Genomic DNA, 68,370 nt, shown 5'->3' with positions numbered 1-68,370 from the left:
ACCATATCTCCCACATTATTCTTTTACTACCTAAACTACTTATCTGCAGCAAATGTATTTCTGATGAGATTATTACCATTTGATAGAAGACATAATTGGAAATACATTGAAATCTAATCATAATTTGATTCTGTTACTCTCAGGTGTTACTTTTACAAATGAAATTGATTGCTATCTTGATTGGTTCGTCTGTAATTTTAAATCTTGTTTTTCAATTCCTTTCAATAGGAACTAACTAAATGACAGCTGTTGTCTGCAGATTTTTTAAATTAACTGATAAAGTTTCTTGAACTTTTTTAAGAGACAATATTTTTCTGAATTCAGCTATGTTAATAAAGCCTGAAACTCCTTTTGAAAAGATAAGCCAAATACAAATACCTCATTATCCAGACAAGAGTACCTAAAAATAATCTGGGATCACCTTATAAAATACTAAGTAGATTACAGTAAAATTAATTGCTTTGTGTTATAGAAACCTTAAAGTCTTCTGAAGTTTAATTCTGCTTTAGTCAGCCATGAGTGTCCTTTTGATTCTTTAGTGTATAAAGTCTTTTAAGTTTTCTTAACATGTTCAATCACAGGGTTATTGTTAAGATGTTTAAAAAGTGTTTTTTGTTTGTTTATTTTTTGTCCATAGGAAGTTTAAATTTCATTTTAGTTTGTGTCTTAATTCTCCAATATTTGAACTTGACCATCTTTGGGTGTTTTTAGATTAAAGGATACCTACTGAATGGGAACAAATACAACTAGTTTCGCCCCCCCAAAAAAAAAAATCCTTTTTTCCTTTTTCTTTCCACCCATGAAATTGTAAAGCAGAAATTTCACATTTGTTTGTTCTACTCCAACATGTGCACCACACTCTTGGCACAAATCCCAGTAGATCTCTTCTTTTTTAACTGTTCATAATTTAAAGTAGTCCAACCTTTTATAGATTTGGGGATAGTCTCAACTGTGAATCTGTAGTTCTAGGACTTCTTTTTATAAGATCAAGATACTGTGTGTGTTTTCAAAATAGAAGTATTTCTCTCTCTTCCTCTCTCCGTCTCTCCTCCTTTCACAAGCCACATTACTAAATTTGAACTGGTGTAAAAGCTGGGGATATTTCATGGACTTGGTATCCACGTCCCCTTAGCTGTACCACAGAACATCCTGACATTAAAGTAGTGAATAATACCCAGTCACAATAGGAATTTATAACTTCTGTGTTATTTTTTAAAAATGTGATTTCTAAAATAAACTTTTTATATATAATGATAATATAAAGCTAATTCTCTTTCCTTGAGCTTGCTTTGAGTGTTTTCATAGTTGAATATTAGTTTGCAAACAACAGTTATGGTACTTTTCACGCTCTTCAGTGCTCTGTTCCTGAAGTCGTATTTTTTTTGTTACCTTATAGCCATGTATCTGTTAGTTTAAATTTTTAATATAATTTCATTTCCTTGGGTTATGGAGAGAAGCCTACCTTTTGCCTTGAACTTTGGTTTCTTTTGGGGAGCACAGTTTTGGGGGACATCTAGTCTCAGTTCCATCATTGAGTGAGCTCTTCTGAGTATATAAGTCATTTCTAGACTACTGCTTTTCTGTAATTAAAGAGCTTAATCATAATTATTTCAACATGTATGTTTCTGTTTTTGTCTTAATACTTAGATTTAGGAGAAAAAGAGGCATTTACTTAATTTCAGAAGGGAGATTTATTTCTAAAATATGGCAGATATTCTGAGAACTCTTAAAGCAAACATGGATGAAATTTATTTTTAATCTCTGAGCCAACCCTGTCATAGAGAAACAGAGGGAGACACCAGTACTCTCATGTCATAGACCTACCTGGGTCATATTGTGCCAAAGCAGGTACTCCCCCCACCCCCCGCCCAGTGAGCTAATAAGAAACACCAAAAATTAGTAATCACAGAACCAATGCAACTTTCATATGACTTTCATACTTGATGGTGTGAGCCATTTTCTGAAACTTCTGTCCCTTGCCTTTCTACCCTAGAAGCTCATCAATGAATGTCTTCCTCACTCACCTGACCATTTCTTTTCATTTTGACTCTTAGCCCACTGTGACCACTTACTTGAGGTATCATATTCAGCCCTAGTGTTTCTTTGTTACTCTTCAGCCTTTTCCACCAGCTTTACTCATCTTCATACCTACAATTTATTATAACAGTTGTAAAATCCCAGTCTCCTTCATGATTATCCCTACATGAAAATACTTAGATGAATGTGCTAGCACTTTCTAAAATCATACTTTGAGACCAGGAGAAAAAGAGCACACATCTCTGCCAGCAGGAGACCCTGGATTTAATCCCTAGTACTACATGGGAGCACCGTGGATGCATAAATGGTGGGTGGGTGAATTGGTGTCTCCAGACTGACTTTGATGTAAAGACAGGCAAAGAGAAGGAAATCATCACAACAAAGCTTCCTCCAATGCCAGGGAATCCAGGTTTGGACTTGGGTCACATGGATAGCAAAGCAGTGAACTATCCAAATAGTGTATCTTGAAATCCCTTGATCTAGCTTTTTAAAAGAAACTGGGCTAGAGAGTCATTCCACAGTGTTGCACATTTGCAAGGTTCTTGGTTCATCCCCTGATGCCCCATGGAAAATACAGTAAAACTATGATCTCACTAAAAGATTTGTTTTTATAAAGCTATCTTCATAAAGTTGAAATCTCTGGGTAATCTTTAAATGGTACATTTTTTGATTTCCTGTGAAGCTGTTAGTGTTTCAGGAAGTCTAAAGTTGTTCATACTCAACTGTACTGTGATGCCAGATCTTGAGTGCTCAAATACTGCTCCAGGAAAGTGAGAACCAAGATTACTATGAAAGCATACTAAAAGCCTGTTCAATACACAAAAGCAGTCTGACTTCTGCACATTTGTTAGAAGGTAATAGTAACTGGACTTGTTAAATCCAAAAAATAAATAATTTAATCCAAAATTCTGTTCTCAGTAGCATACTTGTCAAATAATGGGGGAAAATTACCTCATTAGTTTCCCTTACGTGATTCTCTTGAACTCTAGCTGTTTTCAGCTTTCAGGATGTTACGAAAGCCACCCAATTTCCTCGAAAAATCAAGATCTTAGAATATTTGTGCACAGAAGAAACTCATCTGCTCTAAATACAAATGAATTGTAGCAAAATGTTTTAAGAACTTTCAGAAAAGGAAAGAAAACAGCAAGATCTAACAACCAATCATGTTCCTCCTTCACAATGCTACACCAAACATTAGATATCTTTGGTTTAATCTGGGTTGGGGGAAGGGGAGGCTGTTGTTTCTGTTCTGTTTATTTTGTCACAACCTTAGTGATTCCAGTGCTCTGGATTTCTTTCTGATTCAGGTAAGATTGAAGGAGGGAGTGAATACCTATGCCATATATCACATGGGGTGCCAGGACTCAAACCTGAGCCACATAAATAGCAAGGCAGATCACCCACTCACCCAGTGAGCTATCTCTCCAGTCCCATCTTAATTTTGTTTGTTGGACTACGTTGTTTTTTCTTTTATAGACAAATTGCAAGGGCTGGGAAAACAGCATAATGATTATCATACAAAAGATTCATGTCTGAGGCTTTGAAGTCCTAGGTTCAATCCCCAGCACCACCATAAACCAGAGATGTGCAGTTTTCTGGATTCTCTCCATCCTTCTGCCTCTCTCATTAAAAAAAAAAAATTGGAAAAATGGCATTCTAAGCTATATTGTACATTTGAGGGTCAGCCCTTCCATATTATGATGAATCACTCAGCAGTTTGTCAAGATAGAGAAATGGCTTCTATAGTAGAGCACACACCTTCCCATGTGTGAGGCCTGGGGTTCAAGCCTTGGCACTACATTAGGAGTACCAAACATGGCACCAGGGGGAAGAAGAATCCCATGGATGATAGTGTGATATGATACCTCTGTGATACCTCTCCCTTTCTCTTTCCTTTTTCTTTTCTCCTCTGAAAATAGTAATACAGTTAGGTAAACAATTCAGTGGTATTGAATATGCAGGAGTCCCTGGCTCATTCATACTTACTATTGGATAGAGACAAAGAAGTAGAGAGACCTGCAGCACTGCTTAACTGATCATGAAACTTTGCCACTGCAGATGGGGACTGGGGACTTGAACCTGGGGACTTGCACACTGTAATAAGTGCATTCAACCAGGTGCAGTGTGCCCCCTTCCACCCCTCCCTGAGCTCATTTCTCATTTTGCTTTTCTTTTTTATTATTTATTTTTTATTTATAAAAAGGAAACACTGACAAAACCATAGGACAAGAGGTACAACTCACACAATTCCCACCATTAGAACCCCGTATTCCATCCCCTCCCCTGATAGCTTTCCTATTCTTTAACCCCGTGGAAGTATGGACCCAAGGTCATTGTGGGATGCAGAAGGTGAAAAGTCTGGCTTCTGTAATTGCTTCCCCGCTGAACGTGGGTGCTGACAGGTCGATCCATACTCCCAGCCTGTCTCTCTCCCTAATGAGGAAGCGGGGCTCCAGGACACATTGGTGGGGTTATCTGTCCAGGGAAGTCTAATTGGCATCATGTTAATATCTGGAACCTGGTGGCTGAAAAGAGTTAACATAAAGCAAAAAAAGTTGTTGACTAATCATGAACCTAAAGGCTGGATAGTGCCCATGAAGAGTTGGGGCGGGGGGGGGGGGTCTTCATTCTGGAGATAGCTAGTAGTTACATTTTAGTTACATTCCAAAGGGCCCGTGACTATACTAGTTTTGTTTGTTTGTTTTGTTCTTTGTTTTTATTTGTTTCCCTGAGCCTGAAATCTTGATATGCAGGTGGATCCAAGTTATTGTCTAGGGAGATGATGTCATGGCTGGGAAAAGGACCAGAAAGCTGGATCAGGGAAGACAGTAGCTCCCAAATATGGGAAAGGTGTATAAATATTATTGACTGTAAACCCCATCAATTTGATCTGATCTTCAGGAATCTCCCAATTCCTCTATAGAGCCTATATTTCCCCCAGTCCTGGAACCTCTAGGGCAAGGCTCACTTTCCTGCATGCTTCTCTCAATTCATACCAAATGATATAGCATCCGCCGATCCCAACCTAATCAATGCAACGAGTACCACCTCAGCATGCTTCACTTCAGACTGTCCAGAGATGTCAGGCATGGAATGTCAACCCTTCACCCTCATTACTCAGGTGAGAACTTTCCTTTCATAGTATTCTCAAATTCCATTTCAGGCGACTCACTTCCTAATAAAGTCCCAAAACATAGATATAGACCAAGTCCCATGAGATAGAGTGTATGTTCACATGTATCCATAAATTAGGGCAAAATATATACCTGAAAGCAAAAATACACAATAGTCTGCAGTGAGTCAGCATGAAGTTCCTAATGAAATAGTATCTAATTAGGCTTAGATACCCTCCTCACCTACTTCCTATTACAGTTCTCTCACTCCAAAGCTAACCTTATCAAAGCAAGGACTGCAAAAGCTGAATAAGGGCAAGAGACTGGCATACTTTAATGATGACTCTTTAGTCATTATCAGGCCACCCCATCAGCTGGGGCCCTATTTGGGGAGTCCTGAGATTCAAACAGACATGATGGGCCTAGACCTCAAATCCCTCTCCATTGTTACAGGTCATCTCTATCATGAACAACAAAATAGACCCTTTGGTGGGCCCCCCCATAGGACTTTGCTTTCAACTTGGATCAACAATGGTAGAGAATGTTCCATCCTCTGAAGGGAGGATGGACAACATATTCTATGCTACACCTGAGGAAGATGGGTCGATATTGGGGCAGCTTGGAACGTTCCTACTCATGACCACAGAATGTGAGCTCAGATCCACAGGGATGCAGAGGTCACATAGGCTCCTAAGCTGAATATGGGCCCCAGAACAAATCAAATTGATGGGGTTTACAGTCAACAATATTTATACCCCTTTCTCATATTAGGGAGCTACTACTCTCTTCCCTGATCCAGCTTACTGTTCCTTTTCCAGCCATGACATCATCTCCCCAGATAATAACTTGGATCCACCTGCATATCAGATTTCAGGCTCAGGAAAAAAAAAAAAAACTAGTATAGCCACAGGCCCTTTGGAATAGAACTAAAATATGCCTACTAGCTATATACCAAATGGAGGACACCCTCCCCAACTCTTCATCTGCACTATTCCAGCCTTTAGGTCCATGATTGGTCAATAACTTGTTTGGCTTTATATGTTAACTCTCTTTTCAGCCACCAGGTTCCAGATGCTAGCAGGATTAGACCAGACTTCCCTGGGCAGACGACTCACCAATGTATCCTGGAGCTCCACTTTCCCTTAGCCCCACCCTACTAGGGAAAGAGAGAAGCAGGCTGGGAGTATGGATCAACCAGTCAATGCCCATGTTCAGTGGGGAAGCAATTACAGAAGCTAGACCTTCCACCTTCTGCATCCCACAATGACCTTGGGTCCTTACTCCCAGAGGGATAAAGAATAGGAAAGTTATCAGGAGAGGGGATGGGATATGGAGATCTGGTGTTGGGAATTGTGTGAAGTTGTACCCCTCTTATCCTATGGTTTTGTTAATGTTTCCTTTTTATAAATAAAATAATTAAAACCTTATGGATGGACCAAAAAAAATTAAAGTTATCTCTTCAAGTCAATCAACTTATTTATTTGCAGTCTTTTACTTCCTTCTGGTTACTGAAGTGCAAGTTTTTTAAAATATTTATTTATTCCCTTTTGTTGCCCTTGTTATATTGTTGTAATTATTGTTGTTGATGATGTTATTGCTGTTGGATATGACAGAGAGAATGGAGAGAGGAGGGGAGACAGAGAGGAGGAGAGAAAGATAGACACCTGAAAACCTGCTTCACTGCTTGCGAAGTGACCCCCCTCTAGGTGGGGAGCCAGGGGATCGAACCAGGATCCTTAAGCCAGTCCTTGAGCTTTGCGCCATGTACAATTAGACCCTCTGCGCTACCACCTGACTCCTATGACAGATGAGTTTTAAGGAGCAGGGAGGAACATTGACCACTGTCAGAAATTTGTCCTGGGGGCCAAGCAGTGACAAACCCAGTTGAGTGCACATGTCACTATGTATGAGGACCCAAGTTCAAGCCCCTGGGCAGGGGTAGATAGCATAATGGTTATGCAAAGAGACTCTCATGTTTGAGGCTCTGACATCCCAGGTTCTATCCCCCACCATAAGCCAGAGCTGATCAGTGCTCTGATTAAAAACAAAGAAACAAACAAAAAAAGAAAACAAGTTCAAGCCCCCATCTCTTCCTGCAGAGGGGAACTTTCATGAGTGGTGAAGCAGAGTTGAAGTTGTCTCTCTATCTCCCTCCCTCTCTCAATTTATCTCTGTCTTATCAAAATTAAACAATTAATTAATAAAAAAAGACATTTGAGGAGATAGCATAATGACTATGCAAAAAGACTTTGATAACTGAGACACCAAGTCCCAGATTCAGTCCCCAACCCTAAACTAGAACTGAGCAGTGCTCTGGCTGAAAAAAAAAAAAAAACTGAAAGACTTTCATGCCATAGACTCTGAAGTCCCATGTTCAATCCCTTGCATCACCATAAGCCATAACTGATCAGTTTCTTGGTAAAGAAACAAAAAGGAAGGAAGGAAGGAAGGAAGGAAGGAAGGAAGGAAGGAAGGAAGGAAGGAAGGAAGGAAGGAAGGAGGAAAGGGAAAAAAACTGTTAAACAGTCTTGGTGGTGTCTTACCAGGAACAAGGACTTGGTCTGTCCAGTGGGAACTATTGCACTGTGTTTGATGGACAAGAGTGCTATGCATTCAAGCTGAGCTTTTCAAAGTAGGAACTTCAGCCTCTAAAGCAGAAGCGTGGTTTTTCTTTTTTTGTGGTTTCACATAGCAGATGTGTGACAATCTCTACTTATAAACCAATGAGATATGAGGCATTGAAGAGTGAGTGTGACCTGGATTTCTGGTCTGTCCTTCACCCCTTTCATTTTACTCTTATCGTGTTCTCCAGAAAGTTGGCCTGCTGGGAGGAACTTATGACTGTTTCCCATGTTGTCAGATAGCTCCATAGAACTCAGCTTCTGAGAACCAGAGGCATGCAGTGACATTGCATAATCTGCCTCTATAGCTGGAGATAGTAGCCTTGGGGCTCAAAGAAGCAGTTTCACATTGCCGACATGAAAGGAGTGAGTATCATGGACACCGCTCCCAAGGTAAGTGATGGGGAGGTGTTTGAATGGGCAGGAGGGTGAAACAACCTGTCATGAGTATGGACAGTAATTGAGTTTTTTTTCTGTGTATCTCATGAAATCATAGAATGAATATGAGAAACTTTAAGTTTAAGAGGGGGAAGGTTTAATGTAAGTTTAAGTGTGGGAAGTATGTATGCTGTAGCACTCCTTACTAGTTCAATTCAGTGATGGATGAGAATCCTTTTTAGGGTGGTGAGTAGATAGCACAATGGTTATGCAAAGAGACTCTCATGCCCGAAATTCCAAAGTCTGGGGTTCAATCTCCCACACCACTCTCAGCCAGAGCTGAGCAGTGCTCTGGTTAAAAAAAAAAAAGGTGGGGGGGGGAGGAAAATCACTTTGTAGCAGAGGTGTGTTTATGCTGTTGATCATACAATCCCTCACTTGTTATCTTTTTGCTTTCTCACATATTTCTTCAGCAAAGACATAAGTCTTTGCCTCAGCCTTATTGACCTTTCCTTTCTCTGGACCCTGAGAATGTCTACTCAGTGTTACTCTCCAGTGTCCTAGCTAATTCTGTACTCCTCCCCAAGCACAGAGCCCAGACCTCAGCTTCAGTTTCCCATACAAGTTCATAGTGTGTGTGCTGAACACTAAATTCTGTACTCATATTTAACTTTTGTGTCACCAGAGCTGGTTCTTTCATACACACCTCAAATCTTTGTCAAGAAACAAACAAAAGGCTCACTAATTAGAAAGTTAAAATTATTACTTCCAAGAAATTATTTGGACACGTGAGAAGTGAATATTAAAGTTTTCTTTAAAAAGTTTTTTTAAACTAGAACTGGGGGGGGGGGAGAAATGATACAATGACTAAATAGAAAACCTACTTATATGGGTTAAATGCAAATTATTTATTATTACAACAATAATAATAGATGTCACCAAGGTGATTTGTGGCTGAGTTAACCATAACATCCTTTATGAAGATGTGTGTAAATATTTTAAGTACTCAACTGATTTCAGTGAAAACTGTTAAACTTTTAAGAAAAATGGAAACAAAATAATTCAGTAGCCCCTGCATCTCCTTTATTTAGATTCATTAATCACATTTGTGCATTTGTTTATTTACATTTAGACACAGCACACAGACTGTGTTAAACCATTTGAAAATAAGTTACTGACTCTTGACTTCCTAAATATGTTAGCATCTGTCTCTTTTAAAAATAAGGACATTCTCCAGGTCTAATGTCACTATCACCCCGGGAAAAAATTTAACACTGAATGAATAATGTCATTTTAATGTCCACCCCACATTCACATTTTCCAAAATATCCCCCAATCTTAACTTACTCACTCTATTCTGACCCTAAAATAAGGGCTTGGCAAACTTGTCTTTTCATACAGACCTAGGATGTATTTCAAGATTTGTAGGATACCTATGATCTGTCTGGCACATTCTTCTTTGTTTTTACAACACTTAAAATTTTATTCCAGCAGCTCCTTAGTGGAGCTGTTTGCCAACCAACCGTTCCATGTCAGTAGAGCTTTCCCCTGTGTACAGAAGATTGGACTAACTTGTGTTATATTTGTCCCTAGATATCACATATTGGGCTGTTGACAAAAATGTATCATGACTTTTCTGACAACCCATAGAATAAATAGAAAACTGGAAAAAAAAAAACATTATGGGGGGTAGAGGCAGGAAGTGGCACACTTGGTTAAGTGTATGTATTACCATGCATAAGGATCCAGGTTCAAGCCCCTGGTCCCCACCTGCAGGGAGAAAGTCTCACAAGTGGTGAAGCAATGCTGCTGGTATCTCTCTGTCTCTCTCTCCCTTTTTATCTACCCTCCCTCACAATTTTATTCTGTTCTATCAAATAGAATAAAGTTAAAAAATTAAAAATAAACATTATGGTATATTGTAGGAAATGATAACTAGCAACAAAGGCAGAAATCATGCTATATAGGAGCTGGGTGATGGCAAACTCAGTAAGTGTGTATATGGTACCATGTACAACAACTAGGTAGGGTTCAAGCTCCCTATCCTCACCTGCACAGGGGAAGCTTCATAAATGGTGAAGAGTGCTGCTGGTGTCTCACCTTCTCTGTCTCTGTCACTCTCCCCCTCTTATCTCTCTGTGTCTCTGTCTCTCATCCTCTATCAAAACAAATGAAAAAAATGACTGCTGGGAATGGTGGAGTTGTGCAGGCACTGAACCCCAGCAATAACCATCGTGGAAAGTAAGAAAGGAAGAGAGAGGGGGGAGGGAGAGGAGAAGAAGAAGGGGGAGGGGGAGGAAGAAGAGGAGAAGGGAAGAGAGAACAAAAGGGAGAAAAGTATATAACGAAATAATCTAACAATTCAGTCGAACTCTGAATAATTGACGCCATACCTAATCTCACTGAAAAAATACTGGGAAAAAAATAGGTGTAGCAGACAATTTGGGTTTGTGTTCTTATTATATGTAATTTTCATGGTTTGAATTTTGGGTAGCTTCAAAAATTCTTTATAAAATACAGTCCATAGGGGTGGTGCACCTGGTTAAGTGTACTCATTACAGTGCTCAAGGGCCTGGGTTCAAATTCCCAGTCCCTACTTGCAAAGGGAAAGCTTCACAACTAGTGAAGCAGTGCTACAAGTGTCTCTCTCCTTCCCTCTAAATGTCTCTCTATCCTGTCACACAAAATAAAGTTAAAAATAAAAATAAAATGCAGTTCATATGTACTTTACTGATTCAGTTTCATTTGTTGCAGATTGTGTGTTTTTCTAGTGGATATGGGTGTGCAAGTGCTCACATAACCATTAGAGATATTAGCATCTTATGCATAGACACCTTTGTTTCACTGGGGTAAATGTCAGGAATTGAGGGAGAATTACTACATCGAGTAAACATTGGTATCTGTTTTCTTTCTTTTTTTTTTTTTAACAATTTCTAAAATTTGATTCTATTTTAAACTGACTTTTGACAGTTTTTCTCTGTGGTCTATGTTCTCTCTCTTGTGTAAAGATGTCTCAGTTTTCTAAACAAAGTATTCAAATAAATGTTTTTATCATGTTATTTAAGGGTGGGTGTGCAGAGGACAATCAAACTAATATTTATGTTTTTTTAAATATATTGATGGTCTGAAGACCCAGGTTCAATCCCCCACACCACCATACACCAGAGTTGAGCAGTGCTCTAGTAAGAAAAAGAAAAAAAAAAATTTAAGATAGACACCTGCAGACCTGCTTCACTGCTTGGGAGACGACCCCCCTGCAGGTGGGGAGCCGGGGGCTTGAACTGGGATCCTTATGTTGGTCCTTGAGCTCCGCACCATGTGCACTTAATCCACTGTGCTACTGCCTGACCCCCAGAAAAAAAATTTTTTTTTTCATCGTTAACATTTCAGATACAGCTTCAGCCAAAAAGCAAATAGCCTCTTCTACCTCAACTCTGAGTGAATAGTTTTAAAACTGAGGAAAGTCAAAGACTTAGAGATCTTCCATACTCATAGTCTGGTTTAAATGCAGACAGGTTCAGTGGGTCTGATGTGTCTGCTCAGTGCTCCTGAGCAAAAAAGCTCATCATTGCTGCTTCTGTAAGGAGCAACTTCAGGCTTTCTGTGCACATTTAACAGCTCCAAGGAGACAAGCAGAATATTTAAACTCAGTTTTTGTCTAAGGAGGGCAAGTGGAATCATGTGCAGAGAACAAACTAGGGGCCCCAACACTCTGACAGATCTCCCTCCAGCCAGCTCTACCATCCCAATTCCTTCTCCTCTTCCTGCTGTTCCTGCCTGGGTCAGCTCCTCTATTACTATGACCAGATCACATGGGTCCTCCACTCAAGTCTTGTTATTTTTATTATTTATTTATTTATTACCAGAGCACTGCTCAGCTCTGGCTTATGGTGGTATGGGGAATTGAATTTAGGACCACGGAGCTTCAGGCATGAGAATCTATGTGCATAACCATTATGCTATCTCCCTCAACCCTCTACTCAAGCCTTTCTCCCACCCAAGGAACTCTCAAGACACCATGATTAAAATCATATCCTCTCTCCCCACTCTCCTCATCCATCATTCTTATTGTCTGCTACTATAATTTATCAAGATCTGATAGCCTAGTCTTTCTTGATTTGTTCCTCCCTTAATAAGTCAGCTTCTTGAGGGACAGACTTAAGCTTCTTTATTCTGGGATGCATTCATACTACCCAGAGTAGTGTCTACATTTATTAGATATGCAACAAATACTTTGTTTTCCTTTGTGAGGGTGAACAGGGAGGGTAGATGGAGCCCTTGCAACAACCTTGCAGCAAAGGCAGGGACTCTTCCTAGCTGTCAGGTGCCTGGGAACAGAGGTCTTCCCTAACTCTCAGCCCTCTAACCCCTACCTGGCCCCAACCTGACCAACCTCTCAGCCAAACTCTTGAGAACTGACCCCTCCTTTTCTTGTGGTCAGATGTTGCCTTAGATTTGAGTCTTCGTAATGGAAGTCAAAGTCACAGGGACATGATGCCTCTTTTGACTTTGTCTAGCAGCATCATAATTTTACCTGCTTCACAGGGCCAAATAGCCCAAAAGCAGTACTCACTGTCCATTTTTAGCCATTTTCCCAACAGTGAGTTAGTAGATTCTGGGGGATTGAAGTGACTAAGACAAGATTGATATGCCAATGACTGGGTCAGAAAGTCAAGGAAATGAGTCAACAGATACAATTATTTTAAATAGTAACTATTATTTAAAAAAAAAATCCAACAGGGTAATCTGATAGAGACAATAGACGAGGGCCTCTCTGGAGGTATGAATGATGAGAACAGCATTACAGGCAAATGGAACAGCAAAGATAGGTGTTTTAACAGGAGTGTCTGTTAAAACATGACTAATAATTCCTGGATTCAAGCCTCCTCTCCCCACCTGTAGGGGGTACACTTCACAAGTCGTGAAGCAGGTTTGCAGGTATCTATCTCTCTCTCCCTACCTCCCCACCCCTCTGAATTTCTCTCTGTACTGTCAAGAAAAAAAAAATAAAAAGGAAAAAAAATGTAAAAAATGGCCGCTGGGGCAGTGGATTCATCATGCAGGCACTGAGCCCCAGTGACAACCCTGGTGGGAAAAAAATCACTATAATGGGAGCAGAGTAAACAAGAGGAGAGAATGTCATAGATGAGGCTCAGGAGTTAAGTAGGGCCTCCCTGATTCTGGAAGGACTTTGAAATACATTCTAATTGCAAAGAAAGTCACTTGCCTATTTAAAGCAGGAGATGACATGGACCAATTTATGTTTCAGCAGAATCACTTAGGGTGGTATGTAACAAATAGACTTTTGGAAGCAAGAAAGAGATAGAAAAAGCAAATCTTTGCTGTTTGAGATTATCAAGGAGAAGCAGTTTTTATTTAACCACATATGATACATAGATGGATAGATAGATAGATAGATAGATAGATAATAGATATTCTTTTTAAGAAATTGATGTTTGTTTTTCAAACATCTCTTGCTGAGGCAATTTAATTTTCATTCACTCAACAAATCACAAGTGTTTACTAGTGCCAGGCACTATTCTAATTGCCACCAAGACATCTGAGTCTCTTTTCTTTTTATTTTATTTTTAAGTCTCTTTTCTAAATGTTTATTTAACAGTCATAACAGTTAATAAAAACTCATTACATAGAAGTTAGTCTTTCTGCTGTTTCATAACCTCTCCTCATTTAGCATTTTCCCATAAATCTCACTTAGAAAAAAAAAACTAAATAAAACACCACCACCACTTTAAAAGTTTAAAAAGATTATTCAGAGGAAAGTGGCCTATATGATAATGGAATGGGGAAGCGACCCTACAGCCCTAAAGTGGTCATTTTGGAACTCTGATGACTAAGGCAGGAAATGACAAGTGTTTAGAGGGGAAATAACTTCAAAGGAGGAAGATGGGAGGCTGGTTTAAAAAAAAATTTTTTTTAAGCCACTGTGAATGATACTCAACTACTCCAACATGAGTTGCAAAAAGGGGAAATAAAGATTTTAAGGAACCATTTCCAAATGTATTGCTCATAAACATTTATGTATTGGAAAGGAAGACGGTTATTAAATACAACTCATGAGGACAAAATAAAATACCAATAATACAGCATTTCCTACCTCTCTTTACAGAGGTCTCTCTCTTTCTTTCTCTCCTATAGGAAATGTGTATAAATCACTGAAAAGTTCTTCAGAGGAGGGTCTGATTACTCATCTGGTTGCTCACTTCAGAGAGAATTTCTCCATGTGTTTATGATAGTGACTGTAATCTTTTTCCCCCTAAAGCTACTCCTTCTCTTTAAAGAGCTGTTGTTGTTGTTGTTGTTGTTGTTGTTGTTGTTAAAAATCTCAACTATTCAGTGATGCCCAGTCTGTCATCTGGGGAAATGAGATAAGAATGTCATCAGTCCCTTCCCCTTGGATATGTCTGCCATATAGTTAACAAAAAACTACAAAGAATTTTGTGGAAAGTTTGCTCTGAGTTCAAAATGTAAACTCAGCAGGTAGAACACAAGATTTGTGTGCTTGAAGTCCCACATTTGGTTTCAGGCACCATATATGACTGAGTGGTGTTATGGTCTCTCTCTTACATGCACACATGCTCACTAAAATAAAATATAAAAATAATTATTTAAACTCAGTTCGGGATTGAAATAAGAGTCAGTTGCTAAAAGCAAGTACATCATGTTGCCTCTTTCTTGTTCCCAAAATGAGGAGGAAAATTTATAGATGGACATAGTCTGTTATCACAACATGTGCTCTATTCTTCCTGTGGTGTTTCTGATTAGATGTTTGATGGGCTGATCTGCAGCCTGTTATTGACAACCGTCCCAGAGAACTGGAGTAAATTTTATCCCACAGGATGAGAGAAGGGAAATCCAAAGGACTCCTTGCTTTCCTATTATATCTAAAAATGATTCTGGAAAAAGGGAATTTCTTGAACAAGCATGAACTTTCACCCTTTCAAGGGCTTGGATCAACTCTGAGTTATTTATTAGCAATCAAATGGAAAAAGCACACCCAGCAGGCACCTTAACCAGTGACATACAAGATGATTATAGGCTCCACAGAGAGAATATTTCTTTATGTCAGATATGTATTTCAACATGCATTTAAAAAAAACCCTAAAATTGGTTTATTTTATCTGTTATTTTATATGTAATGTTTTTCAGAGGTAGTATTGTTCAGAGGTAGTATTTTTTTAATTTTTATTTATAAAAAGGAAACACGGCCAAAAACCATAGGATAAGAGGGGTACAACTCCACACAATTCTCACCACCAGAACTCTGTATCCCATTCCCATCCTTGATAGCTTTCCTATTCTTTATCCCTCTGGGATTATGGACCCAGGTTCATTGTGGGGTGCAGAAGGTGGGAGGTCTGGCTTCTGTAATTGCTTCCCCGCTGAACATGGGCATTGACAGATCAATCCATACTCCCAGCCTGTCTCTCTCTTTCCCTAGTGGGGTGGGAATCTGGGGAATCAGAGCTCCAGGACACATTGGTGGGGTTTTCTGTCCAGGGATGTTCAGTTGGCATCATGTTAGCATCTGGAACCTGGTGGCTGAAAAAAAAGTTAACATATAAAGCCAAAAAAAATTGACTAATCATAAACCTAAAGGCTGGAATAGTGCAGATGAAGAGTGGGGGGGGGGGAATCTATGTTTTGTAGATAGTTAGTAGTCCTATTTTAGTTATATTCCAAAGAGCCCATGACTATATTAGTTTTTTAAATTTTTTAAAAATCTTTATCTGTTGGATAGAGACAGTCAGAAATTGAGAGGGCAGGGGGTGATAGAGAGGGAGAGAGACAGAGAGACACCTGCTGCACTGCTTCACCACTTGTGAAGCTTTCCCTCTGCAGGTGGGGACCAGGGGCTCAAACCTGGGTCCTTGTGCACTGTAACATGTGCGCTCAACCAGGTGTGCCACCATCTGGCCCCGACTATAATAGTTTTATTTTATTTCTGTTTATTTATTTTTTTCCTGAGCCTGACATCTGATATGCAGGTGGACCCAAGTTATTATCTGAGGAGATGATGCCATGGTTGGAAAAAGGACCAGAAAGCTGCATCAGGGAAGAGAGTAGCTCCCAAATATGGGAAAGGTGTATAAATACTGTTGACTATAAACCCCATCGATTTGATCTGATGTGGGGCCCATATTCAGCTTAGGAGCCTATGTGACCTCTGCATCCCTGTAGATCTGAGCTGTGGTCATAAGTAGGAATGTTCCAAGCTGCCCCAATTTCAGGACCCATCTTCCTTAAGTTGAAGATAGAGTATGTTGTCCATCCTCCCTTCAGAGGATGGAACATTCTCTACTGTTGTTGATCCTGGAATAGTTCAGGTGAAGAGTGGGGGGGGTCCTCCTTTTTGTAGATAGTTATAATTCTATTTGAGTTATATTCCATACAGGTAGTATTTTATAGTTGACATAACTGAGTATTTTAAGAAAACAAAATGTGTACATGTGGCATGGATATGACAGGAAGCATGCAGTCACAAACACATGCAGTTTCAAAAACACAGTCTTAGACAAAGCTTCCTTTTAACTGGAGTTGGTGTAGTTGCTCAGAACCAATAAAATAACAGAAAAACCCTTCTTTAGTTTCCATGATTTCCCTCCCATTCTCATCAAAAAACAAAAAAGAAAGGAGAGTCGTCTGGGAGGTGGCGCAGTGGCTAAAGCACTCAAACATGAGGTCCTGAATTCAATCCCCTGCAACACATATACCAGAGTGATGCTTTCCTTTCTCCCTCTCCTCCTGTCTTTATCATTAATAAATATATTTTTAAATTTTTTATGTTTATTTATTTTCCCTTTTGTTGCCCTTGTTTTTTATTGTTGTTGTTGTAGTTATTATTGTTATTGATGTCATCTTTGTTGGATAGGACAGAGAGAAATGGAGAAAGGAGGGGAAGACAGAGAGGGGGAGAGAAAGATAGACACCTGCAGACCTGATTCATCGCCTGTGAAGCGACCCCCAACCCTGCAGGTGGAGAGCCAGGGGCTCCAACCGGGATCTTTATGCCAATCCTTGCGCTTTGCGCCACGTGCGCTTATCGGCTGACTCCCATAAATATTTTTTTTTAAGGAGAAAATGAAATAGATTAGAAAAGAAAATCCTACTTGCTATTTCCCTCAAATTTTTTTTATGAAGCAGTAAGAGATAGGAGGAAGACATGAAGGAGGAGGAGGAGGCTGATTATAGAGTATTCTAGTTGCATAAAACCTTCTAAACCTACTTTATTTTCATATAAGAAAACTGGCGTTCAGAGTTCTCTGTCACTTGCCCTCTTCCTTCCATAAGTTTCTTAAGAATAAAGGCTGATTCCTTAGCCACTTACCTTAGCCCAGCATTGCTCTTATCCTCTTTTTTTCCCAAACCAAACATCACACACAGTAACTCAGAGAGTAGCCCAAAGTAAAATAGACTAGGAAATGTTGAGGGAAGATATGACTAAAAACATTAGGTCTTGTGTTTGGAGAAATAGCTCAACTGGTAGAGGACCAGACTCTATTGCTTAAGGTTCTCAATTTTGTCCCCAGTACCAGAGTGGTGTTCTGACTTGTCTCTTCCTCTCACCTTCTCTCTGCCTCCTGTAAAATTCTCTCACATACATAATAAATAAAATAAATCTTAAAAAACACCTACTAGGCCTCCAGAGCACTGTAAACTTTTTTTTCCCATTAAACTAGAATTTTTTTTTGCTTGAACTACAATAGAGATTCTACATGAATCTATTCTATACATTCTATTCTTTCATATAGTACACTATATGAAAGTAATTTTGTAAATAGGGGCCTGAATTTTGTGTTCATGCTTTCTTTTTGCCTTTTTTAAAGTTTTTGTTAGTGATTAATAATGATTATCAAGATTATAAGATAACAGGGGTACAATTCCATACAGTTTCCACCAGCAGAATTTCATGTTTCATCCCCCCCCCCATTGGAAGCTTCCCTACTCTTTACCCCTCTAGGAGTATAGACCACAATTCTTTATGGGGTGCAGAAGGTAGAAGGGAAACTATTAGTATTAAGATGCAATTCAGATCTTGGGCCACATCCAAAAATCAAGTATTAGAAGGTCTGGGAGATCTTCAATGTTGTATAATTTCAATAATTATACCAAGGGAACCTAGTTCATCTTATTTTCTCCAGTACTCCTTGTCAAACTGCAGTAGATGCTTTAAAACACTTGCATAAATGAAGCACTAAAAGTATCTCTTGGCAAGTTCTTCATGAATAGGGAAGTACATGCAGATGTTTAATCTGATTGAAACACAGATTGGAAAACCACAATACTCAGGCATCAGGGAAGAAAACGTTTCATTTCTATTAGGTGGCTTTGGGATTTTTTTTCTGGTTACAGTTGCTTCCTCGAAGTTTCACTAGTAGTGAATGTCTCCTGCAATTATGGAAGTCCCTGCATTTAAAAATGAGTGATTTTTTCTTTTATCTGAACCATTCAGAAAAATTCAAACCTGGGTAGCATAGTCACCAGAGCTCTGTATTATCAGGGAGAAATCAATTAAGGTTTGTGCTTTCAAAATATGCCATCATCCAGGCTCACTTCTGCTTGACAATAAGGATTCATTCTTGTATTTAAGTATTTGTTTTTCCTTTTCTCTTCCTTCTCACCTCCCAATTCACAAAGTTGATTCTCCTCTTTGCCCACACTGCCTCTGAATAACCCACACACACTGGATATTTGCATCCCCCAAAATTAGTAGAACACATGGGAATGTGGGGGGATATATTGTTTTATGACCCAGTCCTTTCCCAGGGCTGCTAGTTGCAGCCTAGCAAGGACAGCTACAAAAGGAGCTGTATCAAGGACAAGTTCACTAGACCCACAAACCTCACAGCACTCCAGCACCAATGACTTCAGAAGGATTTCCTTCAGAAATGATTTTGACTGATGTTTTCTAGGTTGTAGAATAGTCACCTTTAAAAAATAATTTCTTTAGTGAGTCAAGATGAAGATGAATGTGAATAACTTCAGTCTTTCTCTGCTGATATCCATTCCCTATAACTGCTCAATTTCTTGGGACTCTTTGTTAATTGTGTAAAGGACTCCTTGTTATTTCAAAAATTTCCTCTTAACTTAAGAAACTAGCTAGCAGGATCTCCCAAGCAGTTATCAAATTGTGGGAGAAAAGTGAGATTTGAGTCACGTTCCAGGGCCTGAAACAAGGAGAAGATTTATATTTTATTACATATAATAAACATGCACATTGTAAATCAGATATCATATATTTATATTAAATAATTGTATTCAGTCTTTCTAAGCTTACATATTACTTTATAAAACTGGGAAAAGAGAATTTTAGTATCTCATTTTAATTTAAATAACTTCTAGTTCTTTTCTACATATCTAAAGCTTCCACTCAAGAACTTTTCAACTTTTTCAAAAGGGGGTCTGAAGCAAAAGCTCAGTTATTTTCCTAAACTCTTCAACAACTCAACAAAAATCACAAAAAGAAACAGCAGTTTTCTCCAGCATCTCTCAGTTAACCACTTGGCAAGGTTTTCAATAACAACTCCAAGAGAAGAAATTCTTTTTTATGTTGTTTTATGATTTAAGAAATTACTTTGCTATCACTTCATTAAAAATTCTAAGTATTTTTATTGATTTAATAATAATCGACAAGACGCTAGGACAAGAGGGAGTACAGTTCCACACAACTCCCACCACCAGAGTTCTGTATCCCATCTCCTCCACTGGAATCTTCCCTATTCTTCATCTCTGTGGGAGCATGGACCCAAGATCATTATGGGGTGCAAAGGTGGAAGGTCTGGCTTCTGTAATTGCTTCTCCACTGGACATGGGTATTGGTAGATCAACCCATACTCCCAGCCTGTTTCTATCTTTCCCTAGTGGGACAGGGCTCTGGAGGTGGGGTTCCAGGATACATTGGTGAGGTTGTCTACCCAGGGAAGTCAGGTTGGCATCATGGTAGCATCTGCAACTTGATGGCTGAAAAAGCAGTAAGATATAAAGCAGAACAAATTGTTTAATAATCAGGAACCTAAAGGCAAAAATACAGCAGATGAGACTTGTGGTTTCCATTTTGGAAAAATCTAGTAGGTCTATTTTGGGTATATTCCAAGGGGCCCATGACTTTACTAATTCTTGCCTGAGCCTGACAGCTAACATGCAGGTGAGCCAATGGTATTGTCTGTGGAGATGGTATCAGTGTTAGAAATAGGGCTAGAAAGTTGGATCAGGGAAGAGATTAGCTCCCAAATGTGAGAAAAATATATAAATAGCATTAACAGCAAGCCCCATTGATTTGATCTGGGGCTCATATTCAGCACAGGAGCCTGTATTCAACACAGGAGCCTGTGTAACCTCTGCATCCCCAGGAACACTCTAGGTTGCAGTGATGGCAGGATCTAAGTATTTTTGAGAATGAAATTCAGAAAACTGAATCAGAGGTACCTTAAGTTCTACAGTGCTGCAGACAAATTCTCTTACCACTTTAGGCACTACGAATTAAATGTAAATAATTTAATTTAATATCATTGCAAATCTCAGAGAAAGCTCTGGTTATAAAATATACCATTTTGCTAGCTCCAGTGACTCCCTGTAGCTTAGGGAATTTTACTTTTAAATGTAAATGTTGCTATGGGATCTACCTAAATTTTTGCTGGAAAATAGAAGCTGCTAACAGTTTCTTATACATTATTTCAGAGGGAAGGAAGGAATAAGTGAAAGATACAACAAGGGAGGGAAAGATAAAACTGAATGACAGATGAGGGGAGAGAAGGCATGAGTTGACGGGTTATGGAGGTTTCTATCTCAACTGCAGAACTCATAACACAATTTCACATGGAAGAAAATAGCAAAGCTCTATTCTCATTCCTTTCCCCCAATACTATGCAGTTGCAACACACAGATCTGGTATTCTGCAACCACTCACCCTAGTTGTCACTTCTAGTGACAAATCCCTTTGGGGAGGTCCTCCAGTCAGATCCAGGTATTTGTGCACAGAATCATAATTATTCTACAGCCAAAGGAAGGGGGATAGTGGAAAGGGCAGAAGTTTATCCCCAACTACTTTGTTTCCTCTCTTAACTTTTTGCTGTTGTTGTTTAACTAAGATGCTGTGTATGTGCAATTTTACTGTTCTTGTACAACTTTTTCATTCAGATAGAAAGACAGTGGAAGGGAAAGAGATTACAACACCAGAGCTTCCTCCAGTGCCATAGCAGCTCCCATGTGGTGTCAGGGTTTGAAGATAGACCATAGATATCAAGACATATTGCCTACCCAGTGAGCTGTCTCTCTGGCCCTATGTCTCTAGCTTTCCTGAGCCAGTAAGTTAGAAAAACCTTTAAAGATTCTTTCAATCAAAGCTTAAGTGATTCTTAATGCACCTCTAGTTAGACACCACCTAGTGAGTGTAAGCCATGGTTTCTGTCTTCTATACCTGCACACTGTGATCCTACTCTCCAGGACCCAGGAAGAGAGAAATACAGAATTAGCAGGTTTATAAAAACCTCTCAAGCACTCCTCAGCATCATTTTTTTCTTTTTTTAAGTTTTTATTTATAAGATGGAAACACTGACAAGACCATAGGGTAAGAGGGGTAACAATTCCATACAATTCCTGCCTCTGGAACTCCATATTCCATTTCCTTCCCTGATAGCTTTCCTATTCTTTAACCCTCTGGGAGATGGACCCAGGGACATTATGGGGTGCAGAAAGTGGAAGGTCTGGCTTCTGTAATTGCTGCCCCACAGAACATGTGTACAGGTCGCTCCATACTCCCAGCCTGTCTATTTCTTTCCCTAGCAGGGCAGAATCTGGGGAGGTGGAACTCCAGGACACATTGGTGGGGTCTCCTGCCCTGGGAAGTCCGGTTGGCATCATGGTAGCATCTGGAACCTGGTGGCAGAATGATGAAGCTGGTGGGTTCACATTCCATGCCTGACATCGCTGGATGCAATCCGAAGTGAAACATATTGAGGTGGTACTGGTTGCATTGATTAGGCTGGGATCAGCAGGTTCAGTATTAGTTGGTATGAATTGGAAGAAGCATGCAGGAAAGTGAGCCTCACCCCAGAGGTTTCAGGACTGAGAGAAATATGGGCTTTATAGTGAAAGGGGAAGGCTCCTCTCAGTATCATCTTAGCTGTATGTGGCACTCCATCTCGGGTGGGCAGGCTATGTGCATTGCTGCAATGGTAACTATTGCCCTGTAAATTCACTCACGATTTTCTCCAAATAAGTGATACTTTTTTTTTAGAGCACAAATGTTTATATGATTTAGTCATTACAGCAGTAGTTCAGAACTATCTCAAATGTTACATTAGTGTCATCAATATTTAAAAAAAAAAAAAAGGCAACAGTGAAGAGCACCAGAGAACCAGTGCAAACATCTAGAATAGACCATGCTTCTTTCCTTCAACTGCCCAGATATTTCTCCAGTAAGTCCCCCCACCCCCTTTGCTTTCATTCTTAACTTTCCCTAACCTGCTGTGAATTTCCCTAACCTGTGATTTTAAGCCTCATCTTCACCCTCCTCCTCCTCAAACTCCCCCTGTTCATCAGCCGTGGCATCCTGGTACTGCTGGTACCAGGTATTGCTGGTACCAGATCATTCATGTTGCTCTCAGCCTCGGTGAACTCCATCTCATCCATGCCCTCGCCAGTGTACCAGTGAAGGAAGGCCTTGTGCCGGAACATGGCCGTGAACTGCTCCGAGATGTGCTTGAACAGCTCTTGGATGGCAGTGCTGTTGCCAATGAAGGTGGCCGACATCTTGAGGCCACGGGGAGGGATGTCACACACAGCCGTCTTCACATCGTTGGGGATCCACTCCACAAAGTAGCTGCTGTTCTTGTTCTGCATGTTGAGCATCTGCTCATCCACCTCCTTCATGGGCATGCGGCCCCGAAAGATGGCAGCCACTGTCAGGTACCGGCCATGGCAGGGGTCACAGGCAGCCATCATTTTCTTGGAGTCGAACATCTGCTGGGTGAGCTCGGGCACCATCAGGTCACGGTACTGCTGGCTGCCCCGGCTGGTCAAGGGAGGCAAAGCCAGGCATGAAGAAGTGCAGGCGGGGAAAGGGCACCATGTTCACTGCCACCTTGCGCAGGTCTGCTTTCAGCTGCCCTGGGAAGCGCAGGCAGGTGGTCACCCCGCTCATGGTGGATGACACCAGGTGGTTCAAGTCTCCATATGTGGGGGTGGTCAGTTTCAGGGTGCGGAAACAGATGTCATACAGCGCCTCATTGTTGATGCAGTAGATCTCATCTGTGTTTTCTACCAGCTGGTGCACCAAGAGGGTGGCAATGTAGGGTTCCACCACTGTGTCTGACACCTTGGGTGAGGGCATCACACTGAAGGTGTTCATGATGCGATCCGGGTACTCCTCCCGGATCTTGCTGATGAGTAGGGTGCCCATCCCTGACCCTGTGCCGCCCCCCAGTGAGTGGGTCAGCTGGAAACCTTGCAGACAGTCACAGCTCTCTGACTCTTTCCTCACCTCAGCCAGGACTAAGTCTACCAGCTCAGCTCCCTCTGTGTAATAGCCTTTTGCCCAGTTGATTCTGGCACCGCTCTGGCCAAACACAAAGTTGTCTGGTCGGAAGATCTGACTGAATGGTCCGGACCTGACTGAATCCATGGTGCCTGGCTCCAGATCCACCAGGATGGCCCGAGGGACTTATTTGTTACCAGTAGCTTCATTATAGTACACATTGATTCTCTCCAGCTGCAAATCGCTGTCTCCATGGTAACTGCCAGTGGGGTCGATCCTATGCTCAAGGTGATACTTTTTGTTATGACAAAATGTTTTCAGCTGAGCTTTAGATGAACTCAGAGTCAAGTTCCCCTTCTATATACACTGTAGCAATTTTAGTTTATTTCTCTTCCTTGTGCTCTAGCTATGTCTTATCTTAAATGGGAAATTAGTAGCCTGTTTCACAAGGTTGTGAATATCTAGTGAAATCATCAATGCAAATTCTTATCACAATGCCTGATACAGACATGAAGAGTTGTTAGCTATTCTTATAAACAAGGCGTCGGCTAAATATAGACAGCAAAACTAACACAGTTCCTGATTCAGAAAATGTCTAAAAGATTAAAAAGAACTATTTTCTCTTAATTAGAGGAAAACAGTGTAAGTTGGCAAGCATTTGCTATACTTAAAATGATTTGAAAATTTTACTATGAATGCACTAAGAAAGCTGCAATATTTTATGGGACTTGCAAAAAATGGGGGTCCTCTCCATATGGTCTTTGATAACTCTTTTAAAAGTATTTCTCCTTTTGTCTTTCCAGAAGTTATCTCACAGAATACTGTTAGCCATTAAAATTTCTCACAAAATAAATGTCATGTAGATGCCTTGTTTCTTCCTCACTATTGTTCTTCCTCTGTCCTCCTTCCCTTTTTGGAAAATGTGGGTGGGAAAAGTGGAGGTGGCAAGGGGATTTTTCTTGGAAACTTTTATTTCTTTTAACACACTGTACTTTAATTTTTTTTAATTCATGATTAATGGTGGGTTATAAAATTATGATATTACAGTGTACTAGTTTCACACGACACCCACCACTAAAGTTCTGTGTCCTCACCCTCCCACCTCCCAAAGATAGCCACCATAGTCAGTCTTAGAAACAACTTACTTGATTCTGTTGTTGTTTGCAAGTTCATGTGTATCAGTTCTCTAGGTTTCACATGAGTGAAGCCAAGCAATAGTTGTCTTTCATCTTCTCACTTATTTTGCTAAGAATAATCATCTCCAGTTCCATCCATTTTGACCCAAAGGACACAATATCTTCTTTTTATTGCAAAGTAGTATTCCATGGAATATATATCCATAACTTCTTTAGCTAGTCATCTGTCAGTAGACATTTAGGTTGCTTCTACTCTTTGGCTATGGTAAATAATGCAGCTATGAACATAGGGGTGCATATGTCCCATGAAATTAATGTTTGCATAACACAATGTACTTTTAAAATTATGGGGAAAAAAAGACATTCGTAGGTCAATAGATAGCACCATTGTCCCTACTTTTATTTTTTCCAAGTCTATGTACTTTCATAAGATGAAATATTTGCAGGTCTATTTTAGTCAAAACTTAAACAATGTCTTTAAGTGTATTTAAAGATGCTAAAAACATTCTCTATTCTACTTTTACTCCTAGTGTTCTTATTCTGGGTTCCACTGCCTCATAAAGATATATTAAAAAAAATATCTAGCTGATTTAAAATTAAAAAAAAAAATCTACATCCAGGGAGACACTTCAAGGTCTTCAGTGATTGTATCACCTATATATAAAAAGTCAAAATGATTTTAAAAGAATACATTGTGTACATACTTTTTAAAAATATGTTTTATGAGCCTGGGAGGAAGCAATTCTGGTATCTTTACCCATCCAAAGCTAACTAAGAATTCTTGTAAGTAAGACAGGAACTGTGTGAATAGGAAGATAAAATTTGAAACACTAATATTTTCCAAGGACTTACTGCAGTAGAAGGAAAATATACATCTTCTTAACAATGGAAGTTATTGTTTGTTTGTCCTTGTTTTATTTATTGGAATACTGCTCAGCTCTCTCATATGGTGGTGCCAGGAATTGAACCTGGAACCTCAGAGCCTGAGGCATGACAGTCTTTTTTTTTAATTTTTAAGAATTTATTCATAAAATAAAAAAATATTGACAAGACCATAGGATAAGAGGGGTACAATTCCCAACACCAGAGTTCTGAATCCCATCCCCTTGCTTGAGACCTTTCCTATTCTTTATCCCTATGGGAGCATGGACCCAGGGTCATTATGGGGTGCAGAAGGTGGAAGGTCTGGCTTCTGTAATTGCTTCTCCACTGAACATGGGTGTTGGCAGGTCAATCCATACCCACAGCCTGCTTCTATCTTTCCCTAGTGGGGCAGGGTTCTGGGGAAGTAGGATTCCAGGATACATTGGTGAGCATGACAGTCTTTTGCATAACCATTGTGCTATCTCCCTGGTCACTAACAATGAAGTTCTATTATTCTGTCCAGAGGAGGTACCTAACCATCACTTACTGCCAATGTATAAACTCTATCCCTTGTTTGGAGGCACTTGCTCATCTACAGCTTCCTGCTGTGACCTGGTGACCTCATGGTAGAAGGTAACATTTTAAGGAAGCAGTGATCTGCCAGATTGCTTTGATGGCAACTCTTTCATCATCTTTATTTTCCTGTACCCTGGCTACAATATTGCTGAAGGGCAGGGATGGGTGGTGGGTGGATGGGACATAATTAAGCCTTGATGCTGAGCTGTTCCCCCTCAGCCCCTTCAATTCTCCCCTCCCCCACCCCGCCTCACTCCTCACTCCCCATCTCCTCTACCCTCCCCCCAACCCTCCCAACACTCTCCTGAAGGAAAAGAGGAAAAGAAACTAGAGAGTTGAGAGCCTCAAGATGTGAGTAGCTTGCACACAGCCTTGACCAAAACAATCCAGGGAAGGAGGATGTACTTTGAAGCAGATAGTCTGGTAGAGGAATCCTGCATTAGGCAGAAAATGCCAGGTGTTTAGATAGACCTGCCTATTAACTTTCAGTTTATTAAAGAAAGTAGGGTGAGGTCTATAAGACCTCAGCAATGGACTGAACTCATCTGTAGAGCCCCAGATTTGGCAAAAGGAATAATGTTTTAAAATCTGCCAAAGTAGGCTGCACTCTCCACTACTCCCAAATGTATTACACTTTACCTGCTTCACTGTGTGTGTGTGTGTGTTCTTGCCCAACAACTTTAATTGTTTAAGTTTTCTGTTCCTACCTATTGATGTCCTCAAACCACCTCCTAAATGTACATGAATTTATATAAATTTAGATTTTAGCCAACTAGTCTATGAAATGGACTTGGACTTGGGAAGGCTGTGCAGAGAACTTGAAGTAGCAGTCTTCAGTGTCAAAGAAACTCAAATTTGTGTTGTTATCCTACTAACTGATTCTGTGTGACCTTTTGCAGGTAATTTAATTGCTCTGGTTTCAGGTACCATAAAACTCTAAAATGAGACCAATAGAATAAACCATATGCAATATCTCCCCATTGAGCTCTAACATTGAGCTTCTGCAGTTTTGCTTGTTCAAGTGAACTTAGCACAATCAAAATGAAAAGTAAAGTGGTGAGCTAATATGGACTCATGTAGAGACTGTCTACTCTTCTAAAGAGGGATCATCCCCCTTCTGGTAGTAATAGTGACAAAGAAACATATAACTGTGTTTTTGTGAAGAACAATATTTTAGTAAATTCTAATTTGTCTATTTAGAACTCAATAAAATGTCTTTTGAGGCTTAGTTTGTCAGTTTTAATTATATTCAGCTGTATTCAATTAAAAATTCAAAGTAACAAAGGCCAAAAAAAAAAACATATAACTGAAGCTGCGGGGGGTCAGGGAGATATCTCAGGATTAGAACACCCACCTTGTACAGGTAAGATTCTGCCTCCTACATATAGAAGCAAACAAAAAACTATAGTGAGTAGCGGTTATTTTTTTTAAGTTTCTTTCTTATTTATTTATTTATTTTAATGTATTTATAATGGAAACACTGACAAGACCATAGGATAAGAGGGGTACAATAGCACTTCTACTGGATCATCTCACTTGGTTGGGTTTAGAGCCACAGCTGCCACCAGTCTTCTTCTTCTTCTAGCGTTTGCCCTTCTTCCGTAGCCAGTCAACAGCGTCAGGTTGAGCCTGATGTAAAGTTTCGAGACCCCCTTTTGAATCTGGAGAGGTGGCAGTCGTTGACTATGTGGGTCATAGTCTGTCTGTAGCCGCAGGGGCAGTTCGGGTCGTCTCTGGCTCCCCAGCGATGGAACATAGCGGTGCACCGGCCATGGCCTGTTCGATAGCGATTGAGGAGGGCCCGATCATAACGTGCTAGGTCAAAGCCGGGTGATTCTTTATATCATTGATGAAGATGGAAAGTATGTGAACCAGTTCGTTCGCTGGTTCTTACCTTCCTGATTATTTTAATCCTGCCTTTCTGTCAAGACTCACCTCAAAGACTGCATACAGTTATTCAACTATTCTCTATAGCTCCCTGATATCCAACCTCCACCCTCATCTAAGTGCTGGGCATGCCACGTGTGCACAGAACAACTGATTTTAATCAGCTTCTGGCTTCACGCTGACTCTTTCCAGCCCCCTTTTTCAGAGTGCAGATAGAATACAGATAGAATACAGATTTATGTACACTTACTTTCATAGCAGCACAATTTTTATTAGCCCAAGCTGGGGAGCAACCTAGGTACCCAACAACAGATAAGTGACTAAAAGTGCTTTTGTATATATCAGCTATTAAATGTGATAAAGCTTTCACCTCATCTTGGATGGAGCTTGAAGGAATCATGTTAAGTGAGATAAGCCAGAAAGATAAGGATGAATATGAGATAATCTTACTCATGGGCAGAACATAAGAAACAAGGACAGAGAGGGAAAACACAAAGTAAAACTTGCACTGGCTTGAAATATTGCACCAAAGCAAGGGCTCTGGGGAAGGAGGACAGGGAGAGGAATGGGGCAGGGAGGGGTGGTCCTGGTACATGATGTTGGAAAAGGACCTAAGTTGTCAGTGAGAGTATTTTGCAGACACCTACCATGGTGAGATGAGAAATTGTATCCATGTATCAACAACTGTACTATAGACTACTAAACTCTCAATTAAAAAAAAAGTGGGGGGGAGTTGGGCAGTAGCACAGTGGGTTAAGCGCACATGGCGCCAAGAACAAGGGCCAGTGTAAGGATCCCAGTTTGAGCCCACAGCTCCCCACCTGCAGGGGAGTCGCTTCATAGGTGGTGAAGCAGATCTGTAGGTGTCTATCTTTCTCTCCCCTTCTCTGTCTTCCCCTCCTCTCTCCATTTCTCTGTCCTATCCAACAACGACATCAATAACAACAACAACTACATAAATAAAAAACAACAGGGGCAACAAAAGGGAAAATAAATAAATATTTTAAAATTTATTTAAAAAGAAATGGTAGCCCCCAAGTGCATGCTGGTAGAAAATGACTTAAGTTGGATATTAGTGTGTTTTGCAGACATCTTATCACATGAAGGGAAGAGACTGTACCCATGTTTCAACAATTATAGTATAAACAGTAAGCCCCCAATTCAGAAAAAAAGGAAGGAAGGAAGGAAGGAAGGAAGGAAGGCAAACTTAAGATCAATACCTATAGAAACCAAGCCCCATCTTTACTTTATTTCCACCAACCTAATCTTTTCTCTTTTCTTTTTTTTTTTTGCATTTTTTTAATTATCTTTATTTATTGGACAGAAACAGCCAGATATTGAAAGGGAAGGAGGAGATAGACAGAGAGACACCTGCATCCCTGCTTCACCACTCACAAAGCTTTCCCCCTGCAGGTGGGGGCCAGGGACTCAAACCTGGGTCCTTTTGCACTGTAACATGTCGTTCAACCAGGTGCACCACCACCCGGCCCCCCACCAACCTATTCATCTTTCATTTCCTCCATCTCCTTGTGTGTTACACACACACACACACACACACACACACACACAATCTCTCTCAAACATGCCCTTTTTTGGTCTTCACACATTTCTCTTCCTCTACTCAGATGATCTCTCCTACTCTTGACATGACTAACTGCTATTCACCCCCAGGTCACAACTTCTTCAGTGGAAACTTTCACTAGTCTTCTTTCCATCTCCATTTTCTAACTACTCTCATAACTTCCTGTATGTTCCATCATTACATTTGAGATACTGTATGTTTCTGCTTTGATTGGAATTTGCCTTTTCTACTAGACTACACTGTCGTGAGTATAGGACCTATTTTGTCCATCACTATATCTCTAGCAGCTCACTAAGGATATACTAGATTCTTTGCAAAGTTTTTGTGAATTAATGAATGAATGAATGATATCCCAGAGTTTCCAGATGCAGCTAATCACTCTCATAGCTCATTACTGAATATAATACATTAATTAACATTTTAAAAAAATTTTGTTTATAAAATGGAAACACTGACAAGGCCATAGGATAAGAAGGATACAACTCCACACAATCCCCACCACCAGAACTCTGTATCCCATCCCTCCCCCCCCCCATAGCTTTCCTATTCTTTATCTCTCTGGGAGCACAGACCACGGAATATTATGGGGTGCAGAAGATGGAAAGTCTGGCTTCTGTAATTGCTTCCCCGCTGAACATGGGCATTGACATGTCAATCCATACTCCCAGCCTGTCTCTCTCTTTCCCTAGTGAGGAGAGGCTCTAGAGAAGCAGGGCTCCAGGACACATTGGTGAGGTCATCTGCCCAGGGAAGTCTGGTTGGCATCATGGTAGCATCTGGAACCTGGTGGCTGAAAAAAGAGTTAACATATAAAGTCATACAAATTGTTGACTAATCATGAACCTAAAGACAAGAATATTGCAGATGAAGATTTGGGGTCTCCATTTGGGAAATAGCTAGTAGATCTATTTTAGGTATATTCCAAGGGGCCCATGCCTGAGCCTGACATCCGATATGCAGGTGGACCGAAGTTATTGCCTGGGGAAATGATGTCATAGCTGGAAAAGGGGCTAGAAAGCTGGATCAAGGAAGAGAATAGCTCCCATAATTAACATGTTTTATCTGGCAGTTGTGTAGATATCACACAGGGAAGGGATCTCTTACTCTTTCCCCTTCTTCCTTTGAAATAGTTATCAGTTTTCTTTTCCTCCTGCCAGTTATTGTATGAAGATGGACATTTGAGGGTAATATTCTTTATGGAAATTGGTAAAATATGTTTTCCCCATTTTCATTTATTTTTTATTCTGACTGCCTGTGTTCCACACAGGAAACAAAAATATAGGCCATCATCTTTTAAATATCATCTTAAATATGGCTCAGTAGGTAGAGTGTAGTTCTTATATGTCTGAGGCCCTGTGTTAGGTCCCTGGCATGGCATATGCAGGAGTCATACTCAGGTTTTCTCTTTTTTCTCTTAGTTATAAATGTATTTATTTATTTACCACTGTGCTTCTCAGCTCTTGCTTATGGGAGTGCTATGAATTGAAACTGGGACTTTTGGTGCCTCAGGAATAAAAGTCTTTTTGTATAACCATCGTGCTATCTTCCCAGCCAATAAGAGAAATCTTCCTTTTTTTTCCTGCTTCACTGCTTGTGAAGCAAGCCCCCTGCAGGTGGGAAGCCAGGGGCTGTAATGGGGATCCTTACTCCTGTCCTTGTACTTTGCGCCACATGCGCTTAGCCCACTGCACTACCACCTGACTCCCTAAAATAAATCAAAATTAATTCCCCGTTTTTTTTTTTTTTGTTTCTTTTTTTTAAAAAAGCCCTGTGAAGGGACTTAGTGCAGGTGGCAGTTATGAGGTTCCTCTGCAACAATCTGACAACTGTTTCTATCTGTGATCAATAGAGTACTCAGCACAGTGCAGGGGAATGTAGGTGTACAATGTACTGTTTGCTGCTGCTTTGTTATTTCTTGTTCTCCTCATACTGTAAAAGCCTGGCTATCTCCAAGTGGATTCTTTCTTCAGTATGTCTTGAGGATCACCAACAAGTCCTATGTGGATGGGGAGGAAGAGTTTAGCTTTATCTGGCTGGTCAGGACAGCCTTTGTAGGATTTGAACTTGAGCTAATATCTCTAGAAAGAGTCTGTGATGCAGAGAAGTGAGGGGAAAGTTTCTGGGCAGAACTGCAGGAACAAAGGTCCTGAGCTGGAAATCAGTTTAATGCAACATATAATGGCAAGGAAATAATATGGCTGCAGGGACATTAACAAGAGGGGTGAAGAAGGGGTTTATCAGGCAGGTGATGAGTCTGGGGTTAAGATTTGTTCTGTGTATGCTTCTAAGCTATTATAGATTTTTTAAAATATTTATTTATTTTCCCTTTTGTTGCCCTTGTTGTTTTATTTTTGTTGTTGTTATTGATGTCCTTATTGTTAGATAGGAAAGAGAGAAATGGAGAGGGGAGGGAAAGACAGAGAGGGGGAGAGAAAGATAGACTTGCAGACTGGCTTCACTGCCTGGAAGTGACTCCTCTGCAGGTGGGGAGCCGGGGGCTCAAACCGGGATCCTTACACCGGTCCTTGTGCCTTGCACCACGTGAGCTTAATCCGCTGCACTACTGCCAGACTCATATAATCTGATCTATGTGCACAATTCGGTCTAGCTTCTGGAGAATAACTTGTATGGGGAATACAATTACAGGTGTGAGGAGAGCAGTTAGAGTTCAAATTATGTTGGGTGAGTCATCTTCCTGACCTTCAGTTTCCTCACCTGTGGAAAGAGTATAGGAAAACTTATCTATGTGGACCAGGTGGTGGATCACCTGACAGAGTACCTACATGGGAGAAGCTTCATAAGTAGTAGACCAGTACTGCAGTGTTTCTCCTTCTCTCTAATTTTCTCTCTTTCACTTTCTATCTCTGGGTCTCACATCCTCTATAAAGAGAAAGAATCAAGGGAAGGGATTTGATATGAAGTTCTGATGGTGGGAATTATGTGGAATTGTACCCCTCTTATCCTATGGTCTTATCAATATTTCCATTTTACAAATGAAAATTAAAAAATAATAATAAACTCTTAATAATAATATATAGTGCATACTTGGACATCCAAAAAAAAGAGAGAGAGAGAGGGAGTCGGGCGGTAGCACAGTGGGTTAAGCCCACATGGCGCGAAGCACAAGGACCAGCATAAGGATCCCAGTTCCAGGCCCCGGCACCCCACCTGCAAGGGAATCGTTTCACAAGCAGTGAAGCAGGCCTGCAGGTGTCTTTCTCTCTCTCTGTCTTCCCCTCCTCTCTCCATTTCTCTCTTGTCCTATCCAATAACGATGACAACAACAACAGCAATAATAACTACAGTAAAAAACAGCAAGGGCAACAAAAGAGAAAATTAATAAATAAATATTTTAAAAAAGAGAGAGAAAGAGAGGAAAATCTTATTTGTGAAACTTCTGAGAATTAAACAATAACATCAGTAGACCCAACACAAAATCATTCCCTACTCAGAAGAGTTCACTGTGCTCTCACCTTTCTATGTGAGCAGCACCCAATACTTCTCATGTGTATTGAATTCTTCTGTCACATAAATTTTGATGGTCTTTCTTTCTTTTTTTTTTTTTATAGGGTAGGAGGGATACAACTCCACACAATTCCCACCACCCAATCTCCATATCCCACCCCCTCCCCCGATAGCTTTCCCATTCTCTATCCCTCTGGGAGCATGGACCCAGGGTCATTGTGGGTTGCAGAAGGTAGAAGGTCTGGCTTCTGTAATTGCTTCCCCGCTGAACATGGGCGTTGACTGGTCGGTCCATACTCCCAGTCTGCCTCTCTCTTTCCCTAATAGGGTGGGTCTCTGGGGAAGCTGAGCTCCAGGACATATTGGTGGGGTCTTCAATCCAGGGAAGTCTGGCCGGCATCCTGATGACACCTGGAACCTGGTGACTGAAAAGAGAGTTAACATACAAAGCCAAACAAATTGTTGAGCAATCATGGACCCAAAGCTTGGAAAAGTGGAGAGGAAGTATTAGGGAGGTACTCACTGAAAACTCTAGTGTACTTCTGCTTTCTTACTTTGGTGCCATACTCCAAACTCAGTCAATTTCTGTTTTGCGTTTCTACTTCTTTTTTTTTTTTTTACATGCATAACATTCCCCAGATTCCCATTTAACAATACAACCCCCACTATTTCATTCATCATTTTTCATGGACCTGTATTCTCCCCACCCACCCACCCACCCCAGAGTCTTTTACTTTGGTGTAATACTCTAATTCCATTTCAGGTTCGACTTGTGTTTTCTTTTCTAATCTTGTTTTTCAACTTCGGCCTGAGAGTGAGATCATCCCATATTCATCCTTCTGTTTTTGACTTATTTCACTCAACATGATTTTTTCAAGGTCCATCCAAGATTGGCTGAAAACGGTGAAGTCACCATTTTTTACAGCTGAGTAGTATTCCATTGTGTATATATACCACAACTTGCTCAGCCACTCATCTGTTGTTGGACACCTGGGTTGCTTCCAGGTTTTGGCTATTACAAATTGTGCTGCCAAGAACATATGTGTACACAGATCTTTTTGGATGGATGTGTTGGGTTCCTTAGGATATATCCCCAGAAGGGGAATTGTAGGGTCATAGGGTAAGTCCATTTCTAGCCTTCTGAGAGTTCTCCAGACTGTTCTCCACAGAGGTTGGACCAATTGACATTCCCACCAGCAGTGCAGGAGGGTTCCTTTGACCCCACACCCTCTCCAGCATTTGCTGCTGTTATCTTTTCTGATGTGTGACATTCTCACAGGAGTGAAGTGATATCTCATTGTTGTCTTGATTTGCATTTCTCTGACAATCAGAGACTTGGAGCATTTTTTCATGTGTTTCTCGGCCTTTTGGATCTCTTCTGTGGTGAATATTCTGTCCAAGTCCTCCCCCCATTTTTGGATGGGGTTATTTGTTGTCTTGTTGTTGAGTCTGGCAAGCTCTTTATATATGTTGGTTATTAAACTCTTATCTGATGTATGGCATGTAAAGATTTTCTCCCATTCTGTGAGGGGTCTCTTGATTTGGGTAGTGGTTTCTTTTGCTGTGAAGAAACTTTTTAATTTGATGTAGTCCCATAGGTTTATACTTGCCTTAGTCTTCCTTGTAATTGGATTCGTTTCATTGAAAATGTCTTTAAAATTTATGCGGAAAAAAGTTCTTCCAATATTTTCCTCTAAGTATCTGATAGTTTGTGGTCTAACATCCAAGTCCTTGATCCACTTGGAATTTACTTTTGTATTTGGTGAAATACAGTGATTCAGATTCATTCTTCTGCATGTTTCAACCCATTGTTTCCAACACCATTTGTTGAAGAGACTCTGCTTTCCCCATTGAATAGTCTGGGCCCCTTTGTCAAAGATTAGATGTCCATACGTGTGGGGCCTCATTTCTGGGCTCTCAATTCTATTCCACTGGTCAGTGTGTCTGTTCATGTTCCAGTACCAAGCAGTTTTGATGACAATGGCCCTATAATATAGTTTGAGATCTGGCAGTGTGATGCCTCCGGTTCTGTTCTATTTTCTCAAGATTGTTTTGGCAATTCTAGGTCTTTTCTGGTTCCAGATAAACATTTGTAGCATTTTTTCTATTCTCCTAAAAAATGTGCTTGGGATCTTGATGGGGATAGCATTAAATTTGTAGATGGCTCTGGGTAATATATTCATTTTGATGATGTTAATTCTTCCAACCCATGAACATGGAAAATATCTTTCCACTTCTTTGTGTCTTTTTCAATTTCTTTGAGTAGTGACTCATAATTTTCAGTATACAAGTCTTTCACTTCTTTGGTTAGGTTTATTCCTAGATATTTTATTGTTTTTGTTGCTATAGTAAAAGGAACTGATTTCTGGATTTCAATTTCTTCTAACTTAGTGTTTGCATAGAGGAATGCCACTGACTTTTGAATGTTAATTTTATAGCCTGACACATTACTGTATTGCCTGATGATTTCCAAAAGCTTCTTGCTGGATTCCTTAGGTTTTTCCATGTATACTATCATGTCATCTGCAAATAAGGAGAGTTTGACTTCTTCTCTTCCAATCTGTATCCCTTTAATTCCTTGCTCCTGCCTGATTGCTATGACAAGAACTTCCAACACTATGTTGAATAGTAATGGTGATAGTGGGCAGCCCTGTCTAGTACCTGATCTGAGGGGAAATGCTTCCAGTTTTTCACCATTGAGTATGATGTTGGCTGTAGGTTTGCTATATATAGACTCCACTATCTTCAGGAATTTTCCATCTATTCCCATTTTTTGTAGTGTTTTGATCATAAAGGGATGTTGTATTTTGTCAAAGGCTTTCTCTGCATCTATTGATATGACCATGTGGTTTTTGGTCTTGCTTTTGATGATGTGGTGGATCATATTGATTGATTTACGTATATTAAACCAACCTTGCATGCCTGGGATAAACCCCACTTGGTCATGATGAACAATTTTTTTGATATACTGCTGTATCCGGTTGGCTAGATTTTTGTTCAATATTTTCGCATCTATGTTCATCAGAGATATTGGTCTCTAGTTTTCTTTTTTGGTTGTGTCCCTGTCTGCTTTTGGTATCAGGGTGATGTTGGCTTCATAGAAGCTGGCAGGGAGTATTCCAGTGTCTTCAATCTTCTGGAAGACTTTTAAAAGTAGAGGTATTAGTTCTTCTTTGAAGGTTTTGTAGAATTCATTTGTAAAACCATCTGGTCCAGGACTTTTATTTTTGGGAAGATTTTTGATAACTGTTTCAATTTCATTAGCTGTGATGGGCCTGTTCATGTTATCCACTTCCTCTTTACTTAGTTTTGGAAGTTGGTAGGTATCTAGGAAATCATTCATTTCTTCCAGGTTCTCTAGCTTGGTGGCATATAGTTGTTCATAGAAGCCTCGCATGATATGTTGAATTTCTGCAGTGTCTGTTGTGATTTCTCCTCTTTCACTTACTCTCCGATTTATTTGGGTCTTCTCCCTTTTTTGTTTTGTGAGTCTGGCTAAAGGTTTGTCAATTTTGTTTATTCTTTCGAAGAACCAACATTTACTTTCATTGATCTTTTGTATGGTTTTCCTATTCTCAATGTTATTTATTTCTGCCCTAACTTTAGTAATTTCTGTCCTTCCGGTTGCTTTAGGATTCCTTTGTTGTTCTTCTTCTAGGTCTTTAAGATGTGCAATCAGGCTGTTTATTTGTGCCTTTTCTTGTTTCCTAAAGTGTGCTTATATAGCTATGAACTTCCCTCTTAGGACTGCTTTAGCTGTGTCCCAAATATTTTGATAGCTTATTTCTTTATTTTCATTGAACTCTTGAAACATTTTGATTTCTTCCTTGATTTCCTCTTTGACCCAGAAGTTGTTAAGAAGTGTACTGTTGAGCTTCCACATTTTGGCACTGTTACTAATATTTTGTTGATTCTTAAGTGTTAGTTTAATTCCACTGTGGTCTGAGAAGATGCTTGGGATGATTTCAATGCTCTTGAATAGGCTGATGCTGTCTTTGTGGCCTAACATATGGTCTATCCTTGAGAATGATCCATGTGGATTTGAGTAAAATGTGTATTCCAGTTTCTTGGGATGAATGACTCTGAAAATGTCCAATAGTTCTAGTTTATCTATCTCTTCATTTAGCTCCCTTATGTCTTTACTGATTTTCTTCCTGGATGATCTGTCAAGTTGAGAGAGTGGGGTGTTGAAGTCCCCTACTACGATTGTGTTACTGTTAATATATTGCTGTAGCTCTTTCAGTAGAAATTTGATGTATTTAGATGGCTTCTCATTGGGTGCATAGATATTAATAATTGTTAAGTCCTCTTGATTGACTGATCCTCTGAGCATTAAGTAGTGTCCATTCCTATCTTTTTTAATCTTATCTATTTTAAAGTCTATCATGTCAGATATGAGAATAGCTGTTCCTGCCATTTTTTGTGGGCCATTGGCTTGAATGATAGTTTTCCATCCTTTCACTTTAAGTCTGTGTTTGTCTTGTTGCGTTAGGTGAGTTTCCTGTAGACAACATATTGTTGGGTTGTGTTTTCTGATCCATCTTCCTACTCTGTGTCTTTTAATAGGTGAATTCAGGCCATTGACATTTATTGATATCAAAGATTGAAGATATTTTAACGCCATTCTTGTAGAGTTTTAGAGTGTTTTGATATATGTCCTATTTGTGGTGGTCTGGTTGTTTATAGGAGACCTTTCAGAACTTCTTTCAGGGCAGGCTTGGTGATGGTTGCTTCCTTCAACTGTTGCTTGTCTGAGAAGGTTTTGATGCTTCCATCTAGTCTGAATGACAGTCTAGCAGGATATAGTATTCTTGGCTGAAAGCCTTTCTCATTGAGCACTCGATAGATATCTTGCCATTCTCTTCTGGCCTGTAGTGTTTGTATGGAGAAGTCTGCTGCTAATCTTATGGGTTTTCCTTTGTAGGTGACTCTTTGTTTTTCTCTTGCAGCCTTGAGGATCCTTTCTTTATCCTTATTCCTTTCCAATCTAAGTATGACATGTCTTGGTGTCTTTAGGTCTGGGTTAATTCTGTTTGGGACCCTCTGGGCTTCTTGAATCTTTATGTCTTTGGTGTTGTCTAGACTAGAGAAATTTTCAGCTATTATGGCCTGGAGAACGCTTTCTTCCTCCCCTTCTCTATCTTCCTCTGGTAAGCCAATAATGCGTATATTGTTTCTTTTGAGGTCATCCCATAGGACTCTGTTGTTTTTTTCAGCATCTCTTAATCTCTTTTTGAGATCTCTTACTTCTTTTTTAGTTGTCTCTAATTCATCCTCAATCTTGCTAATTCTGTCTTCAGCCTCATTGATTCTATTCTCTCTGCCCTCTACTGCTTTCTGGAGTTCATCTATTTTGTTGCCCTGCTCTGATACTGTTTTAGCTTGTTTAGCTAGTTGCCTTCTTAGCTCAGCGATTTCAGCTTTCAGCTCTCTAATAACCATGAGATAATTAGAATTTTCTTCCATATTCTCATTTGTTGTTCCTGCATTTCTGATTACAATTTTTTCAAATTCTTTACTCACTCCTGTTATTATTTCCTTAGCTAATGTTTGGATGTTGAACTCGTTGTTTTGTGCTTCACCCTCTGGAGGACTTTTAGCTGGACTCTTGTCCTGGTTCGAGTCTCCAATATTTTTTCTTGTTGTTTTAACCATTTTATATAAGTTAACAGTTTTTTCAATCCCTGAGTTGGAGTTCAGTGGTGTAAAAGCCTTTTTTTTTTTCCCCTGTAGGCTATGGGAGCCTGAGGGCTTTTAAACTATTAATAGGCTTCTTGGCTTAATCACTGATTCCTGACCAAGAGATAAAGCAGGGTGTGGCAGAGATAATCCAGTGGTTATGCAAAGAGACTTTCACAGCCCCTCAGCTATGCCACTGAGGTATAGGTCTTCTCCTGAGTTTCCCAGTTAGATCTCTGTACCCTGGTGTCCCTCCCTGTTGCTGCTCCAGATTCTGAGGGTAGTAGCAATGGAGACTCAGAGTTGCACTTGGTGAGTCTCTGGGGAGTCCTTTCCTCCCTTCAGCTGTCCCCTTGTTGGTGGAGCAGACTGAAGGTGGTGTCTCCACTGACAAACTGTCGAACTGTTAGCAGTCACTTAATCTCTCCTTAGGCCCCTCTTTCCTCTCTGTCACCAGCCATGCGTGTTTGTACTCACGGGTGATTTACTGGGTTTCTGTGGTCATTCTAGTCCTGTCTTGTTTCGGTCCGGGTGGTCTCCTTTGGTATTCCTAGTTGATCTGGGAGAGGAGAGGAGAGGAGAGAAAGCGATCTGCTGCTTGTAGCTCCGCCTCCGGAAGTCGAATCCCCCTCAGACCCTTTTAGTCAAGTTCAGAGTGGAGGTCAGATGGTGGGAGGGGAGGGTTCTTGCTCTGCCCTTGCCTACAGCAGCTGCGGTTCAGGGAGCTTCACCGAACTCCACAGTTAAAATCTGATGGTCTTTCTTAATAAAACTCTGAGACATTGACTACATGAGTCTCTCAAGCCACCCACTTTCGAGTATGATGAAATACCATCCGAAAGTGGTCAGGCCATAGCAACATACATAAAAGTTTTCCTTTCAGGGACTCTAAATCCTTTAGGATATGGGCTGCTGCATGGAGACCCCAAACATTGTCTCCAGACCAAGAGTGTTGCTATACATTTTGGATAGCTGAGGCTTCCCAGTAGGTGGATGGTATAAAGGTCTATTGTTGTCTTGGAAAAAAATCCCTGCCTTTCACAAGAGGCATATCCACCAGCCAAACTGATGCTGATCTTGACACTTCCCAGGAGCTGCCATATAGCAGCAACTGTTCTGTCTGGACATCCACACCGTCGTATTTCTAGAGAAAGATTAGTAAATGTCAGATGATGGGGTTTTTCTTTTAAGTTTATGACAGATGTGTTTTGTGGGAGCTCCAGTAGTTGGAGACTGTGTTTTTGTTTTTCTTCCCCAAGGTGGACAGTTAATGTATAATTTACTGACCAGAGACTCCAGAAGCTGAGTGCTCTAGGTTGCTATTTCTCCCTTTCCATATACGTAATCTTTTTTTTTTGGGGGGGGGAATTAATGGTTTACAGTCAACAGTAAAATACAGTAGTTTGTACATGTGTAACCTTTATCAGTTTTTTACAAAACAACTCAACCCTCTCTAGGTCCTCCTTGTCCATCATATTCCAGGACCTCCCCTTCACTCCAGAGTCTATTACTTTGGTGCAAGACACTAAACCCAGTCCAAGTTCTGCTTTCTGTTTTCTTATTTTTCAACTTCATTATTATTATTATTATTGATTTAATAGTGATCAACAAGACTGTTGGATAAGAGGGGTACAATTCCATACAATTCCCACCACCAGAGTGCCCTATCACATCCTTTCCATTGGAAGTTTTGCTATAATTTCATTTATTTATTCCCTTTTGTTGCCCTTGTTGTTTATCATTGTTGTCATTGCTGTCATTGTTGTTGGATAGGACAGAGAGAAATGGAGAAAGGAGAGGAAGACAGAGGGGGGAGAGAAAGATAGACACTTGAAGACCTGCTTCACCGCTTGTGAAGCAACTCCAACCCAGATCCTTATGCTGGTCATTGCGCTCTGCACCACATACGTTTAACTGCCTGACTCCCTTATATAATCTATTCTAAACATTTATGAAACTGTAAAATGAATTCTTGTCAGTTTGTTAAGCTGATTAATGAGGGAACCAATTAAATGTTATAATTAGATAAATGTGTATTTGAGGATCTAAGTAGTCATAAGCAATTTAAGAAATTAAGAAAGGAGTGTTGACTCTAGGGCTAGATACAAATCTGGTTATAATCCCACAAGAGAGTAAGTTATAACATATAAGGTTATCTTTTCTTACTGAATAAAAATAATATTTTTAACCTGAAAAAATTATTAAGTAGCTTGTAACTTTAACTTCCTTAAGTTAAAGCTCTTTATGAGATTCTAAATTCAATTTCCTCTAAACCTTTTATCTCTGCTGGTTTCTCCAAACTGAACACTTACCATCATGGGAAGCCTGCTCTTAGTACATTCAAAGGACCATAATTGAGTGCAGATTTAGCAGACCGGAGGCCTACCTTCTGGGCATCTTAGTAGTCATTTTTACTGAGAGCCACTGAAAAGAGTGGATAGGGGATTTATTTGTGATAGAAGAGGATTAGGGCCTGGGAGACCTGGGGCCTCAGTGGCCTTTGATATACATTATTGGAATTAGTAGGAAAACCTCTAGCCAGAAGCCAGCCGGACCAGGGCCTGAGCCTAAGACACCCATCAGTGGAACTCAAAGGAGAAGAAAAACCTGTAGCCAGACGCCAAACAGTGCTATAGTCTAATGGTAGAGAGTTTGCTTAGCAAGCTGGAGCTCCACAAGTTCAAAAACCATGGAGATTAGAGAAGAATCACTCACAGGCGGAGCCCAGGAAGCAGTTGAGTGATAGAAAGAATACCTGGTTGCCAGTTCTGAGGCTTCAGGGTTGAATCCAGCCTGGGGATACAACATAGCAATCTCTGTCCCTCTGCCACCAAATTGCAGATGTTACCATGATGCCAACCTCTGACTTCCCTGAGCAGATGACCTCACCAAGGTACTCTGGAACCCCACTTCTCCAAAGCCCTGCCCCACTAGGGGAAGACAGAAATAGGCTGGGAGTATAGACTGACCTGCCAAAGCTCATGTCCAGTGGGGAAGCAATTACAGAATCCAGACCTTCTACCTTCTGCACCCCATAATAATCCTGGGTCCATACTCCCAGAGGGATAAAGAATAGGAAACCTTCCAATGGAGAAGATGGGATGTGAAACTGTGGTGGTGGGAATTGTATGGAATTGTACTCCTCCTATCCTACAGTTTTGTTGATCATAATTAAATCAATAATAAAACAAAAGAAATACAAAAAAATTAAAACCAAGTCCCAGTAATAGCCCTGATGGCAAAATATTTTTAAAAGAGTATGACTGGGGCCAGGTGGTGGTGCACCTGGTTAAGCGCACACATTACAATGCTCAAAGGATATGGGTTCAAGCCCCTGGTCCCCACCTGCAGGGGGAAAGCTTCATGAGTGGTGAAGCAGGTCTGCAGGTGTCTCTCTGTTTCTCTCCCGCACTATTTCCCCCTCACCTCACAATTTCTCTCTGTCTCTATTCAAAATAAATAAATAAATAAATAAATAAAGATTTAAAAGTTTTTTTAAAAAAAGAGTATGACTGTCATTGTTATCCAGGGGAAATCCCCTAGCCCTCTGGGCTATTCTAGAACTGAACACATAATAAATATTTGAAAAATAAAAAAAGAAAGAAAAAATGGATTGTTGGGTGGGGTCATACTGGTTATGCAAAGAGTCTCTCATGGCTGAGACTCCAAAGTCAAATCTTCTACCACACACACACTACCACAAGCCAAAGCTGAGCAGTGCTTTGGTTTAAAAAAAGGGTTGTTAACAAATATCAAAGCAATAATTGTAAACAAGTTGTAATGAGAGGGTTGGTCATGTTTACTTTATTTAAAACTATATATATATTAGGTGCTAGTGCGTACGGAAAGTATACTTAGCTACATTTATAGGAGTTATAAGGGAGTTACAGTTAAAGGAGTAATAAAACAACTGAAAGGTAAACACCAAAATGGTACAATTGCCTCTGAGTATGCAATTATATGTAATTTCCTTTTCTTTTTTTCTTCCTCCCTTTCTCTCTCTCTCTTTTTTAAATCTGTAATGACTATGTATTGATAAGGAAGGAAAAGGAAAGGGGTGGTCACATTATACTCCAAAGAAACAAACTGCTTTCATTTAGTTACAACAGAAAGTTCACATAAGGGAGGTGTTTAACCACTATTTTCACTATAACAAAATATTTTTGTTGTTTGTTGTTTGTTTTGAGGACTATGTAGATGAAAGAGTATGTTTTATGGAAAGAGTATGTGTATGAGAATTAGGAAGAATAACTGTATTTTGGCCCTGGCTGTGTGACCACACAAAGCCCCTGTGCCTTTGTTGCATTACTCACATGTTTAAAAGTGTCTTCCCATTGAAGAAAGAATCCAATCAGGAGAGTAGAACTAACCACGTGTCTCCATACTTGGGAACTGCCAGGGTACTGGAGAATGCTCTTCAAATTAGAGTAGTCCTTCTCCATGGGGAACATTCGAGAAGAAGTCCAGAAAGTCCCAGTGGAAATCCCCATGCATATCCCAAGGTCTATGATTACGGTCATAAAGAACCAAATTGTGGCCCGGAGCAAAATGTAGTCCTTTTCCTCAGAAAACATGGGAGAGGGAATCCAGAAAGTCCAAGGAGAAATCTCCGTGCATCTCCCAAGCTCTATGATCCCGGTCATAAGAAACCAAAGTTCCCAGTCAGGGAACCGAAATGTGGCCCAGAGTAAAATGTTCCAGAGACAGACTAACTGTCTCATGATGAAACAGTAGAGGCTTTGGCAAACCTCTTCATAAGTAGAAAGGCAACCCATGGTGGACGGGTAGCCAAGTTTACTTATCTGGACGATGGGTGGGTAGGGTCCCACGTTGATGCCGGTCCATGTTTCAGGGCTTATTTCAGTCCCTGTTCAGGCGCCATATGTTGTTTTCGACGGGCTATGTTGTTTTCGCCGGGCTAGCTTCACGGGCGGGTAACAGACGACCAGGGATTCATGGTTGAGCTGTAGGCAGTATCTCTTTATTCATGCAGGACGCAGCACAATCTAAGATGAGCTAAGCTAAACTCAAAGTACAGTACTCTAAAACTCACAATGCTGTCTTTATATATACTTCCCAAGTAGGGTGGAAACAGGATGTGACATAGAGAGGATGGAGAGAAAAGTGACTGGTGAAAATCAGGGTGTGACAAAGAAGGGATCAAGGTATGACAAGGAGGGGGGGTGGAGCAAAAACATATCATGAAACAGTGAGGATTGAACCAATGCCCTGGAGGGAGGTGCTTGTTAACAGTGGTTATGTAAATAGAATGAAGTGGTTATGTAAACAGAATAGTGTTAAGCAGGGGGGATTTAAACCAAATGAAACAGAAGGGGTCTCATGCATACCAACACTCACATATTAATGAGCACTGGTTGAGCATCTCCAGTGCCCTTGGGAACAGAGCAACAAATAAGCAAGAGATGGTCCTACCACTTTCAACCCAGCTGAGGAGAGGAGGGAAAAAAAGCAAAAACAAACAGATAAATTATGTAAGCAACAGCCAGTCTTCACTTAGCACTTACTAAACTGCCAGGAACTATTAGATGAGCTTTATTTGCATATCAATCCAAGGAATTTTCACTCCAGGGGATAGATAATATCACAACTTCTGTACTTTGTACAAGGAAACAGAGGCCCAAAGATAGCTAAATTGTTGATGGACACATGACTAGGAAATCAAGGAGTCAGGCGTATAACTATGTGATATGCTGTACTAAACTGTCGAATACCAATATCCAAAAATTTAGTCAGGGATATGCACACCTGTTGGGGAGACCTAACCTAGGTCCAGGCTAGTTTTACAGGTAAAACTTTCCTGAGGATGACATTTCACCTTAGAACCCTGTAAAAGATGGGTAGGGGAAAAAAATTAGAGAGCAGGGAGTCGGGCTGTAGCTCAACGGGTTAAGCGCAGGTGGCGCAAAGCACAAGGACCAGCATAAGGATCCCGGTTCAAACCCCGGCTCCCCACCTGCAGGGGAGTCCCTTCACAGGCGGTGAAGCAGGTCTGCAGGTGTCTATCTTTCTCTCCTTCTCTCTGTCTTCCCCTCCTCTCTCCATTTCTCTCTGTCCTATCCAACAACGATAACAACATTAATAACTACAACAATAAAACAACAAGGGCAACAAAAGGGAATAAATAAATTAAATAAATATTTAAAAAAATTAGAGAGCAATGAAGTTGTAGTGTTGTGGGACTTCTGAGCCAGTCTTGTGTGGTGTAGTGACACTGACAATGGTAATAACAACTTTGTTTCTCTTCCCTTCCCCAGACACTCTTGGCCAGGGCACTTTATGACAACCACCCTGACTGCTCTGATGAGCTGGCTTTCTGCAAAGGAGACATCCTGACCATTCTGGAACAGAACGTGCCAGAAAGTGAGGGTTGGTGGAAGTGTTTGCTCCATGGGAGGCTAGGCCTTGCACCAGCCAACCGTCTCCAAATACTCTCCGAGGCCCCAGCAGACAGATGCTGTCCTCCTTTCCTGAAAGACCTGGAAGAAGCTCTCACCATCTCTGAGGAAACCTACCTAGTTCCAACCATGCTCAGCCCACCACCTCAGGGCCCTGTCTATGAGCAGATGAAGAGCTGGGTAGAGGGGCCACCGCCACCCAGGGACCAATTCTATGAATTACCTGATCCACCTACCAGTGCCAGAATTGTCTGTGAAAAGACTATGAGCTTTCCAAAGCAGGTAAGTCAGTTTTCAGTTTCCAAAGAACTGAGTCAAGAAACATAAAAGATGTTAACCAGTGACTTAATAATCCCCAGAGTGAGGGGTCTCCATTAGGAGATCAATTGTGCAAAATGGGAGTCCAAACCCCTGGCACAATGGGGTGGTCTCCATTTCAGTGGCTCTTAAAATTCTGTGCACCCTGAAGTCCCCTAGCCCTCCAAGATGCCCACACTTTATGGGAAAATGGGTGCTTAGTCAAACATATGTAAAAGTGTTTGGAAAAACAGTGGAGGGTTTTTTTTCTCCCTTTGTTTTTGTTTTGGTGTTCAGTGTCTGACAACCTTTGCAATTCCACTGATCCCTGGCAGGGTTTTTTGTTTGTTTGTTTGTTTTGGTTTTGGTTTGTTTATTTGCTTTTTAAGATAGAGAGGAAGAGAAAGACAGAAAGGGAGAAAGAAAAACACTGCAGTACCTGAATGCATGGCACTCCCCTGTGGTGTTGTGTCTTAAACCCAGATCTTGACTCATAGCAAATTATCCACTCCACTGGGTGAGATTTTTCCACACTGGGCTTTCTCCTTTCTTTCTTTCTTTCTTTCTTTCTTTCTTTCTTTCTTTCTCTCTCTCTTTCTTTCTTTCTTTCTTTCTTTTTTCCTTCTTTTCTTTCTTTCTTTCTTTCTTTCTTTTTTTCTTTCTTTCTTTTTAACTAAGAAGAAACCTCTAGTGGTCAATGGGGTTGTTGAATTTTCAGGGATTAAAAGTCAAAAAAGTATTTATCAGACTTTAAATATATATGCCTTTCAACCATAAAATTGCTGTAGAAATACACAAGATGTACATTTACAAATATGAATGAGTAGGCTATCATCAGGATGGAATTTGCTATTAGATCTAGGGAGAAATCAAAGTTGCCTGTTTCTTAATGGACAAATTGCTTACATAAACTTTGACTTATCCTTAGAATGAACTATCATGCAGTTGTGCAAAAAAAAAAGTAGTTATTGAAGATATTCAGAAGGAGGAGAAAGTCATTTAAATAAAAGCCAATCAAATAACCAAAAGCCAAAAAAAAAAAAAGTCTGGGTGAGGGATGTGGCTCATTGATAGAGTATATGATTTGCATGTATGAGACCCTGGGTTCAATCTTTGACACAAAAACAAACAGAGAAACAACAAATTTTCTGTTATGTATGCATGCTCATACATTAAACAGAACATACACCATCAGAATTTACTCTTAACAAGTAAAGTTGAAAGAGACTTTATGCAGGAACCTGAATCTTATTCACTCCTACATCCCCACCACCAAGAACTCTGCCTGGCATGGGAGGGAGAGGGGTAGTCAGTAAAAATCTGATGAATAAAGAGACCAGGAAACTTATTTCTATGTTATAGAGGGTGTACTGCATCATCAGTTAAAAAGCTAGTAATTGTTACAAAACAAAAAAAGCACTTGCTAAATACATAAAATGAGAACTTTGTGTTCGTTTTCCTGCTGTTGTTTTGTTTAAATTTTTAATTTGAATTTTTGTAATCTCTGGGACTTCAATGCTCTGGACTGATTTTTTTCAGATAGAGAAAGAGAGACATAGAGGATAGAGCGTGGGGGTGGGAGAAACCACAGCACCAAAGCTTCCTCCAATGCAGGGGGGTAGTTGTTTTTAAACCAGAATGCCGTTCAATTCTGACATAAGGTGATTTGAAGGTTGAACCTGTGGCCTTTAGAGCCTCAGTCATGCAAGTTATTGTTCTATTCTCTGGTCCAAGAACTTTTTTGGAAGAAGAAAAGGAATTGAGATGAGGCAATAGCTCAGCAGTTTAGCAACAAACTTATAAGTCTTGGTATTCAGGTTTGATCCCTAGCACCACCATATGCCATATGTTGTTAAAATTCGGCGGGCTATGGCTGGCCGGGCTAGCTTCACGGCGGGTAACAGAGACGTGGAGACAACAGCTGGGCAGGGCAGCTGTATTTCTTTATTCAGGAACAACGATTCACAAACTAAGACAAACTAATCACCAAACAGAACTCTGCTGTCTCTTTGTGGCGGCACAAACACTCCCTCTTACTCTGTAACTCGGGAACTCTCGTACTGGGGAACCCTCTGAAACTCTTCCACTGTGGAACTCTCTTTTACTCTGTAACTCTCAAACTCTCGAACTCAGGAACTCAGGAACCCTCCAACTCTGGCACTCTGGAACTCTCGTACTGGGGAACCCTCTGAAACTCTTCCACTGTGGAACTCTCTCTTACTCTATAACTCTCAAACTCTCGAACTCAGGAACTCAGGAACCCTCCAACTCTGGCACTCTGGAACTCTCGTACTGGGGAACCCTCTGAAACTCTGGCACTCTGGAACTCTCGTACTGGGGAACCCTCTGAAACTCTGGCACTCTGGAACTCTGGCGGGTTTCCTAGGGGTGGGGCCAAGCAGGCCCTCGAAATTTAACTGGACTGATCTAATTCTCTTGGTGGGGGAGAACTAGAACCCAATGTAAAGCATACAACAGCCATAAGTAAATAAATAAATAAATAAATAAATAAATAAATAAAATAAATAAGGACTATGTAGATAGCATAGTGGTTATGCAAAAGATTTTCCTGCCTAAAGCTCCAAGGTCCCAGGTTCAATCCCCAGCACCACCATATATCAGAGTTGAGCAGTGTCCTGATTAAAAACAAAAACATATACATAAATAAATACATAAGGAAAAAGATAAGGAAAAGAATAATAAGAAGTGTATTACCCCCCCCAAACCCCCAGCCCTGACCTTCATGAAGTACTGAGAATGCAGAACAGCCTTACATGGTTTTCTATCACTGGGCAGCATTTCCTGCCAAGCACACACTTTGCTCTTAACTCAAGTGACACCGTCCACCTGGCCACTACTCTACTCAGAGGTCCTGGTTAGGTGTGAGACCAGGAAAGACTATTCCCTTGAATAGGTGCTAGGCCTCCTGGTACATCACTTTCCCCACAGGCCTCATCCCCACCAACTCCCAACACTTTCCTCAGCTGAAATGGTGTTGATCCCTTGAAAGGTTTTACTGATAGATACTTCAGATGTTTTAACTCACTGGGCTGCCAGACAAGGGACTGTACAGTTGATATAGCACAGCTGCTTGGTTTCTAACACTAGGAGGAAGTGGTGGGGCCTAAGGCAGCTGCCCAGGACATGGATCCAAAGTCACTTTTCTGAAATAACTGGTCTTAATCTGGGCTCAGCATGCTCAGCTGCTGTCTGAGCAACTGACTCAGCACAGGGTCTTTGGGGAGGGGGGAAAGCAAGGTGAGGGAAGAGCTCCTCCAACAACAACAATAAATGGTACTTGCTAAAGCTAATTTAAGTTTTTTTTCATAGTCACCAAAGAAGCAAAAACAAACAAACAAACAAACAAAATCAAAGGTTATTCCATTCCCCACCATACAAAGGGAAACATCCACTGTTTACCAGGGGTCCTAACACCCAGCTCAGTGAAAACCTCCTAGACACAGCTAGCTCAGTAACAGTTGTATGAATGGAGAGGCCAGATGTAACATAAGGTGGTATAATCATCTACTTCACCAAAAGCTTCTAGACCGACACCAATGTACAAGGAGTGCTAAATTTGTTGTCTCCATGCATTGCAGGAAAACAAGCCATTAACTATAAGGTTTGTCTTTAACATGAAGCATGGCAACAATCTACACCCTCTCTTGCACCATTGACAGAAACCACATATGCCAAAGCAGAATTCAGAAACCAGGGGCTCTTTTCATTCAGATAGGATTTTTGAGATAGTCCCAATTAAATATTTGTGGAACTTTCTCTCCTAGCCTTTTATTCCTGCGTACGTTTCTTCCATGGCTGTCCTATCTAAACTTTCCTTTAATGCCTTCTCTGTATTGGGGAGAGCGTGTCTCTTAAAGCAAGTAATAACATCTGTGATTTAGAAATCAGAATTCCTGACTCACTAAGCTTCTCAGGCAGCCAGGGAAAGACTGGGCAATGAAAAGCACCAGATTCCTCTGCATTGATATTTGTTGTTCTCTATCGTAAGAGGGTTGGACCCCATCATTTCTAAGGATACCTCAATTTGTGCTTTTTGGATTCTATGTAATTTTGTTTCTTCCTCTTCTACAAGAAGGCAGCTGCTAGAAGCAATCAGAGACAATAATCCATTAAGAATTTTCTGATCTGGGCTGACAAAATAGAACACTTGTGTGGTCTGGGAGGTGGCGCAGTGGATAAAGCATTGGACTCTCAAGCATGAGGTCCTGAGTTCAATCCCCGGCAGCACATGTACCAGAGTGATGTCTGATTCTTTCTCTCTTTCCTCCTATCTTTCTAATAAATAAAATATTTTTTTTTAAAAAAAAGAACACTTGGTTAGTGCACTGCTTTGCCACAGGTACAACCCAGGTTTGAGTCCAACCTCTACTACACTGAAAGAATCTGCAGTGCTGCAATTCTCCCCCACCCCATCCTTTCTCTCTCTCAAAGTTAGTCTGGAGTAAAGCCCTGGAGATTACAAAAACTGGAAATAAATAAATAAAATCATCTGATGCAGAGAAAAGGCAGACGTGTAATTTCAAGGTTGATCCTTGGTCTGAGACAGCTCAGGAAATGAATGCTGGAGAGCAGCACACACTGACAGCATCAGCTGAGTCAAATACTAGCTCTAAGATGTGTTCCAATGGGCAGTATACTGGCCTACCTGGCCTGGGCAAGCTAGACTCCTTTTTATACATGGGTTGACTATTTCTAAATTAATATTGGGCAAAAATAGAAGACCAAGACAGTGGTGGAAACACATGACTTTTCTCAAGTTGTCCTAAAAGATGAGTATACATTTCAGAATTAGACATCTAGATAGATAAAAATAACCTTCAAATTACAACTTTTTATTTAACAAATAAGGAAATTAATTCTTAGGATGGTCAAAAGACTAATCCAGGGTCACACAGCTGGTGAATGTTTCCTTGTTGTGTTATGTTTTCACCCTTAAACTGACAACACAGAGCTCTTAACACAGTCTTGATCTTCAGTTATTTATTTATTTATTTATTTTGAGAGAGAGATATCACAGCACCAAACTCCCTTCAAAACAGTGGGGGCCAGACTCAAACCTGGTTGCATACATGGCAGAGCAGTGCACTAACCAAGTGAGATATTTTGCTAGTCCTGACAATCTGTTCTTTGCAATTCACTTTCTATTGAAGTTGAACCAACAGAGCATAAGACTCAAGTTTAATCATTAGAGTTCAGATCAAGAAACAGAACAAAACTTGCACCCCCAAATTCTCCCAGCCACTTCCCCCAGGGTAACCACCAACTTGAGCTTTGTTTTACTTTCAGTCCAACTTCCTTAATATGATCTGCAGGCTGGACTCTAAACAAACAAAAAAATCACCACACAAAAATATATTTGCTTTCAATTTAAATTCAGAGAATGGAATACTTTATATTTCAAGTGAATAGGGTCAGATTTCCTGATAAAATTTCTCTTGAGCCCACTAGTAACTAAACTTGAGTTTGCTTCTGCTCCCCTAAATCTTTTGAAACCATGTTTCTCAAACATGTTCCTTAATTGATTGCCATCTTGAACCCACACGTTCCAAGAAACATTGAGCTTCCCTCCATCTGAAATCCCACACTCAAAAAGTCCCTTTGCTTTTTTCGTAGGAGAGTCTGGTTGGCACGTGTGACCCACAAAGTCAGCTAACAAATAGAAGGAGGGGCCTTGGGGGAGTAGCAGGTCATAGAACAGGTTAAGAAAAGTTTTGTTGGGAGTAGGGCAGTAGCACAGCGGGTTAAGCACACGTGGTGCAAAGCACAAGGACCATTGAGCCCCAGGCTCCCCACCTGCAGGGGAATCGCTTCACAAGCAGTGAAGCAGGTCTGCAGGTGTCTTTCTCTCCCCACTCTGTCATCTCCTCCTCTCTCCATTTCTCTCTATCCTATCCAACAACGATGACATCAATAACAACAATAATAATAACTACAACAATAAAACAACAAGGGCAACAAAGGGGAATACATAAATTATATATATATATATGTTTTGTTGTGGGGTCACAAGTGTTAAACCAGGCTTGCAGCTGTCTGTCTTTCCCTCCTCTCTCAACTTCTCTCTGTCCTATCCAACAACAATGATAGCAATAACAACAACAAGGGCAACAAAGGCAACAAAAATGGGGAAAATGGCCTCCAGGAACAGTGGTTTAGTAATGCAAGCATTGAGCCCCATTGATAACCCTGGAGGCAAAAAAAAATAAAGAAAGAGAAAAAGAAAACAAAAGAAGAGAAAAGCTTTGTTATGGAGAGAATTTAGTGTGATTGAATAAGTGAGTGGAGGGAGAAAGGAAGAGTGGTGGTGATGGTTAGTGGCTGGGGGCATAGCTGGATGGTGTGTGGCCCCTTTTAATAGGTTGGGTTTAATGCAAGTGCAATGGCCAGTTTATCTACACCCATCCACCCAAGACCAGCAGGACAAGTCAGATTTATGGATTCTCTGCAGGGAATTGGTGGTAGGAGAGATCATAAGGAACTGTGGACATCTTATAAACAGAAGGTTAGTTAGCACAATCTTGAGGATGGAAGAAAGCAGGGTTTGGGTGGCATATAGTTGAAGCCCTATCTTAAGAGACTGTGCAAAGCAGGGCAGTGTGTATTTCAGTATTATCCAGGACTGATAAGTGGGCCCAGACCACTCTCCTTAGGAACAGTAACATTGAGGGGTGCCTCAACGGAGCTTCTGTCCTTCCATCTTATTTCCTTCCCCAATTTACACCCTTAGAGTCCCTTTTCTGTCTTATTTTTGATGATTTTATTTTTTATTTATTTGTTTCAGATAGAGACAGAAAAATTGGGAGGGAAGGGAGAGAAAGAGAGAGAGAGAGGCCTGCACCACTGCTTCATTGTTCATGAAGTTTCTGCCCTGCAGGGGGAGCCTGGGGGCTTGAACCCAGGTTCTTGCACACTATAATGTGTGTGCTCAACTAGGTACACCACCACCTGCCTTATTCATGGTTGCATCCCTGAATGGGAATTAGCCTTACTTTAGAATTATTAAGGAATTTGTTGAGACTGCAGATTCTCAGACTCATCAGGACTCAGAGATTCATTACAACTAACACAGGGCCCAAAACCTGCATTTCTATCTGTCCTACTTCCCACATGAGACAGTCATGGGTCACCAGGGAATTGTCCCAGCAGTGTCCTTCTCTTCCCAGACTCAGAGACAAGGATGGGGGTGCCGGGATATCCAGTGTCTGAGCTACTTTGGTTGATTGAAGGATAACTTTGAATTAGATACATAGGTTCAGCAGTAATGTCACCTTTCTTTGCCTCTTTTTTCTCTCCCCAAGGTCATTGTGACATTTCCTAAATCTGCTCAAGCCTCATTGCCAACCCTGCCTCCGCAGGTCTATGATGTGCCCATCCAGAGCCGAGGGACCTCAGCCCTGAAGGTAAGCCTCATTCTGTGAAATGCACCCCCCAGATATCTGCATCCAGAGTCTGGGGTTCTCAGCACTATTCGGACAATAATGACTTTCTACTTCACTTAAAAATGAAAGCACAGGGGACCCAGGTTCAAGCCCATAGTCCTCACCTGTAGGGGGAAAGCTTCATAGGTGGTGAAGCTGCAGGTATCTCTGTCTTTTTCCCTCTCTGTTTCTTCTTGTGTCTCATTTTCTCTCTGTCTCTATCTAATAATAAGTAAATAAAAATTAAAAATTAACATTAGAAAAACACCATGCAGAAGGAAAGCTTCTCAAGTGGTGGACAGTGCTATGGTGTTTAAAAAAATAAAAAAGTAAAAGCTCTGACCCTCAATTTGCTTGTGGAGTCTGGGCTCCTGAGGGCTTAGTTGGTTCTGTCAGTGTACTTCCTCTCTCTTTCTCTTTCTCACTCTTGCGGGGGGAGGGGGGGGAGGGGCAGCCCCAGCAGGTTATTAGGGTAACCTGAAAGAGGAGGGGAGTCAGCATGGAATGAGGAAGAATGAGAGACGAGTGAGTTGATGCCGAATCAAGCTCAAGCAGACATTTATGTCATACTTAAGCAGAACTTTATTTTTATAGTCTCATAAGGCTTAGATCATTAAAACAAAAATCACCAAATGCAAGCTTTAATTCTTAATACAAAAACCAGCAAGGCTTTGGTCACTAATACATAAATCACCAAGGCTTTGATTATTAAAACAAAAATCACCTAGTAAGAACAGCACAGATAGGGAACACCTCCTGCTTTGTGGAACATTCACATTCCAGAGGCACTTTTCTTCCTAGAGATCATATCACAATTTCTATGTCTTTTATTATTCCTGTACCTGTGTGCTAGGCAAATGTCCTATTGATTACAATTAATATTCTACCTATATGTTTATGCCATTCTCTTTCCCCTATGCATCAGAAGCCATGGTTCATAGAAAGTTCAAGCTTGTTATGTTTCTAGGGGCCTTAAACAAATTTAATAGCCCATTTTTCATAAAATCTGTTCCATTGCTTGATCAAGGAGTTTTGTTTCATTCCTTATTGAGAAGGCACCAAGCTAGTGCTAACCTGGCCATCCTCTCCATAAAGTTAAGCTCTCTAACTGGAATCCATCTTCTGTGTATGCTCACTATGTGACCTAGGTTCTTGTGTACTATTCTTGCATAAGGAACATAGTGGGAACATAGTGGTTGGGTGGTAGATTAAAAGGCCCATTGTATCTAGGCAGGTACCATAACTTTCCATTTATTAATTATGCTATGTAAGGTGGCCCCTACACTGTAGGAAACACCAATCTTTCTTTATATTTTAGGGGGAATACTAAAGGAAGTGGTGTAGATAAAGGGGAAAACGATTATTCCTACTGGAGCCTCCTGAAAAATTCTGCAGTATTGGTATTGCTTGTTCCATTATGATCAACCTTAAAGTGCAATACAGGTTTTGTCATTACTTTTGTTATTGGTCAGGCTCTGAGCCTGGCCATAGGTAAATATTATTAAGACCACACAGAGTTTAATCCCAATCCCTATACATGACAAAAGGCAAGATGGTTTCAGTTTGGCCTGGAGAGTCCAGCTGTGCAGAATTTCCTGTGAAGCTGGTACCATGTCAAGCAGCCCACATGGCGACGCCTGCACCACTCTCTCTCTCTCCCTCCTCTGTTTCCATTCCTCTCCTGCTCTCTGGGTGGTCTCAGGTTATACACAGCAGGGCTGAGAAAAGACAGGCAGGAGAGAGGGTGGAAGAAAGGCCTTGCTTGCCAGGTTCTTTCAGCTGGGAGTCAGTGTTGTGCTGTGGAAGTAGTTCCGAGAGCTGGCCTTTTCTAGGCTATACCTACAATACCATCTGCTGCTGGCATTCATCTTTTTATGTGCACCTCTTACATTTGAGTCCCTGAGATGGGCACATGCCTCTCCTGGGACTGTTAACTAAAGGTTCCTCTAAGCTGTGAAGCACACAGACTACCTGCAGTCTTCTCTTGAGAATCTCTCACTATACCATCTTCCAGTCTTACCCCATGAGATCTACATCTGACCCAAGGAAAACTCATGTGCTCTCTTTGCCATAAGAGACTCAGGAGCATAACCCAGGCAAGTCTAGGTCAGGATAATGAGGTCATCTCATTGGGAACAAGAAGTTTGGTGTTTTTTTTGTTTGTTTGCCTCTAGTTGCTGGGGCTCAGTGCCATACTAGGAATCCACTGCTCCTGGAAGCCATTTTATTTTTTCTTTCTCCATTTTATTCAATAGGACAGAAAGAATTTGAGAAAGAAGAGAAGATAAAGAGGGAGAGAGAAAGATACCTACGAACCTGCTTCACCTCTTGTGAAGCGTCCCTGCTACAGGTGGGGAGGGTGGGGGCCTAGAACCTAGGTCCTTGTACTTAGTACTATGTGCACTTAACCAAGTGTGCCACCACCTGGCCCCCAGAAACAAAAGTTTTAAATAAAGACACTTGCTTTATCCCTGTAAGATCCTGTCTGATTTAAAGTGTTGCCCTTATGTTTATCACAGTTTTTTTCCCCAATACTAATCATAATTTTTGCAATATTACGTTAAAATGTGATTTGATTTGGACTAATAGCAATTATGGGGCACCAAAAAATCCTAACAAATGGTATCACATGATGAGTGTATAAGATGAGTGCTTCACTTGGCTCATCCTGGCCCCAGCCCTAAGCATGGACCATCCTCAGCAGGATCTACCCTTAACCATTTTCACCCTTATCATTTCTCAAACCAGTCAATACCTTTTATACTGTGATTTCAAGCTCAGATGGTATAACTTTAGTCACTGATCGTATCATTGCATCACCTGCAACTGTGCTGGAGGGAAAGAAAGCACCACCCCCTCCGAGGAGATGGCAGTAAAAGACCAACTCTCTTCACTCTCTGGGAATAAAACAGATGACAACAACAACAACAACAAAAACCACCTCCAAATTACATTATTTTATTTTTATTTACAGAACCTATTTCTATGCCCTTCCCTCACTTTGGAGACATAAAGTCTATTTTCATCTCTTCTATGTATTTTCTAATTACTATACAAATAGGCATAACATCTGCACAGGAACTATGCATGTCCTTTTCTCATGCATGGGTGTATATATGTTGTCTGTGTTGGTGTCTAGTACCTAGCAGACACTCAAGAAATAGTTGAAGAAAAGAAACCAGAAGTAAACAAAATCTAAGATTTTCTGAGAACTATGGCAGTTATCTTTGGGAGGGTAGGGTCACAGAACTTTGTTGGTGCGTGTGGTGTGGAGCTGTACCCTGTAATCTTGTAAACCACTATTAATCACAAATTTCAAAATGACTTAAAGTAAATAAATAAAATAGTTGTGTAAGATGACTATCTGGGGAGTCGGGCGGTAGCGCCATGCTCCCCGGCTCCCCACCTACTTCACAGGTGGTGAAGCGGGTCTGCAGGTGTCTGTCTTTCTCTCCCCCTCTCTGTCTTCCCCTCCTCTCTCCATTTCTCTCTGTCCTATCCAACAACAATGACATCAATAATAACTACAACAATAAAACAAAGGCAACAAAAGGGAAAATAAATAAATAAATGAATAAATATTTAAAAAAATAAGATGACTATCTGAATAACAAGCCCAGGAAAATGTCTACTGTAAAACAAATAAACAAGAAAGGCAGAAGACATGTTAAATTTCCACTCTTACTCTTTCTTCTCTAATTCAATATTAGGACTGACTTAATGGACAGCAGTTTGTTGGTACCAGAACACTGCTAAACTCTGGCTTATGTTGCTGGGGATTGGACCTGCAAGCTCTGAGCCTCAGGCATGAAAGTCATTTGCACAACCATTATGCTAAATCTTCCCCAGCCCCTGAACAATAGGTGTTTTTTTTTTTTTCTTTATTGGGAGATTAATGGTTTACAGTTGATAGCAAAATACAATAATTTGTACATATGTAACTTTTCCCAATTTTCCACATAAATTTTCAACCCCCACTAGGTCCTCCTCTGCCATCATGATCCAGGACCTGAACACTCCCTCCTTAAGCCCTGAGTCTTTTACTTTGGTGCAATACACCATGAACAGCAGTTTTAATTCAGACAACCACAGTGAATTCTTTGTATAATTTGCCTCCCATTTTCAGTTAAGATGACAAATTTTAAAGTCAAGTCTACTGTTTTGAAAATAAACCCATTGCATCATATGAACATCTATCATAAGAACGTGACTGAATGTTCTACGCATTTAATGATTTTTTGCTTTCATTTGGGAAAAAAACAACAACACTGGAATGGGGAGAAGTTGTATATGTAGTCATCAGGAAGAATCTAAGTTGTCCTCTTCTGTTGTCTTTTCCCAGGAACCACCAAAGCAGTGGTTATATGACATTCCTCCCAGCCCCCAAAAGGCAAAACTTGGTCCACCAACTTTCCCAGCAAGTGTAAGTATGAAGAGGTGCTGTGGAAGCCTGAAAATTCCCTGGGAAAGTTTCTGAACTTGGTCAAAATAAAGAATGCAGCCCTTTGTTGCGGATCTAATTTCATTTAAGGTATACTTTCCTACCTTAGTGCAGCAGTGTCCAGAGCAGGACTAGCTATGCAGTTCAGATAAGCCCTTTAACTACTCCATGCCACAGTTTCTTATTCCCTTCTTTCCCCTCTTCCTTCCTTCTTTCCTTCCTTCTGCCCATCCTTTATTCCTTCCTTTTTCTCTGCAGTACCAGGGGATGAACTGTGTTCATCTTATATGTGTGTAGGACTTCACACATATATAATACCATGGAACCACTTCTCAGCCTAAGTTTTAGTCTATAATTTTTGGGACAGAGAAGTGAAAAAAGAGGGAGAGAACTACAACAATGAAAAACAACAAGGGAAGAAAAAGGAAAAATAAATATTTTTTTTAAAAAGAGGGAGAGATAGAGAGATACAAAAGACTTTTCCACCATTCGTGGAATTACCTCTACCCCTGGTCCTATGCATGGTGCTCTCATGTAGTGTTGGACATCCAACTCAGAACTTTAAGCAGAATACAACATGTACGTTATCTGATGAACCCTCTCCCCACCCACCTGCCTCAGTTCCTTATTACAGATATATTTTGAGTATTAATTGAGATAATCCTTGAAAATGGAAAAGATTTCACTAGGTGTTAGCATTTATTAGCTTTGGATAAATGTGCCCTATTATACATCTACAAAAGGTGCTGTTAATATAGTCTTTATTTTTATTAAATATTTTTATTTATTTATTTGATAGAAACAGAAAGAAATCAAAAAAGATGGAAAAGACAGTAAGGAAGAGAGACAGAGACACACCTGCATCACAGCTTCACCATTTGCAAAGCTTTCCCCCCAGGAGGTGAGGAGTGGGGACTTGAACCTGAGTCCTTGCACATTATAAAATGTATCCAACCAGGTATGCCATCACCTGGCCCCCTAATATAGTCTTTAATTTGTAAATAGAGGAATGCCTTGATTTGAAATCTATAATTCACATTGTTCTTTGTAGTCTATCACATACATACAAACAAAAATATCTAAGTTTACTCAGAAAGGCTTTACCAAAGAGGTAGCTTCTCAGTGGGGTCAGAAGGGATGCATAAGAGTTTTTATTTTTACTTTTTAAAGATTTATTTATTAATTCATGAGAAATAAAAGGGGATAATCAGACCCAGGAAAGAGAGATAGCAGGGTTGGGGTGGGGAGAGGGAAAACCTGAGCATTACTCTGGTGAATGTGTTGCCAGGGATCAAACTCGGGACCTAGTGCTTTTAGGCTGAAGGGCCTAGCCATTGAGTCAACTCCTAGGCTGCTGTATAGGAGCTTTTAAATGGGGGGGGGGGGGAAAGAACATTGAAAGTATTTAGAGAAAAGGGTCCAGTCTGGATATAATTAAATATAATGACATAAATACACTTTCTGAGGTCAGGGAAAGAGTAACAGTCTAGGTGGTTGAACCTACAAGTATGGTGGAAGTGGTGAGAAAGGAGACTCAAAATGAGGATGAATCCAGACCATAAAGATTCTTGATAACAGCAGTGAGGAGCAAATAAAGACACTCAAGCAGGGAGTGATCATCAGATCTATAAGCATAGTGTCCAATGCTGATCCTCAGTATAATGTTCATTTGTCAAACTAGTGACTCATACGCTATTTTTACTGCTACTACATTGGGTGACTTTATATGTTCTTCACAGGAGATCAGTGTTCCCCTAACATCAATGGCTGCTCCCAGAAGAGGTGGCTACAACACACTACCAAACCCTCAGAAATCAGAATGGACTTACAACACTCCAGTGTCTTCTGAAAAAGCCACTATTCGAAACAACTTAATGGAACAAACTCGACCTTGTGTTCTCCCCAGACACACCCCTGCTTCCCACAGTGCTCCCAACAGCTGGGTTGGATCTCATACTCCACATCTACCTAAAAATATGCCCATGCATAAAAAGCTCAGCCTGCCAGAAATTCCTTCATATGATTTTCCAACACCCAGGGCCACTTTTCCTCTGGATGAAGGTTTCAGTTACAAGGTTCCTTCAAGCTTTCTAGTTCCCCGAGTAGAACAGCAGAACACCAGACCAAACATTTATGACATCCCCAAAGCAATGACAGGTGTCCCTCAACCCAGGAAAGAGCTGGGGAAAACAACCAGGGCATTAGAGAATTCCATGGACCCCAGTTCCTCATGGTTCTCCAAACAGGCAGCATCACTATCTTCTGACTTGGATGCTCTGTCTGTTTCCAGTGTCATTTCTTCTTGCTCCTCTATGTCCACTGACTCTTCATCCAGCTCCTTTTCAGAGGAATCATCAAAAGAACTCTCCTTGGATCTGGACTTGGCCAAAGAAATGGTGACAGCTTTGCAGCACCATGTGGCTGGCTCTGTTGCAGACCTGATGCTCTTTGTAAGTAGGAAATGGAGGTTCCGAGACTATTTGGAGGCCAACATTGATGCAATCCACAGGGCTGTTGACCACATTGAAGAATCTTTGAGAGAATTTCTGGATTTTGCCAGAGTAGTATGTAGACGAGCTTGTAACATTGCTGACAGTAAACTTCAGGTCAAAATTAAGGACCAATTACAGACTATCTCCAACTCCTACCAGATTCTGCTTGAAACAAAAGAAAGGCTGGAGAGTTTAAACTGGTCCCTGGAAGTCCTTGTGACTAATACAGCCCAAAATAGCCCAGATGACCTTGAGAGATTTGTTATGGTAGCACGAATGGTTCCAGAAGACATCAAAAGGTTTGCTTCCATAGTCATTGCCAATGGAAGACTGCTTTTTAAGCAGAATTGTGAAAGGGAAGAGAATGTACAATTGGCCCCAAATGAAGAATTTAAGCTTGAAAAATGTGCCCAGCTTTCCCAAAAGGAAACGGACCCACATCAAAGTCGTGCTTCTTTTAATAGGCAAAGGGAACACAAACACTCCCTTGAGTTATTAAAGAAAACTAGGACAAACACTGTCTGTGAGCAGGTGAGTACCAGTTTCCTGTGATACCATATAAAGGGATTTTCAACTATTAGCTGAGCAGTGGTCAATATGCTAAATGAAGAAAACCTTTCAGTAGCTGTAAAGGCTTTGAGAAGACATTGTTTTTATTTTCTAGAAATTAAAGTATGGAAAGAAAAATTCTTGGAGATGGGAAGATAACATAATAGTCATGCAGTGTCATGTCTGAGGCTGCAAGGTCCCAGGTTCAATACCCCACATCACCATAAGCCAGAGCTGAGTAGTGCTCTAGTAATAATAATAATTCTAGATAAATTATTTCTAAGATGTATTTAATATTAAAGTAGATAAGGTGACTTCCAGAAACCTAGAGCATTTGACGTTTATTTCTGATACTAAGCTTTAAAATCATTTGTAATCAGTTCTTTGAACATTTTTTTTAAAATCTCACCATCAAGTTTTCTGGTATTTTTGAAACATATAGATGTAATCATTATCAGTGTGTTTCTTAGAAATGAAGAGGAAGCATAAACACTTCTAAATTGTGCATGGTCTTATCAGTTTCCAGACTAGCTAACTTTTTTTTTTTTTTTGTCATCTTCACTGCTCTGGGCTGAATTTTTCAGGAAGAAAGAAAGAGGCATAGATGGAGAGACAGAGAAAGATATCACAACTATTTTGCCAGCCTCATTGTATATTCTTAGAAATCTTTTACTGTGAGTTTATACACTAGAAGCGTATAACCTTAATGGTACAATGATCACAAACTGGGGACTGTGTCAAGAAAATAACTTGGCTGACTTTGGTCTTGGTATCTGATGAAATGTCTGATTGTGTAAGTGTTTTAACACATCCCAGAGAAGCTAGAGATGTGGGCGTTTTTCTTACCCAATTTTAAAAATGCATGTATGTATATAGTCATATGTTCTTTATGATTGAGCTATACTTTGAGAAATGTACCTTTAGACAATTTTTGTCAATGTTAAAATGTCATAGAGAATAATTATACAGACATTGATGATGTAGCCTCCTACACACAGGCTATATTTAGGGATCACCAGTGTATATGTGATCTGTCATTGACCCAAACATCATTAAGTGGTAGAAGATATACGCACGTGCACACACACACACACACACACACACACAGAGAAAGAACATCAAATGTCAAAGAGGTGCTATTTCCTTAACTGGAAAAAATGACAAAAAAAACCCCACATCTGTAGGCAACAAAAAATACAAAAAGGAATGTCCAATTATAAAGTGAACTTAAACAACAATAGTTAATATATAGTTATATAATAGTTAATATGTTAATAGTTATATAATAGTTAATATTTTATATTATATAAATTATATATAATATGAATATATTATACACAATTATATATATTATATAATGATATATTATATTAATATTATATAATATCATTCAGATTGGTAATTAGAGGGGTTTTATCTTTTCAGAACTTACCTAACCTAGAAGAGAAACAAAAACCTATCTTGGAACAAAAACTGGATGAAAACAAAGCCTTAGCAACACAGGTAAGTAACAGTGCTCACTCTCTAATACTTTTGAATAATGTGCTTTATCTCTAGAGGTGCTTCTTGGTATGACTAATTAGACATAATAGCCATGACCCACTTGGGAAGAGATATGGGTTTGGGGATTCCATCCCCCCCTGTATTATGGTAGAAGGAACCCTGAACACAAAAAAGTCCAGGGAGCTCCAGGATGTGGGCCACTATCTACTAGTCATTAATAAAGTAGTTCTAGGTGCTCTGCAATTTTGTCTTGAGTAAAACTGAAATGGCACTGAATATGGCCCAGACTCATATAGTCCCTTTGACATTATCTCTTGATACTTCTGATTGCAATGACAAAAGCTATTTTTATTTGGGGCATGTATGTATCTTTAGCACCTCATTAACATTTGATGTTCTTCCTCTTTTTTTTTTTTTTTTTTAAATCAAGATGTTATCATTGTGATTTGGTTGCCTTCCATTGATGGCAAGTTACTGTAGTTTTCCATTTACCAGTTTTAAAAGGTTTACTTTAATTTAAGTAGAAACCATGAATTCACTTAAAAGTCTTGGTTAAGCACACAAGGATTAAGAGGGAGGCAAAAAGTTCACCTTTGATTAAATGAAGGTTGGGAAACAATAAACTAGTTTAACTCCCCTGACTGTGAGGAGGAGAAAGAGGAAATGTTTTTAATGCTAGTGACTTGGACAAGATTATTTACCTTCTCAGAATCAAACCAGGATGAAAAACCCTCAAGCCCCATTCCTGAATCATAAGTCTATCAGACAGCTGAAAGTTCAGATATTTTGTTCAATGTGAAGCCTGCCTTAGACTGGTAGTTCCGAAACTTGAGTGTATCATAGTGTCCTGGAGATTCTGTTAACCCCAGATGACTGGGTTCTACTCCAAGAGTTTCTGAATCAGTAGGTCTGAGGTAGAGTCCTCAATTTTTCTTATTAACAAGTTCCCAATGATGCTGACCACCAAAAGTATCTCCACACAGTTCCAGCGCTCAGGATAAGAATCAGTACATTTTTCCTTTACCTCCATTTTCTGCTTTCAAGAAAAGCGATCAAGATTACAATGTCAACTTCTCATCCTAGTCTCTCCTGCATTGTTCTCTGATTCCTAGAATAACTGACACCCAATCTCTCCTTTACTTTGCTTGGTTTGTTTGCTTTTGATGCTGAGGATCAACTCAGAAGCTCATGCAAAGAAAGCATATGCTCTAGGGCCTGTGAAATAGCTCATTTACATGGTGTACTGCTTTACCGTGTACATGACCTAGGTTCAAGCCCAGCCTCCACTGCATTGAAGGAAGCTTAAGTGTTGTGGTCTCTTTAACCCTCTCTCTTTGCCTCTGTATCTATCTAAAATCAATCAAACAAAACAAAACAAAAAACATGTGCTCTACCACTGAGCTAGATTCCTGCCTCTACCTCCCTTTCCTTCACCATGCTAGGAAGATAATCACTGTTCCCAGTTCCATACTTAAAATTCTAATAATGAATAAGCTTCTCTAAAATACATAGTCCTCCTGTTTGTCTGACAGCCCCCCTGAATTAGATAACTCTCTGAGAACACAGCTCCCTCCTGAAAAACACTCTTTGACGGTACTCTGGTTCTTTGGGGTGCTAGCACAATGTATATAGACTGCATGGTCCATAAATTACAGACATTTATTTCTCACAGCTCTGGAGGGCAGAAGTCTGTGATCAGGCCACTGGCATGCTTGGGTTCCAGTGAGAACTCTCTTTCTAGCTGCAGATAGCTAATTTCTTGCATGTCATTTTTGTTTTAGGATAATCTTTTTTTTTTACTTGGGTAACATTAATTTATAGCATTTTATAAGTTCCTGATGTCCAACATTATTGTTGGGTATCTGTGTACTCTATATCATGATTACCACCAAAAGTCTAGTTTCCATTTATCATGACCCTAGGTTGCCTCAAGGGATTTTTAACTTAAATAAATAAAAATTGCTTTAAAAAACCTAGATTAGATTTGTTGCTTTTCTACTATCTATTCTACTTACTTACTGACCATCAGTAATAGGCCAAGGCCTTTAAAGGCCCTGGGGGAAAGACCAGTGAATAAATCAGAAAAAAAAAAAAAAAAGATTTGCTCACATACAAAAAGGTTAGTGCACACGGGATGAATATATGCTTTGCACATCCGACATGGTCTACCTAATACTTTCAATAGCTCCAGCTGACCGCTGCTATTATTATATTTATTTTACAAATGGAAACACAGGCTTAAAGAGGTTAAGATGTATCAGGCCATAGAGCTGGCAAGGGGGCAAAGCTGGAGACCAAGTCCTGCCTGTTTCACTTTGCCTCTCTGTGAAGTTGTTCCATGAACAGTTGACCTTCTTTGTCCATTTCAAGACTCTCCACCCCCATCCCATTCCACCCCCACTTCCTTTCTGCTTAACTCCAATCTGTCTTCTAAGAGTTTGGTTTTGCTTGTTCATTTGCTGTTTCTATATCTGTCAATATTATGAGGATCTCACATGGTATTTGCCATTCTCCTCCTGACTCATTTTGCTTAGCATAATCCCTTCAAGGTCCACCAGACAATATCTTTGTAGTAGTGTCCTTATAAGAGCTGGGAAGTGCTAGTTTTTCTCTGCTGCCTTGCCAGCTCTTATAAGGACACTAATCCCATCATTCATTCTAGGCCCTCAAAACCCCACCCAATAAATACCCTCTCAAAGACCCAACCTCCTAATTCTTTCATATTGTTTTTGAGTGACCCAGCTGACTTGATGTAGAACTCCAGCTCTTTGTTCTGCTAATTAGGTAGCCCCTGAAGTCAAGAAACTCCCCTTTCTCAACTTTAACATAACCAAAGGCTTTCAGACTTGTCTGAAGTGATCATCATTAAGTTAAATGCTGAGAATTTTTTAATAATGCATAGACCTGGGGAACATGGTTTCCATATTCCAAAAAGTTAAAATAATCAAAGTAAAATTCTAGCTGACACTTATTTCAGCAAATAAAAATTTTAATAGTAAGGTAGAGGGATTAGTATATTTGGATTTCCCCTGGAAATTACTGGGATTCAGGTCTATCTCTGATACTGGAATTAGGGAAGATTCAAGCAGTCTTTTAAGTTTCCCAGGAGGTAGAGTGTCTAACTTGCATGCATGATGCCCTTAATTTAACCCCTAGTATTGCTAGAATATTGCTTTGGCACTCCCTTCCTCCTCCTCTCCTAAATAAATGTTTAAAAATTATTTCACAAAGTTTTTTTACAATCGAGTAGAGGCTGAAAAAGTAGCTTACCAGGTAGGGCAAGTGTCTTACCATGTGCACAGTCCAGGTCTAAGCTCTAGCACCACAGGGAGGTGTCATGGAACTAGGGAAGCTCTGGTGCTGTGGCATCTCTCTCTTTCTCTCTCTCTCTAAATGAAAAATCACTTTAGAGTCATGAAATCACACACATAGTTTTCTTGCACTTATTAACTTAATCATTGTCAATGTTTTTTTTTTTTTTTTTAGAATGGGTTTATAATAGTATGCTGAGAAGATAGAATGACTTTAATGATATATGTTTGGTTGCATATGCAACTTATCTGAAACCATGCTTTGATAGCTGTAACATAATTTTGTTAGGCAAATGTTGCAATGTTTGGCTTTCCATACTCACTTTTCCCTATAAGAAGGCCTAGCAAATTAACAAAAACAGGAAAGGTCAGGCCCACTGGCCTATTGATAGAATCTCCCTCTTACCTAATGTTTTCCCCATCTCTAGAATCCTAGCTCTTCCAATGCCCGACCTTTGAGCCAGCAGAATCCTGAGAAGAGAATCCATCTTTCAGAACACTGCCGTCTCTACTTTGGAGCGCTCTTCAAAGCCATCAGCGCATTTCACATCAGCCTCAGTGCCAGCCAGCCACCAGAGAGCTTCATCACACAGAGCAAGCTGATCATCATGGTGGGACAGAAGCTGGTGGACAGCCTGTGCAAGGAAACCCAGGAGAAGGATGCACGCAATGAGATCCTCTATGGCAGCAACCACCTGTGCAGTCTGCTCAAGAACCTCGCTCTGGCCACCAAGCATGCAGTGCTTAAGTACCCAAGCCCTGAAGCCCTGGGGCACCTCCAGGCTGAGGCCAAAAAGCTAGAGCAGCATACACAGCAATTCCGGGAGTCACTGGAATGAACTGTTCCCAACTCCCTCCTTGTGGCAGTGTCACATCCACAACCTGTGAACACAGTTCTGGGGATGAAGTCATCCAAAGATATCCACAATGAGTTGAAACAGTGATGTTGTCCAAAATTGGTCTAAGTGGTTAGGAAACCCCCAAGACATTGATAATAGTCAGGTGTCCAGTAAGGACCTTACTAAGTTTTTAGCATATTATATTATAGGATCAGCATGTGAAGTGACTTTGTAAAAACCAGTTTTCATACTGGTTAAATATATGCTTGTTTTCAGTTAATTTAGTATTTATTGGGAGCCTACTACATGTCAAATTCTGGGTACTAAGCATAGAATCAAACAGAGGCCTTTCCTTCATAACTCTTACAATTTAGTACAGAGACAGAAAATAAAATGATGAGTAGATAATATATCCAGTGTTAGAAAAATAAAGTAGGAAAGGGAGAAGAGAGCTTATTTTTATGTCATTAATTTCTGTTGCATCCATTAGAAAATGTAGTACGTTTTTCATTTTGACTTAAACAATTTTCATGAGATTGGTACAAATTATGTCTATACCTTGCACCAAAAATGAATGTGTATATGTACACACAAACACACACACACATTGTTATTATGTCGTAACTGAGTTAAAGATCCATATACTATTTTCAGCATACCATGTTCTGTTGGGTTCCCTATTAATTTATTTTGTGCATTAGAGATTCTGTCTTGATAAATTCAGTATGGTTAATCAAATTTCAACAGTGTCAAATCTATTATAATTTATAATATCATATACATCTCATCAGGAATCATCCTTTGCATAAGTCCTTTCTGTGGAAAAGCCACTGCTCCATATCACATTGGGTTTAAGAAACAAAACAAAGCTTCCAGTGTTTGCTTTTGTTGTTTAAATGTCTCCCACCACTCCCACCCTAAATGTGTACTAGAAGTTGAGTTCTTGTGCATAAGGTTAGCAAAGGAAAAAACAAAGCCAACACTCATGCTTTGCATCCAGGAAGTGTGGTATGGACAGGATACCCATTGCATTCAGGGCAAGATCTGAAAGTAGCATAGAGGTGTCCCCTCCCCAAGTCAAACCACCTCCTCTTTCTTTCCTAGCAACTAGGGTTTTTAGCTCATGTTGCTATAGTTACATCATCTTTACATCACTTCAAACAAAAGGTCTATCTCTTATATGCATCTCAACCACTAAACACTTTGCAACCTGGAAATAGCATCTTCTGAGCAGAATGCACCTGAAATGTTTCTAAGTGCAGGTCCTATCTGTTAGTGTGTACTTAATAAGTGTTTTATGGTTAATGGTGACTATTATGCTGGCTATTTTTACTATTAATTTGGGGGGGGTCCTAAAGAAGGACCCTATCTTTTTGAAGCTGATTTTCTACACCAGAAAAGCAATGCCACATTCTTTGAAAAGCTGAGGCATTTATCTGTTGGGATTATTACAAGAGATCAGAACCATTATCTAGTATAAGGGAGGTGACTCAACAGGAAAGAACACACCTTCAATCCATGATGCTCTGGGTTCAGTTCTTGGCTCTGCTTAAAAGTCTCTAGGCAGTGCACTAAGCTCTGTCTCTGTCCTTCAAAAACAGTAAAACATACACAAACTATCTTTTTAAAAAAGTAATTATTTATGAGAAACAGGAGAAGGAAGAGTAAGATAGAACCAGAGCATCACTCTGGCACATAATGACGCTGAGGACCAAACTTGGGACCTCATGCTTGGGAATCCAATGCTTGCTTTATCCACTGTCTCATCTCCTAGGCCACTATCCAGCCTGTTTTAAGAAATAAATATAGATTCACTCAAGCATTTTAAAATAGCCCAGAGGCAACCTGACTTAAATTTCAGCTGGGTTTGGATGTTCCAATAATATCGTTGCGAACAAGTATCTGTGTTTTCCTCTAGAGATCAGCACTCATGATTGCAAGGTGATTGTTCCAGGTTATGTCCTTCTGGTGACCAGAAGAAAGAGACTTCTACTTGGACTACGTGCCACTGAAATCTTCATGATGAGAAGGGGGTGTAATAAGCAAGCTGGCTTAGATGCAGAATTCACTATTACTTACACACACACACACACACACACACACAGAGAAAGAGAGAGAGATCTCTGAGTGGTAAGGGGAGTGTCCTATAAAGAAATGTGAGCTTGGGAGGTGATACAGTGGGTAGAGCAATGGTCTTATAAGCATGAGGGTATGAGTTAGATCTGTGGCATCACATGTGCCAGAATGATGCT

General features: G+C 40.3%; 1 protein-coding gene and 1 pseudogene across 1 annotated transcript; one reads left to right on the top strand and one right to left on the bottom strand.

Annotated features, from left to right (window-relative positions):
* Positions 1-7,990: 7,990 nt before the first annotated feature.
* On the top strand, positions 7,991-66,847 carry CASS4 (Cas scaffold protein family member 4). Its single transcript, XM_060184969.1, has 7 exons — positions 7,991-8,164; positions 45,107-45,529; positions 52,864-52,965; positions 57,326-57,406; positions 59,164-60,447; positions 61,891-61,968; positions 65,708-66,847. Exons 1-7 carry the CDS (start codon positions 8,129-8,131, stop codon positions 66,116-66,118), a joined length of 2,415 nt encoding a protein of 804 aa, XP_060040952.1. The 5' UTR covers positions 7,991-8,128; the 3' UTR covers positions 66,119-66,847.
* On the bottom strand, positions 22,404-23,922 carry LOC103122292 (tubulin beta chain-like; annotated as a pseudogene).
* Positions 66,848-68,370: the final 1,523 nt, after the last annotated feature.

Source organism: Erinaceus europaeus, chromosome 1, assembly GCF_950295315.1.
Source record: "Erinaceus europaeus chromosome 1, mEriEur2.1, whole genome shotgun sequence".
Classification (NCBI taxonomy): Eukaryota; Metazoa; Chordata; class Mammalia; order Eulipotyphla; family Erinaceidae; genus Erinaceus; species Erinaceus europaeus.
Note: the sequence above shows the minus strand (reverse complement) of the source record. Positions and strands in the feature narration are given on the sequence as shown.

Bases quoted from the DNA above. Each gene is read 5' to 3' on its own strand.
- CASS4 (XM_060184969.1), top strand. From the start codon at position 8,129: ATGAAAGGAGTGAGTATCATGGACACCGCTCCCAAG. The intron at 60,448-61,890 runs GTGAGTACCAGT...TTATCTTTTCAG, and splicing joins CAAACACTGTCTGTGAGCAG to AACTTACCTAACCTAGAAGA. The intron at 61,969-65,707 runs GTAAGTAACAGT...CCCCATCTCTAG, and splicing joins ACAAAGCCTTAGCAACACAG to AATCCTAGCTCTTCCAATGC.